The sequence below is a fragment of the Ochotona curzoniae genome, unplaced genomic scaffold (genome assembly GCF_017591425.1).
Source record: "Ochotona curzoniae isolate NIBS_2020 unplaced genomic scaffold, NIBS_Ocur_1.0 scaffold_4763, whole genome shotgun sequence".
Classification (NCBI taxonomy): Eukaryota; Metazoa; Chordata; class Mammalia; order Lagomorpha; family Ochotonidae; genus Ochotona; species Ochotona curzoniae.
In genome coordinates, this window is record NW_024467123.1 from 10707289 (window position 1) to 10779377 (window position 72089).

The following is a 72089-nucleotide window of genomic DNA, read 5'->3' on the forward strand; positions in this document are numbered from 1 at the left end:
TTAGCATAAGTGAAGCAAGCACTTCTTAAGTTTTTGCAATTTTTTTTTCTAATAGGGTAAATGTATGAAAATATATTAGACAACTGCCTTTGGATTTTCCTCATGCTGCGACCTGTTTGCCATCAAGCATCTTTAACGATGACATCCTGAAGCATACAGTCAATGGGATAATAAAGTAAGTTTACGAATTTGAGTCAAGGTAGATTTCCCTTGAGAATCACCCCGTTGAAAAATCAATCATTTTGTTGCTTAATTAGCAGGCTATAATTGGGATATTCTTTGAATATCATGAACCACACATTTGTGAATATCTACATATTTTCTATTGCTATATATAAACTGAATATGTCATATTCAACATGCTTGGTACCTGGAGTATTTTGTATTTTTTTCAGGTTTTGAAATCCTTGTACTATAGTCAGACTCTCATAATTACTAGGTACAATGGCAGGTTTGAGCTAACATCAGCCTGACATGCATGCCTTTGCTCTTAACCTCAGCGTTACAGCTTTCAATAAAAATCTCTTATTCTTTTGTCATCAATTAAGTTTTCACCTTTAAGCTCCACTAAAGTACTAATTTCATCAAGATGAATTTTATTCTAAAATCTATGCTAGTTACGTTTTTTGCTTTCCTGTGTTACAATGATGATGCATCTCAAACTTGTCATGTTGTAGTGACTTAGCAGTCTGGATTTATTGTGTCAACACCAGGGAATGTTCGTATGTTTAATTCCACCATAACAGAATGAAATATGATTTTTCACTTGTGAACGTGAATGTATACCTCCTATCCCAGCAAACCCAAACATAGATTTAAGAATCTATGGTGCCATTAATATTAAAAGCAAGCGCCTCGATATTTAAAACATACTGGAGAAAAAAGTGAACTTGAGCAATTCTGTAAGATTATTCTGATTTCTTTGAATTTGGACAAGCCTAATATATCCTAGAGCTCTATTTATCTAGTGTTGTGTGAGCATGGATTAGGAGTTCACCGGCATAGACTCTGTCACATGAGAATGGGTGTATGATTGAAACAGGTGGAAGTTTTTGTTGTTGCTTTTGGCATCAGCAAGATTTACTGTGATATTGAGGGCATGTGCAAACATTTTTCCCTCAGTGAGGCTGTCTTTGATTTACAGCATTACTTTTTCTTTGTAGCCAAAATTTATAGTCAAACGCACAAATCTTCAAGGTACAATTCTGGGAGTTTCTGTACATACATTTACAAGTGTAAACACTACCCTTATTCATGCTGTTTTAACAAAATGCTTGAATGTGTAATTTACATATAATGCAAGTTTATTTATCATAGTTTTAGAGATTTATTTATTTTTATTGAAAAGGCAGATCAGATTGATGGAGAGAAGGAGAGACAGAAAAATCTTCCATCTGCTGATTCATTGCCTAAGTGGTCACAATCACTGGAGCTGAGCCAGTCTGAAGCCAGGAGTTTCTTCCAGGTTTCTCGCATGATTGCAGGGCCCCAAGGATTTGTGTCATCCTCCTCTACTCTCTGGGGTCACAAGCAGGGACCTGGATGGGAAGTGTAACAGCTGGGACACAAACTAGCACTCGTATGGAATCCTGGTGCTTACAAGGGGGGGATTTAGCCATTAAGCCATCGTGAAAGGACTCTATCACAGTGTTTACAAATCAGGAAGCACAGGATTAAGGTGCTAACAGAATAGGTGTTTGGTAAAGGCAAAGATGCTGCCTTATAGATGCTGCCTCTTACTATGTCCTCATTCGCAGGAAAGGACCTGAGAGTTGTCAGATCTTTTCTAAGGACTCAGTGGCGCCCTCCTTAACCTATTCGCTTCTGATGCTCTTATATCTTAATGCAGTGGAAGTTAAGTTTCATTATCTTTTTAATGCATTACATTGAGAACTAAATTCCAGCATCTGAATTTGGGTGGGTTATACATCAACATTCAGACCTTACTACCCAATGAGATACAGAATGTTTTTGTCAGCCCAGGACATTTTGAAGTAGTGAGGATTAGAGCTTTTAATATGTATTTGGGAGGGATAAAATTTAAAAGTCAATACTTACGTCGGCTTTTAAATTATTCCTGTTTCAATTTACTTTTATTGGTTACTCTGGGGTTATAATATGCATCATCAATTCTTTCTAATCTATATAGAATTAACATTGGAGCATTTCTCTGTAGAGTTTGCAAACCTGCAGATAATGAAGTCTTTGATCCTCATACTTCAAAATGTTTCGCATTGACAGAAGTATTCTGCGTGTAATAGGTGCTATGGTTACATTATTATCAAAATATCCTTAAAAGGCATGTATGGGAACTTTTACAAACTCAAAGTATAATACCAGCCATCAGTTCTAAGGTAGTCTTTGTTGTGCTTGTTATTGTTTGTAACCCTGGTTTTGTTGAATGAAGATGATAATGTTGAATTGCTTCTCATGAGTTCATGGGTGTAAATTAAATTGCACTGGAAGAAAATGATTTTCTGGTTGTAGGCATTTAAACTCCCTGAGTCTCTGGTATTAGGCCTAACACTAAATGCATGTTCATGTTAGCAACGATTCCAAGTGGATTATAACGAATACATACGAAGAGAGATTCTAAAGCTGAATCTTGATAAATCAGAAAAGTGTAAGTTTAGCAAATAGTTTTATGTTCCATTAACTGTGGCATAAGCAAAAGTGCCATGCATTTCTTATTTTCAAATAGGCTTGTAACTGTTTTGCTGAGAGGCATGGTCCATGTCACACTGTCCAATTTTATTCTCTTGGCTCCAGGAATGAGCCACAATCAAGACCTACTCAGTGTTATCAGTGTTATTTGTTTATGTGAATGGGAAACTGTAACTTTAAACTTAACAAATTATATGAAGGTGACAACAATGTATTTTAATTCTTTGCATTCCAACATGGTTTATGAGTACATATAATGCTAAAAATTGGAAACTCACTGTTTATATTAAGGTGTTTACTTCTCTGCTGATGCCCTAATTTTACCCAAGAAGAGAATTACTGAAAATCCTTTAGCACAGGCTAAGCAAACGCTTAGAAATATCTAGTCTCCTGCACAGTGAACCCTAGGGCATTGCCAACATTTTTGTATCATAATGTTGCATTTAAATATGCTTATTAACTTTCCAATTATGCACTACCATAGGGGAATGCTCATAGAATACATTGCCTCTAGAGAAAAGATAAGATCTTCTTAATCTAAATTAAATCAAGATTTCTCAATGAATTTAAAATGATTTACTCGGTCTTAACACTTTCATCCTATGTATTCATTTCCCTATACCTTTGGGAGTATATCCAGTGTGGGAGTACCTCTCTCATAAGTGTGTGTCCTATAGATAGTTTGTTAGTAAAATCTTTTAGAGCATTAAAATGAAATTTTGCCATCCATCTTTGAAATATAACTTGAGAAAGCTTAAATTTATCTGAAATGAGGGAATTTGGAAATGCATTTTAACTCTCTTGCTGCTCCTATTTCTTCACTCATTGGTTTAACAAGGATTTGGAGGGACTTTGGGTGTCAAGTATCGTTCTGTATAATCGGGAAGGACTGAGGTGCTGAGATTCTGCAGTAGAGGCGCGTGGTTATCAACCAATGATTTCGATAGAGCGTGCTGCCTGCAGTAGGAAAGGCTTAGAGACAGTGTTGTGGGAAGATCTTAGGGAGATAATACAGTTGGTTCAGGTGTCAATCGGTTCATCTGAGACGCGGAAGCAATTCTAGCCTCACGGGAATCTTTATATCGAAGATTAAAATAATATAAGACCTTTATGCATGCATTTCACACTGCCTCTTTCTTATTGGTTCCATTCTAAGGAAAATCTTTTAAGCTCAGTATGGGTCCTAGCAGTTGTTGGGGTTGCACAGTTTTCATTCACATCCAGGTACGATTATTTACGTTGTGTGATAGCTAAGACATGTTCAGTGTTGAGTCTCCAGATATCTTACTGTTCCGACTTCCATGTCCGTCCTTAAATCATTCACAATGACCAAGGAAAACTGGTTATGAGCAAGGCATGGATAAAATTGGGATTATGTGTTAGGCAAACTATCCTGAACGGCTTGTCAGTTTGGGGCACTTCAATAAGAAGGGAAGAGATAGAGTGTATCAAGGAAGCAACTGTTCAAAGCCCACCAAAGTGTGCTCCAACAAACCCAGAGCTAACTTGATCAAAAGAAGTCTTGATTCCATAGGTCCCAAGACTCCTGCAAAAACTAACCTCAAATTAATGCTAAGGGCTAGAGACTTTCAGATGGAAGCCAATCTAACCAGTAAGTGAACCTGTGATTAGCTTTGGGTTTGTTCATCTATATATTGATTATTTAGTGGTTGTCTTAAAATTTATTTTCATTTTTATATTTTTTTAAGATTTATTTATTTTTGTCGGTAAGTCAGATAGAAGGAGAGATAGAGAGGAAGATCTGTCCAATGATTCACTTCTCAAGCAGCTGCAATGGCCACAGCTCAGCTGATCTGATGCCAGGAGCCAGGAGCTTCTTCCATGTCTCCCATGCGGGCACAGGGTCCCAGGGCCTTGCGCTGTCCTTGACTGCTTTCCCAGGCTACAAGTAGAGACTGGACGGAAGCAGGATTCCATGCCAGGATTAGAACTGGTGACCATATGGGATCCCGGTGCATACCAGGTGAGGACTTTAGCCACTAGGCTACAGTGCCAAGCCCTATTTTCGTTTTATTGGAGAGGTCGGCAGGAAGGAGGTAGGAAGGAAGGGGAGATAGATTGAGATTGTGTGTGTGTGTGTGCGTGTGTGTGTGTGTGTGTGTGTGTGTGTGTGTGCGCGCGCGTGCGTGCGCACGCTTGTATTTTATCTACTGAGTTCAGAAGCAGGGAATTCATCCAGGTAGCATACATAGGAGATAAAGGACCTAAGTACTTGAACTATCATGTGTTGCCTCCCAGGGTACCCATTAGTAGGAAATTGGGTTGGATAAAGGGAGCCAGGATTGAAGTAGGCACCTGAAGATGGGTTATAGCATCCGAAGCAGTGTGTTAACTACTGCATCAAACACTTGTCCCTAATTATTTTATTCTGCACTAAATCATACTATTTAATATTAGTTATTAGTTAGCAAGAACACACAGTCTAGTAGAGGTGACCTCAAGGTAGGTGCAAAATATGAACAGAATGCTTTGGTAGTAGTGCAAAGTGTTGGAAAGTATGTAGTTAGAGCCCTTGATGTTTTAAGGGCATCCAGTAAGCTTCTTAGAGGGGTTACAATCTGGCTTATGAATGAAGGCTAAATAGGCATTAGGTGGATGAAGTAGTGGGAAAACATAGTCTAGGAGGGAACAAGTGGATTTTTACTTGGTAGACTTCTGATTAAACATGTCAGATAATATTCACTCCCTGATGGTCAGTTTTATGCAAGACTAATACGCGCTCGCTATCAATATTCGCCTTCCCCAAGTGTCTCTTCAGGAGAAACTAAATAAAGCCCAAATACATAAAGAAACAAAAAAGGCAATGGAAGAAGTTTTCCAGAAAGAACTCCCTTGGGTAAAGCAAAGTCCAAAGTTAGTTTCAAAGCCAAAGCCAATTAAATAAAATTTTAATATTTCCTTATGAAATTAACTTGGTGGATCAAAATGTGTTACCAAAATACTTTCCTTTTTTTCTAAAGACTTTTTTTTAACTTCTTTTACTTCAATATTTATTAAAATTCAGATTTCTCTGGAGAACCTTGTTTATCTTGACAATGGAATTTCATTAAAAATGGTCAATTAGTGCTCTCAAATATTCAAATAAAATTTGCATTTCAATGCTTTGAGTCATAAGCATAAATGATCTCTGAAGTCCACTGAAGTCTTACCATTATGCTTAGTAGGCAGGTCTACTTTTTACTAATGAGGGGTTTAACTAAGGCATCAAAGGTTAAGTGATGGAGGGATAAGCCGGGATAATGAAGGTGGAGACTGACTGACTTAAAATTCCTAAACTGGTATTTGCCCTAAGTCAGTGTTTCCTTTGCATTGCAAATAGCACTCCACAGGTTTTGTCAGAACATATCAGAAGGATCCATTGAGTCAGAAGTCTTCCTTTGCCATAATTTATATAACAGAAACTTGGCCCCAGTTATTTAATGATTTTAAAAAATTATTTGTGTAGGGCTCATTGTAGCAGCCTAGTGACTGAAGTCCACACCTTGCATGTGCTGGGATCCCATATGAGTGCTGATTTATGTCCAGGCGGCCCTGCTTTCCATTCAGCTCCCTGCTTGGGGCCTGGGAAAGCAGTTGGGGATGGCCCAAAACCCTGGGACCCTGCCCCCATGTGGGAGACGCAGAAGAGACTCCTGGATCCTGGCTTTGGATCAGCTCAGCTCCAGTTGTTGTAGCCACTTGGGGATTGAATTGGCAGATGGAGGATCTTCCTCTTTATCTCTCTTTATCCCTCTTTATCTCTGTGTATATCTGTCTTTCCAATGAAAATATATAAATCTTAAAAAAATCATGTATGTAATCATAGTACTACCTTATAAGAGAACATCTTATTTATGAACCTGCTTTGTTAAAAGGGATATTTCTGGAGTATGGTTTATTTTCCTGGACATAATTATTCAGTTGGAATCAACTTTGAAAAGCTTTTTTTTCTTTGTGTAAGATTGGGAACAGAATTTGAAATTCATGGATGAGAGAGATGGGAAGAGTTATCTATAAATGACAGACCCCATATTCTACTTACTTGAGTGATATTATGCTTACTTGAGTGTTCCATTTTTTGATGAAACTGGTATTTTCCATTTCCTTATGGGGCGAAGCTATCTCCTGATTGTCCCATCCTTTGAAGACTAATACAGGTTCTCATTATAGAAGAAACCCTATCTGGCGTCTTGTTCAGACACCATTTGATCTTTAATTGGCTGTGGGTAGAAAGTAAAGTTGTGGAGACCAGAGGTGTTCCAGACACCTTCTCGTGTGTGGTTGTGGTGGTGACAGCCTTGATGACCACTGAAATCCCACTGCCACTGGGTATTGGTTATAAATAAGATATGATGGCAGATTTCACCTTGAAAAGATTATAGCCTTAACAGTGGCAGTTCTCCCATGGGCCAGTTTTTTATTAATTGGAGAATCATTCTTTCTTTTCCCATACATATACTGTTTGTAAAAATCATTTTATTTTTTTCATGATATCGTTTCATAGGCACAAGAATTCCTTGTTCTACCACCTTCCTGTATCTACATTATAGCTTTCTCCCATGTTACTACACTAATATAGGTGTTCACCAAGTCACAAGTGCAACATTCTGCTGTTTAAGTGTGTCATGGCATTGTAGGACAATGGCAGAAAGTCTAGTATCCTATTGTCAAGATATATTTAATAGTTCCATTGGGAGTCTTCCTCTTACTTGGAATTAAAGATGCATACTGGAGCATATCTTCACTTCCTGGTATGCTAGTCTCCGTTATACATGTCATCTATGAGAATATATGCATATACATGTTTACTAGTATATCTATTTAACTTGTACTTTGCATGAAGGCTCCCTTAAAATATATGATATTTGTTCTTTTTGGATTGGTTTATTTCACTGAGCATACTTGTTTATATTTGGGACCATTTTGCTGCAAATTGTAGAATTACATTCTTTTTAATGAGTGAGTATTATTCTATGAAGTAACATACCACAGTTCCTTTGCCCATTCCTCTTTGGACAAGTACCTGGCTTTTTTTCATGACATTAATTGGCTGTGCATCTGTGGGCTCACAGCTGAGCTTTCTATTCTGTTTCATTGATCTTCTTCTCTTTTTCCATACTAGCACCAGCCTGTTTTGATGACCACTGCCTTGTAATAAGTCTTGATGTCTGGAATTGTGATTGTTACAGCTTTATTTTTGTTCTTCAAAATAGTTATGGCTATTCCTGGTCTCTTGTGTTCTGAGATAAATTTTTATATCATTTTGTCCAGCTCTGTGAAGAGTTTTTGATTGGGATTTTTGATTGGGATCACATTCAGTCTACATATTTTTGATAATATGGACATATTGATGATGTTGATTCTATTGATCCAGAAACACTGTACATTTTCTTTATCTTTTAATGTCTTGTTTTTCCTTTTTTCAGTGTTACGTAGTTTTCAACAAAGAGGTCTTCCACATCTTCAAGTTTATTCTAAAGTATTTGAGATTCTCAGCTATTTTTAAAGGGATTGTACTTACAAGTTATTTTTCAGATGAAGTTTTTTTGAGTATGCCAGGTCAAATGATTTATGTTCATTGGTTTTGTACCCTGCTATACTGCTAAACTGTCTTATGAATTCAAATAGTCTCTTGATTACTTTTTTTTTTGGTTCTCCTACATATAGAATCATATCAACTGTTAACAGGAATGGTTTTAATTCCTTGTTTCTCATTTGAATTCCTTTAATTTCTTTCATTTGCCTAAAAGATCTAGTAAGGACTTTCAGTATTATGTTGAGCAGCAGTAGTGGAAGTACTTGCTGCCTTAAGGGCACGAGGCGCCTGAAGGTATAGGCTTGTGAGAGGAAAGGTGATGGCATTGGCAGGTGCGTGGGGAGACCTGGGGCTTCATGTCCAGGTAGGTGGAGTGATCCTGGGGGTCTCCCCATGTACGTGGTCTATGGATTGATCAGGGGGGGATGTAAGATGTGAGGGAGTACATTGCAGGTGAGGAATGACTTTTGAGGGATTCCCATTCACAAGATCACAGTACTTGCAGATAAACAAGGGGTCTTAGACAGATCAGATTGGAGAGGGGATGCTGTCGGACTTTTGTGGGTCAGACAGTAGTAGCAGCCCATGTGGGAGGCCTGAGCTGGAGTAATTATCATGGATTACAGCTGATGCCCACTCACAAACCTACAGTAAAACTAGGGCTAGGGGCCTGCCTGGCAGGGCTACATCACAGTACTAGCTAATGAGAGCTGGAACGGGGGACTGGTAATGTCAGACTGGGCCATGACACCAACCAGCATAAGAAAAACAAGCCTGGGGCAGATTCTGTGGGAGATGCATGAGCCCACCCCTGTGGAACTGTAATCTCTTCTGGTTAGTTTAAGAGCTGGGGGTAGTGATGGGCTGAGCTAGGCATGATCATGGAACTCTCTGACACTCATGGTTACTGGCGTTGGGAACAGGCTGGGTAGGTCCAGGCAGCAACCACCTGAAGGTACACCCAAGAACAGGGTATCGGGTGGGCCAGGCCACAGCATCTACCAGTTCATACGAAGGCTGGGATAGAGAGGGCAGACTATGCCAGGTAAGGGACTAGCACTCACTGGCACATGAGAGATATGGGTCTGGAAGTGGGCCTTAAGGGGGATCTTGGGAAACTCCTCTAAAGGGCTATAGTCCTGGCTGGAAAGCATGTGGTTAAGGACTGAGTGTTAGGCCAGGCAAGGTAGCTCCACTCATTAGCAAGTGTGTGAGGTGGTTTTATAAGGGGGGCAGACTGGACCAACCTTAGATTACTGGCATGTTCAGCAGCGAGGATGGAGTATAGATTATGCTGGGCTATTGAATAATGCCCACCAATTTGCATGAGGCAGGAATGGGAGCAGTGATCTGGGCTGGACATGACTGTAGTGTCCCTTGGCATGAGTGTGGACTTGGTCTGGGGTGTGTCTAACTAGGCACTAGACTCTAGTACCAACTGGTGTTTATGAGAACCAGAGTTAGTGTAGGACAAGCTGGTCTAGGTCTTTACCTCCTCTGAGCCATGTGAGAGCTGTGTCTGGGTATGAACCAGGTGTGGGTGGACTATAGCACCCAGAAGTAAGAACCAAAATGGGTGTAGGCTGACCAATTGAGCAAGGTCACTGTTTCTGCCAGTACAGAAGGTGGACTAAATTGGTCTGGCCAAGGACTCATTGGTGGGTGTGGAACCTGCAACTGGGACGAGACCTGGTAGAGGAGCTTGGGCAGCTCCTTTTTCAGGATGCAGTCCTTGTGTTAAGTGCAGGAACCAAGACTGGGAGCAGCCCAGACTAGGCCAGGTTACTCTACCTGCTGGGATACATGTGGGTGAGGTCTAGGACCAGGACAGTCTAGCATCTAAGAACCAGGACAGAATTCAGGATAGGCTGGGTTGGGCTACAACATCAGCCAGTTCACATTATGTCTGGGACTGGGGGCTGGCTGGGCTGGGCCTTGCTGCAGCACCTGCTGGCAAATTCTGACATAAGGCAGTCTATGCCAGACTGGGCCACAGTGCGCCCTGGCACATGTAACACACAGGTGAATGTATGAGTCCAGTAAGAGGGCAGTGTGGAGTCTCCCCTGCTGTGCCACTGGTGAGAGCTGGGATTGGGGCAAAACCAGACAAGGCAGAGCTGCAACCCGTGCTGGTCTGCATGTGATCTGCGTTAGGGGGAAAATAAGTCTAAACTAACTGACTGTGCCCACTGGTTTATGCATAAGCCAGAAAGGATACAGGCTAGCTGGGTTTTGCCACAGCATCAGCTGGCAAGTGCTGGGACTGGGGACACATCCTGTGAAGTTAGACTGCAGAACCACCTGGAAAGTGCAAGATTTGGGTCTGAGAGTGGTCCCAGTAGATAAACCATGGGTGCTTGTCTGATGGGCTGAAATTCCAGCTGGTGAGCATGAGAACCAGGGCTGAGGGCAGGCTGGCTAGACAGATAGTGGCACCCACTGGCATGAGTGTAGGCTGGATAATTTGATTGGTTGGGTTGAGTGAGGCTTCAGTGCCCATTGACATGTACAAAAGCTGAATGGGATGTGGGACAACCAGACCAGTGTGCTGCACATACTGGCAAGCATGGGAACCAGGGCTGGGTGCAGGCCTTGTGGGGGCTGATAGGAGTTACTCTGATTAGGCTATAGCTCCCATTGGTGTATATGAGGGCCAAGTGTGTGGTGCATAGGGTTGGTCTGGGCTGCAGCACCCATTGGTTTGCGTAGGAGATGGGACTGGAGACAGAACTGACACAGCAATTGCAACTACTATTGTGTGTACATAGACTGATGTGGGTAACAGAAGAGCCAGACCCCCTACTGGCAAACATGAGAGTCTGGTCTGGGATCACTTCAGACATGGATTTTTGGGGGATTCCCCCAACTGAACCACTGGACTCCAGAACTCCAACCATGGGGAGAATTGTAGGATCTGTGGTCAGAGAGTAGAGTACATGTGTCAGAGCTGGTTCTCCTCAGTGGCTTAGAGCAGTGGATGGCCTATCCAGTTGCATGTGGAGGATATGGCAATCCTGTGGACTCTGCAGAGGACATCTAGTTTAGTAATAGAGGAAGGAGGGCAGAACAAGTTGATCAACTACCCTAGCCAAGCTTTCGCAGCAAATATCCGGTTGAATGGAAACTCTAAGGTGGACTATGTCAGCCAATGGACCTTGAAAGGATTTCCTCATCCTTGGAGTGAAGAGATAAATAGCATTTTAGGACTATTGAAACTACCTAAGCAGAACCCTCGGAGCATGCTCCACAAAAAAAACAAACAAACAAACAAACAAAAAACAAAAAACAAAAACAAAAACAAAACCAGAAGAAAGTAGATATCTAGCTTGAGATCTTAGTGAAAAAGCTTCCTGTCCTTTCCCCTTTCAGTATGATGCTGGCATTTTTAAAAAATATTGCTTTGATTCCATTGTAGATATTCTTTGTATACTTCTATTATTTAGGGTTTTTATCATGAAGAGTTATTGGATTTCATCAAATGCCTTCTCTGCATCTATGGAGATGATCATAGGCTTTTATATTTCAATTTGTTGATGTGATATATCACATTTATGGATTTGCATATGTTAAACCATCCCTGGATGCCAAGAATAAATCCCACCTAGTCCAGATCTATTATCTCTCTGATGTACCGTTTGATTCTGGTTCATATTTTACTGAGAATTTTTGCATCTATGTTCATCAGAGATATCGATCTGTAGTTCTCTTTTTCTATTGCCTCTGTTTGGCTTTATTAACATGATGTTGGCTTCATAGAAAGAGTTGAGAAAGATTGCCTCCCTTTCTATTGCTTTGCATAGTTTGTGGAGGATTGGGATAAATTCTTCTTGAAACATTTGGTATAATTCAGCAATGAAATCTGGGCCAGGACTTCTCTTGGTTGCAAGGGATTTAACTACTGATTCAATCTCTGTCCTGCTTATAGGCCCATTCAGATTAATTGCCTCATAGATTTTGTCCAAAAATCTATTTCTTCTAGGTTTTCTGATTGGTTGGTGTATGGTTGCTTGTGATAGTCCTGATTATTCTGCAGATGTCTGAGGCATCCATTATTGCTCCTTCTCTTTTCTCAATTCTATTGATCACATCTTCTCTCTCTCTCTCTTTTTTTTTTCTTGATTACTTGTACTAGTCCGAAGTTAATTTTGTTGATTTTTCCTCAAAGAACCAGGTCTTTGATGCACAGATCTTATGTATTGTTCTTTTGGCCTCTGTTTGATTGGTCTCCTCCCTTATTTTTCTTGGGGTTTCCTGACCAGCAGGCCTCTGTGACCACCGTGGGGTGAGGTGATGACCGTGTTCTTCAGTAGCAAGAATCACCAGAGATAGTCTGGTCAAGCATTTCCGTTTATTGTCAAGCAAGCACAATCTTGTATAGACTAAGGAAGAGGAGGGTAGAAGGACCTCTCCTGACAATCCTCCCATCCACCAATGACACTATAATTTGCCTGAAGGCATCTCTCTTTCTTTGAACCCTCCACTCATGCTCAAGGTCATGTACACCATGTGTGGCTGGCAGGTAATGTGGGAATGCACTGACTTCTCAGTTTCTTAGCAAGGAAATCCCAGCACAGCTCATCCAAGGACAGAAAAGAGAACTGGAGTACAACTCACTGCTCTTGCCTGAATGGCCAGTAATCAAATCAAATCAGGTCGAGGTCTTGCTATGCCAGGACCATTGCTGGGGGCTCCCCCGGTGACATGGATTGCCATGTTCTTATCACCTCCCCCATAGAACAAGTAGGCAGAGATCCAGGAATGATTTCCCACATATTTTGATTATTTCTTTATTCCTACTAATCTTGGGATTATTTTACTGTTGTTGTTGTCGCTCTTTCAGATGTATGCTTAGCCCATTTACTTGCTGCCTTTCCAATTTTTTGACCTAAGCACTGACTGAAATAAACTTTCCTCTTAGAATTGTCTTGTGTCTCATAAATGTTGATACGTTGATGCCTTATTAGTTTAAGTGGTTTTTAAAATTTCCTCTTTATCTCCAATCCATTGTACATTTAGCAGCATATTGTTCAGAGTCCATGTTTGCATTTTTTGGGGGGCATTTTGACTTGTTGGTCTCCAGGTTCACTTCAAGATGGTCTGTGGAGATGCAAGGTATGATTATACTTTTTTTTTTAATTTGCTGAGGCTTTCTTTTTTATATCCTATAATATGATCAATCCTGGAGAAGGCTTCATGTGCTAATGAAAACAAAAATTGCCTTCTGTATCTGTAGGTTAGGTTTGGGGGTAATCTGGACCTATTTTGGATAGAATCCAAGTGGGATACCAAGTTGGTATTATTTTCCCAGATGAGCTAGTGCCATGCATTGGGATGCCAAGTTGGTATTATTTTACTGGTAGGTCCAGTGTAATGGATTGAGTTGGAAGTGAGTTCTCCCTTGCTTTAGTGCAGGTGGAGCTTGCTGCTGTTCCCTTTCCTCAGATCTTTCATCACAGGAGTCAAAATGGTGCCCAGTGGGGCTCTGGGGAGTGTCTGGGCCATGAAGTCCACCCTGTTCCCACAATCGTCCACTAGGGCTCTGCCACTCTGCTTCTGCTTGTGGTTGCATTTAAAAAAAAAATCATCAGGACCTACCAGTTCTATGGCTGGGGTCACCTCTTGAATTCCTGTTGATCTTTCCTTCCCACCTGGCTCCAATTACCACTGGGATATTTTCATTGTGGCACTGCTCTGCTAGCTTCTGCTGCTTTCCTGTGTCCATGGCTCTTCAGATGTCCTGCTGCCATCAGCCTGTCCTTTCCGATTTCCTGGGATCATGGGCACTCTGCTTCTGTCCATTTCACCCTATTCTTTTTACTTTTTCATGTACCTGTTGGCCTTTTGTATGCCTCCTGATAGCATTGAGAGAGAGAGAGAGAGAGAGAGAGAGAGAGATTTAAATTCATTTCTATAGACTCTGCTTATACTGAACAATCCTCTCTGCTGAAATCCTTAGCACAGTTTTTCAGGCCTCATCATAGACTGCTTGCAAGACCACCCAGAGAAAATCTACCATCCTCAGGCTACACTTGATGCTCAACATGTATTATAGGCCTGGAGAACTGCGGTGAAAAAACTCAGTTCCCCAAATCCCTCACGCTCTTGAACTTAACTACCGGGCTTACCCAAATGCCTTCATTTAGAAGATTCCTAATCTGTGCATTCACACTGGCGTCTCCATATGCTTGGACTCAGGCTTGAGTGTGGGACATGGAAAGTTGAAAGACACTTGTCTTCACTCTGTACTCCGTACTTTTCATAGCTCCTCCCTTCCCCTCTAACCTCCAACTCTAGGGTCCAAAGAACTTTAAGAGACTTGTATTTATGGCATCTTCAATAGTGAGATGGCTTCTTCACTGATCCATTAACCAGCATTGATGTGCCTTTCTGGAAAAAAAATAGAGCAGCAATGGGGAGTCCACATTTTGTCTGATTTTAGCCACTCATAATGCCCTAGCACATAGACTAAAGACTTGATCGTCACTGCCATTTTGGCCTATTGCTTTAATAAAGTCGTCTGTAGCACAGCTGAGTTTCTGACAGTGCTACTTTCGGTCACGTAATGATTTTGTGCAGGGCGCCTTTGTAAGATTATTTCCAATTTAAAATCACCAGTGTGCTTTCATTTTCCAGTGCTAAACCAGGTGTGTTACTGAAAAGTGGAGTTGCTTTGCTTAGTGGTCAAGCATATATTGCAGTCTGGAAAGATGATGATCTTTGTCATGCTGTGAAAATATTTAGTGAAAAAGATACTGCAAAATCTTGGGAGCAGGTGTGTACCTACATATGGGGCAGGAGTGCTGGAGAATAAATAAAAAAGCCAGATTGTTGGTGGGTAATAACTGTTACTTGCTCCTTAAAGAAAATATTAGAAAGGGATGAACAGACACGAGTACAAGCTTGCTTGAAAGCACAGATAAAAAGCCTGCAGCTCTGCTAAGCGAGGCTTTTCCTGTCTATAACCTGCAGTGTGCATTAATGGATAGTCCAGAATTGTGAAGCCTCACAGTTTGGAAAGGCTATTTGCTTTTGTACCTTGGACTACAAGTGATGAAATTGTGACCCCAGTCTTCTTAAAAATATCCCCCTTAAAATTTCGGTGGATCAAATAATGGGAGGCAACCGAACAGCAAGGTTGAAGGCGCTGTTCTTGGGTAGAAGCTTATTGTTTGAGATGCCCTTGCCCATGGCCAAGGTAGAAATCAGTGTCTGAGGCATGGGGGGTACTCAGTGCTGTTTATTATAACTTAGTTTTGGAAGGAGAAAATAGGGCACTGGTTTTTATTCAAGCTTCTTGAGCTTTAGTTAAAGGAAAGGTGAAAATTAGATCAATACTCATTTTTAACTGATTATATGTTATATTAGGGGCGGTGGGTGATAGATCTGTGATGCCATTTTCCAGTTAGCAACATTGTGGAAAACAAAGATTACCAAGCACTAATAATCAATGAAGTCTTTGTCTTTAGGCAACTCAGCAGTCTATCAAGACAGGCTGTTCCAACCTGCTACAGGTGGCCCGGGATAGAGTGTGAACACTATTAGAGAACCCCAGAAAGCATAAGGAAGGTGTATTTACCTGCTAGTGTCAGCAACAAGATTTCACAGACTTTGGGGCTTGAACAGCAAAAGTATATTTTGCACAATTCTGGAGATCAGGAGTCTGAGATCAAGATGTTGGCATGCTGGCTTGCTCCTCCAGTGTGTCTGGCTCACAAAGGGCTCCCCTCTAGTGTGTTGTCAGAGTCTCCTGTAACAAGCACATCCCTGTTGTCTCCTTTTCTTACAAGGATTAAGCATTGGATGAGAGTCCCACTCCTAGGCCCTTGCTTAACCTTAATTATCTCTTGTAGTCATGTTAGGAGTTAAGACTGCCATGTGGATTTGGAGGGAGCGTAATTAGTTCATACTGAGGTCAGGCAGAAAAATGATTGATCCTCTCTTGGGAGAAGATTTGCTAATGTTTTATAAAACTGGTGAAAATTGAACCAGGTCTTAAAGGGTTTAGTTTGCAAGTCACAAAAAGTGACAGAAAGGGATATTCCAGGCAGAAGAAACATGTTGATGTCCTGTGTGGTTGCATTCAGGAAATGGTAAGAAGTCTGAGCTGACTGATACAAAATTCCCTTGTAAAATGCTACACATTTTGGCGGACACATTTGCATACAAACTTAATAAGGTTTATATAAGTTCTTTTAGTAGCTAACCCTCTGTTGCTAGGAAAGTTGTGGATCAGTCAATAAAATGAATTTATCAGGGTTTGATCAGCAAAGCTAAATATTTTTAAACAAGGGCAAATAAAATCAGACATTTTTACTAAATAGATGCAAAGGGAATTTTCAAAATAATAATTTTTTTAAATACACATAGGAAAAGAGGAGAGAAAGTATTTTCATGTGGTTGTCTTTAGTGGTCATTTAACAAGAGAACTACATATTCTGTTTTAATCTAGATCTCATTTGAAAAACTTAAAAAAAAAGTTACCTTTGGTTTTACAGGAAGTAACTACAAACCAATGATTTTCTTTAGACTAAAGCAGTGGTTTACAATCAGGAATAAATTTATCTTCCAGGGAACATTTGACAATGGCTGGAAATTTTTCTGCTATCACAAATGGGTGTAAGAGCTTGTTGTTTGCCTCTGCTATGTAGAGTTCAAGGACACTCTTAGATGTGCTACAATGCACGTTCCAGTTCTTACAATAATGACTTTTCCAGACCAAACTGCTAATGGAATTGAGGTCAAAGCGAACACTAGGGCCATGTGAGTTTTTCAGTCTGTTTCTGTTCCTCTGCATTGCTTCTTCCTTTAAAAAGACTTGAGAATAAGGTATTTATAGGCTGTAGTGCACACTATGCTGTGACTTTATTGCTTGAGGTGGGGGAGGGGGTGGGGCTAGAAACAATAGACTAGGCAATAATGAATGCACCTAATGTTCAGTTGCTAGCGTCTATTCCATTTCCGAGGAAGCTTAAATGACTGCTGCTATGACTGGGGCAGAAACAAATACAAGGTGAGCCAGCAACTTCTTGTAGTGCCAGAAAATAAAAAAATTCTCAGAATATAAGAGACACATTTCACCAACAAAAATCGGCAGAAACTATATCGCATGGGTTTTGTTTTCTGTTAGTTTCATCTCTTCAAAAACACTTTCTTCTGATTAAATTCTTCAATGACTAAGATCATACAGTAGCATCATTTTCTGCAAGAAGGTTCTTGATTTTCATTTCTTCAGCTACACGTTAGTCATTAAGTAGCATGTTATTTAAATTCATGGGGTTGTTAATTTCTTTTTTCTCCCTGATGTTGATTATGTTTTGTGGCTTTTCATTTAAGGGGATGTATAGTAGCTGTGTAATGGAGACTGTCATATCTAGTAACGTGTCATTTAACTTCATGGCATTGTAAATTTCTATTTTTCTTTCTATTGTTGATTTTGTATTATGACTTTTCATTTAAGGGGATGTACAGTAGCTGTAAAATGGAGACTAACATATTCAGATGTGAGGATACAATGTAGTATGCATTTCTACTTCCAGACAAAGATGGGCTTCCAATGAAACCGTTCACTATATCTTGACAATAGGATGCTGGACTCTCTGCCATTGTCCATGCCTGCAATGATGGACATATGACTGTGGATGAAGAACTATATTTCAGTAAGGATATAGAGGAACTACATGGCACGGGAATTGGGACTGGGATAAGGGAAATACCAGGAGCCTATGGAACTGTATCATGAAATGATAATAGTAATAATAATAAAAAAAAGGATAAAATACTCAGAATAAAAGGCAGTAATGACGAGCATGTGTCAGAGATCCACGAACCAAACAATTTGAACAACACCATGAAGTGATGCTCATTTACAATTCACAATATCAAATACTTTTCCATGAGCCCCTATTAATATAATTAAATAATAGAATAAATACATAGACTGGAAAGAATAGACAAAGATCCTATGTAGAAATTCCAATAATGTTTCTAGGTACTTTATTCTTAAGGAGGTACATAACTTTGCACTCTTGAATAATGTTCTGGATGTAGTGACTTCTTCCCATAAAATTGTGTGTGTGTGTGTGTGTGTGTGTGTGTAAAGAGTCATTTTACAGAGGAGACACATAACACACACAGCAAACACTAAATTGTCAAGGTGTGATATATGGTAACCTCAGCAGTGAGAAATCACGTAGAAGGATTCATCTTTGATGCCATCTGATGAACATGGCATCCTGGCTTTGTGATTATTCTTTTCCAAATTCCAAATGCCAGTCTAATCCCTGGGTACAACCACCAGAAAATTGACAGTTGAGGTAAATTTTATGAAGTTCTTGACTGATATTCCTCAAAATTGTCAAGGTCATACAAAGTGTGAGGCACTGTTACAGGCAGGAAGAGCCTGAAGAAGTATGACCAGGGAATTGAATGTGAAATGCTCCATAGGCTACTAGAACAAGAAAGAATATTAAATAAAACTAAAGAAATCTGAAGCAAATAGCTGAATGTGGTGACTGAAAGTATGTTAATATTGGATCATGAAAATTTATACATGCATCATGTGAATATATTAAGATTCTGTATGCTGATGTTTGATTTTTGATGATATGCAAGCCAATAATACCAGAGGGTATTAAAGCTGGGGCTTTGGGAAGTGATTGAAAGTGGATTAGGTTGTAGTGTGGGACCTCCTTGGTTGAATTTGGGCAAAATAATAAGAAAGCTTAGGTGCTCTGTTCTCTGTGATTGCTAATCAGATCAAGTAAGCTCTTGCCTATACATTATAACCATAGATAAAACTGTAGCTCAACTTTGAGTGTCTCAAGCCTGTGGTAACTGCCTTGGGAAGCCTACTCTGTCCTTCTGAAAAAAATCCCATTATACAGGTAATAAGCATTTTCATAATTACTTGTTGCTTATGTGGTGTCATCAACCTTGGTATCCAAATCAAAATTTGGGGTGAAGATTCATCCCATTTCTTCAGAGCAGCCATTAACATTAGAAAACTTGGTGAAGAGTATATGAGAATTGCTTGCATTTTGGTGAAATATAAAGCTATTCTAAACTATGTTTTAAAAAGTGTGCATAGTAATTCAAGATGACACAGGTATAACATAATCACTTAGATTCCATGCCAACTTCCAGGTGAGGCTGTTCCTTGATGGTAACACTTAATTTTGACAGGACATGCATAAGGCAGGGTTACTTAAAGCTGAATTTCATTCAGGTAAATTGGGTTTTCTTGTTATTCACTTGTATTACGTACTTTTTTTTCTTTTTAACAAAGTACATAATTCCTTTCAATCCATCATAACAATGGCAGTTTCCCAGTAATAAGCACCCTTTATCTAATCAATACATGTTGATATTGAAGAGTAATAGTCTCATGATTAATACTCAGAAAAAGTCTTAAAAACATCTCAGTAAATACTTGCTCTGTGCTGCTTCAGTGCAGGACATTTGTTGCTCAGAGCTGTGGTCTAATCGAGCAGAATAAATTGCTTTCATGGCACATTGCATGTATTTCTATTAATACTTCCTCACACACTATATAATAATGCTTGCATACCGGCACCTGGAGATTATCTGAGCCCTTCCCATGCATTATTGCCTTCAATCCTCACAGCACCACGGGAGGGAAATACTCTGCTATGTAAATGAGAAAACTAAAGTCTGGGAGAAATTAAGTAACTTGCTTAATGTTTTCCAGCTAGAAAGTGATAAAACCGGATCCAGTGTGACCATAGACCTTCAGCTTTTCTCATTAGATCACTGCACTTGTTTTTCTACATGCCTGTGTCCCCCAACTAGCTTTGATTTCCTAGAGACTGATCATCATGTTTTACCCATTTTGGAATCCCTAAATGTAAATGCAGATGCCTACCTGCTGATGTTTACTACACTCACTCTCAATTTCCGCAAAATATAAATTTGACTGGCTCCTAAAGTCACATTTAAGAATTATGCTTCCAATTGCTTTTATAAATGAAGCCATTATTTTTATGGGGGAAATTTTACTGGTAGTCACATATTACATAATGTGATTTGAATGACCAAAAAGGAAGATGGATTCCTACTTGCAACTAGACAGTAACTGAATGTGCTAATGAAATACAAGTGAATGTGGATCTTGGATTACCATGTGGCATTCACATTTCTCCACCAGAGGAGAAACGTTTATAATCTGATTTTTTAAAACTCATGAGACAAAGGATGCCGTCTAAGAGCTCTCGTGGTGTAGACTGTGAAATTGTTACTGTCTGTCTATGGATTCTAGATGATCTTGCTGCCTAAAATCTCAAGGCTCATTCAAATTGGTTTTAGGTATGAGATAGCCCTCCATTCCAAAGGAGCAATGTGGTAACAGTTTTATGACTTGAACTACCTATTATAGAGAGAGCCATTAGGCTAATATAATGAGAATTGCATGTTACATTCTGTGGATTTCTTTGAACTCCCTCTTGAGAAAATGACTATGCCTTGATATACTATTCTGTCTTTAGCAGATACGCCATGGATTAGGTCTTGTTTTTCTGACCTAATCGGAAGATGGCTCTTTTTCTCTAGTTAGTAACATTATAAATAACATCGCACATCTTCAGATGAGTAAAGAACTTTGGCTCATGGTCTCTCTTTGGCTGCAGCTCTCTGAACATGCTGGCTTAGGTCTTTGTTGCCTTTGTAGACATTTTTGTACAATTACACTGTTCAATATTAAGGAGTCCTAATGAAGCCAGTGCTTGAGGCTTGAGTGGATATTAGGTGAACAGAATAGACATGAAGCCAACAATCCTGGGTTCTAGTCTTTATTTTTCTGCCACTTTACTTTGTGTCCTTGGGCAAGATGTTTTACTTCTTGGAGACTTGTATTCCTCATAAAGAAAATGATGGAGGCAGAATGAGCAGTGTCTGAAGTCAACATTCTATAGTTTTAGAATTGCCTTTTAACACAGGCAGAATGGCACACCATGCCTTGTCTGGGTTTTGTATTCTGATTTTTTTAATAATTTGAATTTCTGCACCTCTGAATTCAGAAGGGAGTACAACTGTCTTCCACTAATTCATGTACTTTGATTTGCAAGATTTACATCAATGCTGGTTTATAGCTCAATCATGTTTACCATTTTCTTAGAATTAAAGAGAAATTGATAACAACTTGATGATAAAAAACATGGAGATCTACTGGGCTTCTTTGCCTTCCATCAGTGTTTTCTGGCTCCATTAAAAAACAACGTGCTTCATTGGTTTTAATATCACAGAAGTTGTGTCACAGCTGCTGCTAGATTAATGCTTCAGAAATATCCAACTTTAGATCTACACCCTGGGTCTAGCTGTGACTGCATGTGACAAAGAAGCTCAGAGAACCTCAGACTATAAGATGGATGTGGGGGAATTATAGAGCTAAAGTAAGATGGAAGAGAGAAAGAGAGAGAGAGTGTGTGTATATGATCAGAAAGGATTTTAAAGATACTGATGGATTTTAAATGTGGCTTTTTAGAATCCAAGATAGGAGGAATATTGGAAAGGTATCAAACTTTTCATCTTTAGTTATATATTTGGGTAGGCAATAGTCTGGGCAAGTGAATCTAATTTGCAGGCTGTAGAATTCCAAAGCTTGATGGTAATTGTGTAAAACGAATAGTTATTGTGCCAATGATAGAGAACTAATGGCTTTCCTGTCATTTCCAAGACTTTAGAACATGCTTTCCTTCTGGAAGGTTGAAATACTGAATATAGATGTACATATTTAAAATGTAAATTCTGATACTGAGTACCTGTAACTGTGATAGGGACCTTTCATGTCCTCACTTCATTCATTTGTTTACTTATTAAATATTTATCCAAAATTTATGTTTCAGCCACAGTTCTGGCACTTGGAACATACAAATAAGTAGTATATTAAAATCCTTTTCTTCATGGACTTCATACTGCAATGGATAAGGGAGATGAGAGAGGTGAGGGATATTTGAGAAGTATACAAGAGGGCAGGCATTTAGCCAAGCACTTCAAATGCTTGCATTTCCTGTTAGAACATCTTGGCTTGATTTATGGTTCTGGCTCCTGGTTACAGCTTCCTGCCATTTTTTTTTTAGATTTATTTTTATTGGATAGTCAGATATATAGAGAGATAGATCTTCCGTCTGCTGATTCAATCCCCAGGTGGTCCCAATGGCCAGAGCTGTGCCAATCCAAAGCCGGGAGCCAAGAGTCTCTTCTTGGTCTCCCATGCAGGTGCAGGGTCCCAGGGCTTTGGTTCATCTTCCACTGCTTTCCCAGGCAGGAAGTGGAGCTGCCGGGATATGAACTGGTATCCATATGAGATCCTGGTGAGTTCAAGGTGGAGACTTTAGCTACTAGGCTATTGTGCTGGGCCCAGACCATTCCATTTTAATGGAAATAAATTAATGAAAACCAACAAATTAAAAAAAATTATAAAAGGATTTGAAAGCCACTGAAATTAATATGCTAACCCAGCAAATTTACAAATTGGGTTTTGCAAAAAATCAACTCATTCAGATAGTTCAATATGTCCTATTAAGAATAACAACAAAGAAAACTGTATCTATGATAAATTGCTGAAAGAGCAATTGAAAGTAGAAACAAGGCCACAGAAAAACAAAAATTAGATTCTCAAAATTAATAAATGCTAGCCGACTTTTTGAAGGTCAGGAAATAGATTCCGATAAGACAGTGAAATGGTATCTTTAAAGAACTGAAAGGAAGAATTAGTTAGGAATTCACATCCAGCAGAAACACATTTCAGAAATGAGATTAAATGAAGAAAATATTGCATAAATTGTTGATAATTATTTGTCTTTAGATATGTATTTTAAGCAAATACTTTGGAATATTACAAAGTGAAAGACAAAATCTTAAGTTTAAGGGCCATCACAAAAGATAGATACAACATAAAGTGGAAACTATTGCAGATTTGTATGTTTGTAGTTTTACATGTATGTAATAAATATAAATGCACACATACACAATTTAAAACTGACAATATTAAAAGCTTTAAAAATTATTGGCAGTTAAAAGCAAAGAATGTATTAGAAGTCAATAACGTGTCAGTAAAATATGTAAAACAAGAACAGAATGGAAATAAATGAAATCATATTGATATATAAATAGCATAATATTGCTTTAAAGATTTATTTTATTGGAAAGTCAGATGTACAGAGAAGAGGAGAGGCAAAGGCAAAGATCATCCATCTGCTGGTTCACTCCCTAAGTGGCCGCAATGGCCAGAGCTGAACTCATCTGAAGCCAGGAATAAGGAGCTGCTTCGAGCTCTCCCACACGGGTGCAGGGTCCCAAGGCTTTGGGCCACCCTCAACTGTTTTTTCCAGGCCACAAGCAGGGAGCTGGGTGGGAAGCGGAGCAGCTAGAATACAAACCTGAATCCATATGGGATCCCAGGGCATGCAAGGTGAGGACTTTAGCCATTAGGCTGCTATGCCAGGCCCATAAATGGCATAAAATTAAAGGGGAATAACTACATGGAAATTCATATTAAAACTAAACATCAAAAGTGATAAGCAATACATAGAAATACAAAACTTCTTTAGCAATTTTGGTTGAAAGAAAATTAAAATTAAAATTGAATTTTTGTGTAAAAAGACTGATTCCTAAATCTCCCAACACACAAGCATCAAAAACCAGGCAAATCAATTTTCAACTAAGAAACTTCTGCACAGTGAAGTAAACAATTAATAGAGTGAAAAGACATCCAGGATCAATATTCAAGATAGATTAGCAATTAAAATAGATCAACAACAATTAAAATACCCAATTTGGTTAAGAAAAACCTCAATAGACAATTCCCAAAAGAAGAAAAATGGCCAGGAAACTTATGAAAAATGTCTCAACATTCACTAGCCCTTAGGGAAATGCAAATCAAAACCGTTACGAAATCTCACCTGACCCCTGTGAGAAGTGCAAAGCTAAGAGCAAAGCACTGGTGACACAGCAAGGCAACACTTGTATGCTCTTGGTGGGAGTGCAAATCGGGGCAGCCTCAGTGGAAAACAGTAATGGAAATGTCTCTGAAAATTACAACTAGACTTGCCACATGATCTAGCAATCCTACCACTGGGTGTGTACTCAAAAGACATGATCACACTATTAAGAGTGTTTATAGCAATACTGTTTACAGTATCCAAAATATATTAGCCAAGGTGTACCTCAGATGAGCGAATAAAGGAAGTGCCAGATGTACTTAGATATCTATATATATTACACACATAGAGACATGATACAATATTAATCAGCTGCCAAAGGAATTAAATCCTACCTAGATCGCAGTGGCTGCAATTGGACGACATAATGCTGAGTGACATAAGCTAGGCACTGAAAGAAAAGTATAGTATTTTCTCAAGGGGGTGGGGCTAAAAGTAAAAAAAAAAAAAATCAGGATAACAAAAGTAAAAAAGAGGTATGAGTAAGTATCCATACTACTGGAAATACAGTTTTGTTAAAATTTGCTTTATGCCTTTGTCAAATTGGTGGTTAAGAACGCCATACTCCTATAATTTGAGTGCTCAGTGATTATTTTTAAAATTCATACTATGAGTGAAATAAATGCCTTTTAATTTGATTATTTTTATATCACTTGATGATATTGCTCAACTGTGGTCTTTTCACATTTTTTACTTAGTGGAGCAATAAACCTTTGACTCCAATTCAAATAAATTGCATTATCTGAAATATTAGGAAAAGAGGATCAAAAGAGGAAAATGTTCCTATATTAGAATTATATCTATGAACTATAATGGACCTATCATTTTTGTTTCAACACATTAAAAATGAGAAGTGATGAGGATTTTTTAGAGTAATTATGCATTTGCACTGACTGTGGGAATCTAAGGTATTGATTCCTTAGGAAAAAGGTATGTCATTTTTCAATAAAATACACTATCCATGGCCTTTTAAACTCTTCACAGACATGGATTTCAAATATTAGGGTACCACACTGAAATTTTCATTCCATATTTTTATGAACTTTTGGCAGTACCTGGCAGAGATTGAAAGTCAGTTTGTGGCACAGGATTAATTTTAAGATGCACATGAGCAATACTAGCTTTGAGAAGAAATGTGATTAGTGATCCCAGGGATTTCAAATAAGAATTTTGGATTTCTGCCAATAAATTTGATGGTCTTGATGTACTCAATAAATCCCTTAAACACAAAAAATCCAGATGTGAACACTTGCACATGCTGGTTTATTCCTCAAATGCCTCCAATAGCTGGGGTGGGTTGGGTTGGGTTGAAGTCAGGAGGCTACAATTCAAACTGGGTCTGCCGGGAGAGCATCAGGGCCCCGTGTGCTCGAGCCGCACACGATCTTCTGCTTCTGCAGGTGTCCTAAACTAACAGCATTACTGCTAGGTCACTGCCTTTGCTGTGTCTCAAAATGTGCATTGCTAGGAAGCTAGAATTGGAATTACAGGCAAAGGCTGAGCCAAGTACCTGGATATTAGATGCATGTGTCTCAAGCAGGGTCTTAACTGTGATGCTGACCACCTAGCCCTGTCCTTGTTCTGGCCATGCTTTTTAGCAGAATACAGAGTATGTGAAAATCATAAATTAGTTCTACTGAGATTAAAATAATCTTCTCTTGAAATGGAGTAGTTAAGAAAATTAAATGTCCCCAGCTACCTAGATTGCTTTGTACCTAGGCAAACATTAAACTTCTGGGAAAGAAAAGCAGACCATAGCTGGTGGGTATTCTGGACCTAGTTAGTGCCAAATTTGTGGTAAGTATAGCATGTCAGCAGAGTCTGTCTGTCTGTCTATCTATCTATCTATCTATCTATCTATCTATCTATCTATCTATCTATATCTATTTGTTTAAAAATAAGAGGCGGATGATGGGGAGCTCTGGGTTGGACATGCCACTCTAGCCCCCATGCTGGTGGGCTGCAGATTGTCCAGGGAAGAGGATCTAGGGGCATATTGTAGTGGGAGTGGCTGGGGGGGCGTGTCTGATGGGCAGATAGACAGGAGAGCTGAGACAGAGTGGTTTAGAAGGGGAAACCAAAGGGCATGCCTGCATCGAGCCAGGGTACCTGCCCATGTAGTAGTCCAGGGCTGGGCTAAATAGCATCATATGCCACCCACTGGCACATGCAAAAGCTGGGGCTGAGGGACATGCTTGTTGGGCTAGGCCATAGTATCTTTTCACAGGTGTCAGAGCAGGGGCTGGGCCACAGCATTCATTAACAGGAACATAAGAGAGCCAAATCAGGGCAGATTCTGCAGGGGACTTGTGGGCTTGCCTCTGTGGCACTGCAGCACCCACTGGTTTGGGCCAGAGAGATGGGTGTGGTGATGAACTGAGCCAGGCTGGATGACAGAACTCAATTGACAGGAACCCACTTAACACTCAGAGCTGGGGCTTGGAGGAGGCTGGGCAAAGTCAGGGCTCAGCACTTGCTGACACAGGCAAAGGCCAGGACTGAGGGTAGATCATGTGAAGCAGGGCTGTGGCATCTACTGGCACATGTGGGATCCAGGCTTGGAGTAGGCCTGTGAGGGGAATTTGGGAAACTCCCCTACTAGGAGCAGCTCCCACTGGGGAGGACAACAGTCGGGCTGGGGGCAGGTCAGGTCAGGCCACAGCATTTATGTGTGTTGGGCCTATGGACAGGTTGGGCTGGGCTAGGTTATAGCACCTGCTGGCATATACAAGGGCCAGGACAGGGTGTGAGCTAGACTGCAAGACTTATTAGCAAAAGCTGAGACTGTGTGTATGCCATACCAACCTGAGTTTAAGTACCTGCCTGCAAATGCAAAACTCCAGCCTGGAGATGGGCCTGGTAGTGGATCTTTGGGAACTTCCCTGCTAGGCTGCACCTCCCACTGGTGAGAGTTGGGTCTGTGTATGGAGGCTGAGCAAGACTGTAACACCCATCAGCATGTATATAGGCTAGATGCGGAGATAAGCCACATTGGGCTAGGCCCCAGCACCTGCTGGCACTTGGGAAGCAAGAATGGGTGTGGGACAGGCTGAGCTAGGCTGCAACACCCACGGGGTCACATGAGAGCAGGTTCAGGGGTGTGGGCCAACCGGGGCTAGGCAGTAGCGCCCATCAGTGAGAGCCAGAATTGGTGCAGGCCAGTCCGGCTAGACCATGGTACTGTCAGTAAATGCTAGGATGGGGGGCAGGCCACATCAGTCTGGGCAGCAGCATTCACCAGCACATGTGAGATCTGTTACTGGGAGCAGGTCTGGTAGGGGAAGTTGGGGAACTCCCTTGCTGGACTGTAGCTTCTGCTGGTATGAGAGTGAGGGCTGGGAGAGACCAGGTTGGACTGCAGAACCTATAGGCATACATGTGAACTGAATTTGGGGGCATCCTGGGCAGGGTCAGTCCACAGCCCACCCAGACACAAATGTGAGCTAGGACCTGGGTATAGGCCAGACAGGGTTGGACTGCAACACCACCAGTTCACATGAAGGCTGGGACTGGGGCTGGGTGTGGGCCAGGCTGGGCTAGGCTGCTGCACCTGTTGGAGAGAGCTGGGCTGGGAGCAGGTTGGGCTGAGCCAGTCTGCAATACCTGCTGGCGAATGCCAAGACTGGGAGTGGGCCATCTCAGACTTGACTGAAGAATCTGCTGACACATGAATGACCCAGGACTGGAGGTGGGTCTAGGAGAACAACTTCTGGGATTCCCCTACGGGTCTGCTGCTTCTAAGAGTAAGCATGAGAGCTGGGACTTTGGGCAGAACAGACTGAGCTAGGCGTGAGAACCAGACTGGGTGCAGCCCAGCTTGGCTAGGCCACAGCACCAGCTGCCAAGTGCCAGGACTGGGTGCAAATCATGTCAGGCTGGACTGTAAAATTCTTCCTGGCATACACAACAATCAGGGAGGGGAGCATGCCTGGCAGAACTGTGGGCACTGCCCTGCTAGGCTGGGCCTCTGCTGAAGAACATGAGAACCATGGCTGGGAGTGGCCCAGTAAAGGTGGCAGAACCTGTCAGCATGTGTGAGGGCCAGGTCTGGGGGCAGGTTGGGTTGAGATAAGCTGCATCGTCTGTGGATTTGCACAAGAGCTGGGTGGGAGGCAGGCTGGGTTAGGGTACAACACAGGCTGACATGCAAAACCTGGGGCTGGGTGTAGGTCTTGTGAATACTATTGGGGGTTGCCCTGACTAGGTCATGACACCCACTGGTATATGTGAGGACCAAGTCTGTGGTGGGCTGGGCTGGGCAGCAGTATCCATCAGTTCATGTGAGGTATGGGGCTGGGCCAGAACTGAACCGGCAGCTGCATCCATTGGTATGTGCATTTGACTGGTGTACATGGCAGAACATACTTGACCCTGCACTGGATGGTGCATACAGTACTCAAACCTGAGGTCTCCTCAGGAGAGATTTCTTGAGATTTCCCAACTAGACTGCTGGACTCAAACCCTGGCAACAGGGAGCTAGGCATGTTGTCTAACAGGACGTGTTGTTATTCATCAGGACTGGGCCTCCTCAGTTGCTGACGCTGGTGCAGTGGACAGTGTGCCCAGGTGCTCATGGGAAGCATGACATCAGCTCATTTAGGCCAGCAGAGGATGGTGAATGCCTCTTTAGAGGATAGAACGGGTTGGACAATTCTCCTGCCCAACTTAGCAGCATGTTCCTCGGGTCTGTGGTTGTACTAAAGTGGGCTTTGTCAACCAATAGACCAGGGAGAGAACCAGGGAGAGATTTTTGCAACTTTGTAGCCATAAAACCAACAACTTCTCAGAATGATCAGAATCACCCAAATAATACTCTCGGGGCTTTCTTCCCCACATCGGGATCTCTAGGGCATCGTTGAATGATTGTCCCCTGTCCTCGGGTGCTGATGTGGTTTGAGAGCAAGGAATGGCTCCCTTCTCCTCTTTCCCTGTGGACACAGGAGGAAAAAAAACTGAAACTCCCATGGGAGTGCATCCCTCTCAACTATGTAAACTATTGAAAATAGAGAATGAAAAAAAGAATAAAAGAATTATAAAGGAAATGGCAGATCACAAACTGGGAGAATATTTCTGCATTATCTTTACCTAACAAAAAGTTAGTATCTAGAAACAGTATCATTCAGAATAATACCAGGAAGAGAGTTACTGTCCATGATATGATTTTCTGAAATAGAGATCAATCATTGTAATGCTTTTAAAACCAGGGAGTAATTTTTTTTGCTTTGTTTTTGTTTTCATGGTAGTTGAATTTCTGCATATGTCAAAGTATAACCAAATTATGCAAGATATGTTTTGTGTTTATGTGAAAACAGTTATGTTCCTGGCTTTGCTTATTAACATTTTTCACCTGCAGAAAGCCCTATATAGTGAATTCAGAAGTTAACTGCAGGGACACAGCAGTGTGGTGTAGTGGGTTGAGCTGCTGCTTGTGACTCCCATGTCCCAAAGAGAAAAGAAAAGTCAGGGTTCTAGGGCTGGCTCCTCTGCTCCCAAGCCATCCCCTTCTTAATGGACCTGGGAAAACAGTGGGTTATGGCCCACGAACTTGTGCCGCTGTTATTCTGATTGGACCACAGAATGGAGTTAACCTTGGCCATTGCGCATTTGGGCAGTGAACACATGGCTCTCCTATCACACTACCTTTCACATAAATGAATACATATATTTTTAAATGTTTATTTTTATTGGAAAATCATATCTACAGAGAGAAGGAGAGACAGAAAGATCTTCTGTCTACTGACTCGATCCCCCAATGGCCACGGTGGCCAGGGCTGAGTCACTCCGAAGCCAAGGGCCAGGAGCATCCTCTGGGTCTCCCATGTGGGTTCAGGGTCCTAAGGCTTTGGGTCATCTTCGACTGCCCTTTCAGACCACAAGCAAGGAGCTGGATCGGAAGCAGGGCAGCCAGTACATGAACTGCACCCATATGGGATCCTGGTGTATGCAAGGTGAGGACCTAGCCTCTAGACTGTTGTGCCGGGCATGAATACATAAATCTTATGAAGTTCAGCAGCTACATACTTTGTGTGAATTTAATCCAACACATTAAAGTTTCCAACTAATGAAAATTGTTAGGGTTCCTTTATCACTATGACAATAAACAATTCCTGTGCAATTTTCAAAAATATCCCATTGGGGGTTCCTCTCTGGGAAAAAAAAAAAACACCATTTCATTAATGCAGGCAAGGAAAAGAAGACCAAAATTTTTTGGCTTGAAGAATATCCAGACAGTGAATTCTTTCTGTGTACCTGTTGTCTTACTTCTTGCTGGTGAAAAGATAAATAAAAGGCTACCATTTTCTATGTTTGAAAATATTTACCTATTTTAGAAATAAGTATGTTTCATTAGCAAAATGATGAGAGACCACCTTTGCTGAATGTGTTGCCTGGCACATATAAAATCACCAGCAGCTGCTTTCTTGGTTGGCTGCCCATAAAAGCTGACAAACTGAATATATTCAGCCTTGTCAGCAGATGAAGACATCTTGAGAGATGCCAGATAAAAAGCCTGACATTGGGGTCAGTGTTGTGGCATAGTGAAAGGCCTCTGCCTTAAGTGCCAGCATCCTTTGTGGACACTCAGAGTCCTGAATACTCCGCCTCTGATTCAGCTCCCTGCTTATGGCATGGGAAAGCAGTGGAGGATGATTCAAGTCCTTGGGCCTTTACACCCATAAGGGAGACCTGGAGCAGGCTCCTGGCTTCAGATGGGCATAGCTTTGGCTATTGTAGATGTTTGAGTTTGTGAACCAGCAGATAGAAGATCTCTCTTTCCCATTCTGTCTGTTTCTCATGTTCTCCAACTCCTTCTGATAAAAATACAAGTAAATAAATCTTAAAAATAGAGACTTTGGCATTGCCCATGACTTGGTACAGAAGGCAAGATCCCACAGTCTAGCCCAGCCAGTCCCATCTTCAGCTTCAAGTGAACCGCACCTGCACCTCTGCTATGGCTCCAGCTGTGAAAAATGTCTCTGCAGCTTCTATCCCTCATGGTGGCTTTAATCAGGATTCTTTTCAAGGAAGCTTCTTGAGCAGATTCCAGAAACAGGGTTTTCTATGTGTGTCTGTGGTTTTGTCATGGGCACAAATCTCTCCATTTTAGGTTCATTTGCTTGAATAAACCACTTACAAATTTCAGCACCTTTCCTGTTTTCAAGTTTTTGATAGGAGACACCAAGGCTCCAATCTCAGTGTTCTACAGCCTGTGCCTCTTTTGAAAGATAAGGGAAAGCAGACAGCTTGGGAAATACATGGTACATTTTTCTGATTTCAGCCACTGTTTTAAAATACCACTTAGGATTGGGACCTTCATCAACTGCCTGTCAGAAAAGGCGGTTCGTTCTGAGCCTGTGTTGTTGGAGTTGTGCAGATGTTAAAGTCTCCATAATATGTGTCCAACAGAGTCGAGTTAGCAACAGAACCATTCCAAATGATGGTACAAACTCTTTTTTATTTCTTTCCATCTGGAACCAGAGGAAAAGAAGAGGTGATTTGTAAATTCAGCTCAATGTGGCTTTCACTAATGAGAGCATCTTCATTCCCTTTACATTAAAAGCTTTTTCACACAAATATTGAAAATCAGAACAGGAAGAGCCCACGGGGTATCACTTACTGTTAACACCTAATGAAATACATAAATCTGTGCAATATACTGTAAAAGTGAAATCCAACTCTTTCATTCTGAAAAGCTGGGAGATTTATAAACACGGGAGATCTTTGGAGATGCTGATAGAGATAAACCCAGAGTATTTCCTCCCAAAGCCTATAATTGTTTTTCTCTGATATCAATGCCCCCAGTTCTTGATTTGATGTGGTTTCCAGACTCAGACTCCATTTAACCTTGCTTGGAACCAACTCTTAAAAACTGACTGACAGAGCTAAACATAGTTTCTTCCAGGTGTTTTGTGGTCAGTGGTTGATAGAATGGGTTTTCTTTATTTCTTTGATCAATATTTCTTTTAGCTTTTGTGGCAGTTCTTTACTAGGAATTGAAGCAAATTCAAGTTTGAAGGGAAGCTTACTACTGATTTCTGTCATTTTCATGCAACTGTTCTCTGCCAGGTATTTAAGGAGAGATTGACAGGAATGACTTTAACATAATACAAATGACTAATTTCAGCATTCAGCTCTCAGGCAGCCAGCCCTTGTGGACTAAGAAGTACGATACAGCACAAGAGTTTAAAAACGCTGTCAAATGTTAGGATAAAAAGTGTATCTGTCGTATCATCTCTTATTAGGTGATCATATTTGCATGAGATGGGTAGTCATTGTGCACCACCTTTGCTGAACTTATCCTAATGGTCTCATTCAATAAAGTTGGGTTATCAAATCTTCGCTTGTGTCATACCACAAAAACTGTAGCTAGATGAAAACATCCTTAAATCTTGAAGATGTGGAATTTTTTTTAAAAAAGTTTTTGTTCCATAGGTAAATCATACCAGCATAGGAGGAAATTTATATACTTAGATTTAGTTCCTATGTTCTGGTCTTTAACCTTGCATCGCCAATGTTTCTGTCACTGTATGTGCCAGCAGGCCTCAATACCAAGAGTTTCATGTGAATTTTTTTTCCTGCTTTTTACGTTACTGGATATCAGGCAGAGACTGTAGTTCCTCATCGTCTTCAGTATGTATCTCGTTACCTTAACTCACTTATATTTTCTTGAATATAGTCATGATCTGCATGATGTCTAGATGAATTATGGCCTGCATGTATGATGCTGGTTCCATATGATTCAAATACAAGTGAAAAATTTCTATCACCACGTGACAATGTTGCTGGCAGAATGCATCACTCATTTCTTAAGATGATATAAACAGATCTTCACTGTTGATTGTATAAAAACATAGCACATGCAATTACATCCAGTACCTAATAGTTGATAATGATAGGTGATTATCGTACTGGTTTGTGTGATTTGCCATGTACTTCTTTCATTTTAATATTCCTACTTAGAGAATTATTATTTTTTAATAGCAGCAACCTCATGTATCCTGTGCTTGCCATGTGTCCTGGTTGCATCAAAAAGTCCTGTGGAACAGCAAGCATACACATCTCAGTCTATGTGAGTACATTCTATGATGTTTGCACCAGGGCAAAAGTGCCTAGCAACACATTTCTCAAAATGTTTCCCTGTCATTAAGTGATGCACGAACGTGTGTTTGTGTATTTTACAATGGTAGATATATGTGTGTGTTATAATGGTATATAACTTTGATTTGTTTATAATTTACAGAAATAATATTTTACTGTAAATCCAACTTTAATGTACTCATGTTGGAAATGTTTCTAAAATCCCTTAGCACTGTTGTATGTGCATTTAGATTGTTTTTTAGAACTACACAGAATTCCATGGTATACAATTGCAATATTTAACAAATCCTTCATTCTAGGATAGATAATGAGAATCTTTTCTATTACTATAAGCAGTGTCACTGTGAACATTCTTGGATATATGCCCTTTTCAATCTTTGAGAGAACTTTCGAAGGATATAAATATTCAGAAATGTGGGATGAGTGAGTCATGCAGCACATGAAGGTTTGAGTTTCCTGAACACTGCCGTTCTGCTTTCCAGCCTGGCCGGATCAGTTCTTCATTGTTCCAGTTTACAGTACACCAGTGTTCAGATCCATAGCTCTTTAACATCAGATACTAATCATGTTCCTCGCTTTTAGCATCCTGATGGGTACACATTGATTTTATGTTCTCATTTTCATTAGCAATTGGTTAATAATTCAAATTGGAGCATCTTAACTTTTTAGTCAGAGGGGCTTCCTCTAAATTTCTAAATTACTTCTTGTCTTTTTTTTTGTCATCTATTTTAGTTTTAAATATCATCTAGACATGAGTTCCTAAGCAATTGTAAAGGTTGCAAACATCTTCCCAATCTTTCTATGTGCCCTTATTTTATTGTATCTTTTAGGAAATGCACTTCCATTTTTTTTTGTACCAAAGATTTTCCTTGAACTTGATTAAAAAATTCTGTCATGTTTTCTTATGTATGATTATGGTCTAATCCTTAAGTCTGGGTTTCTAACTAGTGTTCAGTTGGCATGTGATCAAAAAGAAAAATCTCAACTCCATTTTCCTTCATATGGTGAACTAGTTTTCATAGTATCAGCTAAACAATCCTGTGTTTCCTTATTGCTTTGTGGCACCATTCTTATTGTATATCAGATTTACATATGTTTAGGGGTCTGTTTTATCTCTGATGTTCCCTTAATCTGTTAGTTTAAATCTATTTTCTATTTTGTATCAATATCTTTCTATAATTAAAATTAGCCCATACATTGGTAATGTGTTAATATCTGGTGGCACTAGACTCCTTTTAGCAAAGTTGATTTATTTATGCTTCAATTTTCTTGCCTACATGTATAAATGTTAAAATAACTTTAATTCCACAGCTGTATGTTCTATTGTTCTTGTGTTTGAGAGAATTGACCTTTTCAATATTGACTATTTCATGCATAAACATGATGTATCAGTTTGCTCAAATTGTCTTTAAAGTCTTTATTGTCTAATGAATCAGATAAGTCAAAGGAATTTATAAATGGAAAATGCTCTAGAAAGAATAGATGCTGGATTATTATATTTGTAGAAGATGGAAGATTATGCATGGATGATTCTTCTGTAAAGATCAGTCATGTCACATTGCTGAATTATCTCTAATCACTCACTTTTTGTCTGATACTAGAGACTTGTTTCCAAATCTTGTTTTAATGAGAGAGGGATAGGACATGTAGCAAATAGAAGTGTTACTCTCTGCAGTCATGGCAGACAAACGGGACAGGTTCAGATTTAAGGTGCTTGACCTTGCCACACGTTTTTTTCATTGCTTTCTCATCTTGGTAAACAAATGCATGGGCAATTTGAAGCTTTTCTGTAAGCTCTGGTTTTTCCTCTGTGTCAGGGCTTTAATTCCCTTTAAGACCTTCACTCCTTTGCAACACTCAAATTTGGCTGAGATCCAATTCCTACATCAATCACCTCTTTTCTGCATTACAGAAACTGGTTTCCTGACTGAATGCCGACTAATATACCCACACTAACACTTTGGTTTGACTTTATAACAAATTCTTTGTTAGTAAAAACACAGCGATGATTGAAGAAATAGTTACTTTTCCAGTTTGGGAAATCTGTGGATATAATCTGTGTCCTATATTTGTTGGTACGAGCCAGCTAGCTAGTTTTTTCACAGTTACTGTTGTAATAGGGAAAGATATTATACTATTCTTGGGAGGTTTTTTGTTTTTTTTTACTCATTATAAAGCCACAAATAGAAATTTTTAAAATAAACAACAAGATTTTTACAGTTTTCAAGCCCCACCCCCCCCCAAGAACTAAAAGAATATTGCATTGTGGTTAATGACATTGTTGGCTCAATGGCATAATTCTTCACTCTTCCCCTGAACCCAGAAACCATTTGCTGTTTAATTGTACACTGCTTTTCATGAAGAGCGTATTTCCCTACTGTCTGGTTTCAGGATTTACCATGACTACGTTTTAGTCACTGAAAGTTTGGTAGGGATGATGCACGAGGGCTTGAATGAACTTACATGAAAAAGCTGTTTCTCGTTTCTTTGTCCTCATGATGCGAATGACATGCAAATATCAGGTCTAGAGAGGAGGGGTCACGGGCCAGGCACAATGCTCAGATGGCCTCACTTGCACATGCCAGGATTCCATATGGCTGCTGGTTTCATATCCTGGCTGCTTCACTTCTCCACTTCCATTCCAGCTCCCTGCTTGTGGCCTGGGAAAGCAGTCGAGGATGGCCCAAAAGCCTTGGGACCCAGCACTTGCATGGGAGACCCAGAAGAAGCTCCTGGCTCATGGCTTTAGATTGACTCAGCTTTAGCTGTTGTGGCCATTTGGTTGAGTGAATCAGCAGATGGTAAATCTTTCTCTTATTTCACCTTCTGTCTGTAAACCTTATCTGTCTTTCCAGTAAAAATAAATATTAAAAAAGAGAATGAGTCATGCAAAGCAAAGCCTATTGTTCAGTGCAGAGATTGGCAGCATGATAAAGCTGCCTAGCCCAGAGTAACTTAGTTGCCCTGGAGACATGGTCACAAGCTAAACTGCAGTTAACATAGCTGTTCCACAGCTTCTTCTGGTACATCAGCTAATTGACAATCCATGAATATAAATGTTACCATTTTAAGACATTGTAGCTTAAAGTAGTCTGTCACTGTAGCAGTGTTCTACAATAATGCTAATTGATAACATGCCTTGATAAATCTTGATTTGTAATAAGGTTGCCAATGTTACTTAGTTTTAGAAAATTCATTAGAATAGTTTATGAAGATAAATGTTCAAAATTCAGTATCCACTTATTAATTAACAAGAACACTTCCAAACTCTTGGCCAGTGAGAAATAGTAATAGGTTTCTTAACTGGAGCAGTGACATATACCAAGACCCCTACTTCTTAAAAACAAATAATTATTTAAAAGGTTTATTTTTATTTAAAAGGCAGGCTTAAGAACAAGACACATTTTCCATCTGATGGTTCACTCTTGAAATGGCTGCAACAGCTGCAGCTGAGCCAATCAGAAACCAGGAGCTTCTAATGCTTCCTGCATGTGGAGTCAGGGGCTAAAGGATTTAATCCATCCTCTGTTGTTTCCCAGTTTGTAATCAGGGAACTGGGTGGGAAGTGGACCATATGGGACCAGATTTGGAATCCATATAGGATACTGGTGCGGCAGGCTGAAGATTAGCCTGTTGAACCACAATGCTAGGCCCCAATATTCCCACTTTTTTTTTTTTTTGACAGGTGGGTTTTACTGACACTGGAAAGAGGGTTCAGTTCTTATTTATTTGCCCCACATTGCTTTTTAAGATTTATTGAAACACAAAAGACAGATTCACAGAGAAAAAGATACAGGGAGAAAGTTTTCCATCCTCTGGCTCACTTACTAAATGGTCACAGTAGTTGGAGCTGAACTGACCTGAAGCCAGGAACTTCTTTAAGGTCTCTCACTTGGGTGCAGGGTTCCAAGGCTTTGGGCCATCCTGTACTGCTTTCCCAGGTCACAAGCAGGGAGCTGGATGGGAAGTGGAGCAGCCAGGATGTGAACTGCTGCTCATATGAGATTTTGACACCACATGGTAAATTTTAGCATGTTGAGCCATGGCTCCAGTCCCAAGCCCCACATTTATAACAAGCTTCAGGAACATTTCTGTTGAATCGGGTGAGAGAGAAACTGCTTTGTATTTCACTGCTACCAGTAGTAGTGAGAAAAGGGAGAAAAAAAATGAGAACATGTAAAAGGGGGCGGGGGGAAGGTACTATTGTTCCTTGTAATTTGTATCATCCTATGCATAGAAAACCAAAGAAATTCTATGACGTTTTAGAATTAATAGGAAAGTTCTGAAGGCTGCTGGACATAGATTAATAATAAAAGTAAATTGGTTTTCTAAATGGCAGTAATAAAACTTAAATACAAAATGTGCTGCTCTCTGTCAATGTGTCCCAGGAAAACTAGCCCCAGAACTCCTGCAGATGCCCAAATCCATGGTTGCTTTTTCCCTGACATAAAATGCCATAGTGTTTGCACAGAACCTATACATAATCTCCTACATACTTTAACTCATCTCTGAGCCATGATATCGAATATAGTGCAAATGATAACAGTTGGTGTGCTATATCATTTAGTAATGATAAGAAAACAGTCCGTATGTCTTTGTTACTGAGGCATTTTCTAAATGTTCTCAATCTGAGGTTTGTTGAGTCTGAAGATGTGAAACCTACACATCAAGACTCTACAGATATGAACTGCTATTTATGTACCATGGCTACTAGCATAACACACGTGTGAGTGCATTATGAAATACAAAGTGTGAGCATAGAAAATGATTTATCAAGTTTTACAGAAATACAGTTATAAAGGCCTATGAGGTTTGAAGTTTGTTCTATTGGCGTGGACAATAAGATTTAATATTAAATAGTCACTTGCCCCAAGATTATTCTATATGTTCTTTATAAATCAGAAAGGAAGAAAAGGTATCTAACAAATGTTTGTAAACGTCATTTGAGAAGTGTTTGGAAGGAAAGTGGCAAGAGAGGTAAGACTATTAGCAAAACAGAAAATTGTTGGGGTTTAGAGAGGGATGACTTGTTAGAAAATTTTGGTAAATAGATAGTGTAGTTGAGGCAAGCAAGATTAAAAGAAAATAGGATTACTGACTTCACAGAGATCCAAAATACACATATGTGGAAGACGGACAAATGACATATTTCTTTTGGCCAAAAATCAGTCAGGATTGGATGAGTATCTTAACAAAGTACTCTAAGAACAAAGTTAGTGCAAGCAGGGTATGTGATTATAATTCAGAATAAGCTACACAAAACATTAATTCTAGATAATAAGATTAAGATGGAAAAAACCAGATTTGACAGAATTATAGCAATGTCAACATTGTTCTGTGGTGAAAACAAATTGACCAATGTCACTATACTTCACAGATACAAGATGATAAGTAGAGCAAATTGTAGGGGGTGGCTTGCATTATAATTTATCCAAAATTCCTGAATGTTCCAAAATAGCATGTAGCATTTAGGAATGCGTAGTCCCAGAGTAGGGGTGAAATAGTGCAGAGACATTCAGGGCAATGATAAATACCTACTCTGGGGTAAAGCTTACCAGCACTGAGGGAGCACACGTGGGCTTCAAGAATGCTGACCACGTGTTCTTGTCTGAGTAGGTGGTAGGTAATGAGTACTTCATTATTTAAAACACTTTTGTGATCTGAAGCACTTCATGATCAAGAATCCCAGTTTTGAAAAAAAAAAAAAAGTTTCTGGAATTAAACTCATAGTTCCATGTCCTGAAGTGGCCTCGTTGAGGGGACATTTTTAGATGCTTTTGCTTTTTTTTCCCATACCGTGGAAAGGCTGCTTGGGGAATGAATTAATTTCTGGTTTCCCCATAAGACTGCAAAGTCCTCCACTGTAAGAATCATACCTTATCTATTTTTGTATCTCTGTAACTCCTAATGCTGACAACATTAATCAATATTTTAAGATTGAATGAATGAATGAATCAGGTGGGCACGAGGCTTAGATATTCTGGATACAAAACATCAGATCTCCACATCAGCTATACTTGTTTTGATGAACAAGTATTGGCACTGTTTCCTTGTTTGTTCTCTTTAAAATTAATCTCACTTCCCCTCAGTAGCACATAGGACCTGTTGTTCCTGAATAATTATTATAATGTGTCCTGGGTTCCAAGGAATACCATTGCTCAGTCAAGTATTAACAACTGTACTTCAAAGGTTCTCATGGTCAAATAACTTTGGAAAACGTAGGATTTGAAATGTAAAGATGACCTACAAAATACCTACAACTAACAGAATATGTAATAGTGAAACATGGGATGCTTTTATTCTGGAAATGGGATTGAGACTATGCCTTATCAATCTTATTTAACATTATGCTGAAAATGTTAACTGGTAGTAATACAACTAAAGAAAATGCGAATGCATGTATTGGGAATTAGGAGTAAAATTCTCTTTGATTACAAATTGCATATTGCTTCTGTAGAAAGCAAAGAATTAGCAAAAATCTCATCGAAAATCTAAGAGCAGTGGTGTTGCAGGTTTTAAGCTTAATTTTCAAAACTCAATTGCTTTCCTACATACTAATGATGAACAGTTGGAAGGGAAATTTTAAAATGGTTTAAATAAAGGGGAGAAAGAACTGGGAACAACATCCAGGAGGGGCACAGAACTCTCAACAGGGTTAACCAAAAGTGATCTTCACCATGGCACATAATAATCAAATTCTCTTCAATTTAACATAAGGAAAACATGCTTAAATGTGCATGTAAATAAATCAATTGGTATACAAAGGAATGCTAGTTAAATTCACAGGAGACCTCTCACAGGAAACTCTACAGGACAGAAGAGAATGGAGCGATGTATTCCAGATTCTAAAAGCAAAATCTTGTTGACCCAGAATAACATACCCAGCAGTGCTTTCCTTTGTCTTTGAAAATGAAATAAAACTCTTCCACAGTAAAGAAAGTTAAAAGAATATGCCTCCTCCAAACCTGCCCTACAAATGATACTTAAAGATTTTCTCTTGACAGAGAAGAGGAATAGCACCCACCAAAACCAAAGGCAAAGGTGAAGAACATCCCAGTAAAATAACAGAAGACTAAATCAATGAACAACCCATTGCTAAAATGACAGAAGCAAATTACTACTCATTCCTATTAATCCTAAGGGTAAATGGATTAAACTCATCAATCAAACACTATAGATTATGAGACTAGATTTAAAAAGCAAAACCCATCTATTTGTTGCCTACAGGAGACACATTTCAGCAATAAAAATCAGCAGAAACTATATCTCGTGGATTTTGTTTTTTTTTGTGTGTGTGAATTTCATTTCTTCAAAAACAGTTTGTTCTGACCTAATTATTCAGTGACTCATGGATCATATAATAGTGACATTTTCTTCAATTACTTTCTTGATTTGCTTTTTCATTTCTTCAGCAACACATTAGTCATTCAGTAGCATGTTATTTAAATTCATGGGGTTGTTAATTTCTTTTTCTTCCTATTGTTGATTTTGTTTTATGGCTTTTCATTTAATAAGATGGATAGTAACTCTGTAATGGAGACTATAATATCCAGTAGCATGTTATTTAACTTCATGGCATTGTAAATTTCTATTTTTCTTCCTATTGTTGATTTTGTTTTATGGCTTTTCATTTGAGGGGCTGTACAGTAGCTGTGAAACAGAGACTAACACCCAGATGTGAGGATACAATGTAGTATGCATTTCTACTTCCAGACAAAAATGGACTTACAATGAAACTGTTTACTGCATCTTGACAATAGGATGCTGGACTCTGCCATTGTCCATGCCCACGGTGATGGACATATGACTGTTAATGAGGAACTATACTATAGTAATGATATAAGGGAACTCAGTGAGGGGGGAGGGAGAAAGGGAAATCCCAGGGCCTAAGGAACTGCATTATAAAATGATGATGATGATGATAATAAGAAGTAAAATTGAAAAAAAGATGAACTTGAATGTAATCCAACTGAAGTTGCTTATGAGCTCCAAGATCCCAGAGATGACTGACACACTATGGCTATAGAAATTAACTACAAATGCATGAAACAATCTCACTGAAGGTGGTGATAGACAAAGGACTGACCAAAGTAATTTTGAAAACAAAGGAATTAAGCACTGGATTTCGGTCGAAAGGGTCATTTCTTATGAGGTTGGAGATGAATGAAGACCCTCATAGTAAACAAAGACTCTCTCCTTCAGGAGAAATGTCTATCACACGTGTCTGTGCCCCCTTCTGAAGTGGGCCTCAACCTTGGTCTACAATGAAAAAGGCAATCTCAGCACAAGTGATTTTAGCCACTCTGCTGCATTAGGAGACTTAGAAAGTTGCTAGCGTGGTTTGTGAAACCTCAAGGCTATGTCCATGAGTGATGATTCTAGCTCTTTAAATTGTTTTCTGGGAAGGAGCAAAGCTTCAAAATAAGTTATCATTTATTCAATCCTACACTTTGAAGTGAAGATATTCGTCTTCCGTTCTCCAGGGAAGGAATTTACCAAATTGACAGATTAATCCCATTGACCAATCTCTGTTTCTGCCTTTTACAAATTTGTACTTCCTCAGTTCTAATGGAGTTTCTCCTCTCTCTCCCACTATGTCATTTTCACTTTAAAATACACAGTGGCTTCTCTCCAAGTCTTTTCACATTGGCTTTGCTTCCGTGTTGCAATAATTATTAGTGAATAAATTTATCATTTTTGCTTCAGCATCAGTCTTCGTTTTCAAAACATGATTGTTAGAACTGAATAAACAAATCTAACAATGGTTCAGTAATGGCCAACAACTACATAAGGTATTAATTTTTAGAACTTGTAAATGTTATGTTGCCTGGAACTCTTCGCAGATGTGATTAAGTTGAAATGAATGAGCTTATCCAGGGAAACCTAGCATCATCATTGTCATATCGTTAGAGGGGTAAATGGAGATGGGACTCAAAGCCAAGGAAGGCTGGCAGCTTCCGGAAACTAGAAAAGACAAGGAGCAAATTATTCCCTGGAGTTTCCAGAGTAAATACTGGAAAGCTGGAACCTTGATTCTGGACCAGGGAAATTGAATTAGATACTTGGTATCCAGGGTTTTGAAAGAGTTCATTTTAGCATAAGGACTAAGTTTGTTATAGTAACCATAAGAAACTAATATAGGTAGTGAATAATGACTGCCAGGTTTTTTATTGTTGGATTTTGCAGATCAGAAAGCTAAAATGATCTATGTGTTAATGGACTAGAATTGGAGACTTCAGTATGAAGTCTATTGTACATAGAATATTTAAAAGTTACTGTATACACATATACCTTCAAATAGTTCATAGAAATATGTATTGTGAAAAAAACCCTATGCATTAATTTCAAAACTTTTCCCAGGGATGCTTTGATGTTCTCTTATGTTTACTTGCTTGGTTAGGTTAGGTGAGGGGTCCTTGAAGCAATGACACTGTAGCAGCAAGAAGCATATCTAATGTGTGATGCGGTTTTGTTAACCAGAGGTACAGTGTTATTCAACTGCACTCTGGAAATCACTTGTCATGTAAAACAAACAGTTTATTTCTACTGAGGAGCAGTTTCTCATTTCTTCCTTTCCCCAGTCCCTGGCACTATCATTCTGTTTTCTGTCTTGAGTTTGACTCTTCTGGGTATTTTCCACAACTGGAATTACCCAGTATATGTCCTTCTGGGACTAGCTTGTTTGTACAGTTTTACCTATGTTCTCATTTGTGATAGGACTGTCTTCTTTGTTATCCAATCATTTATCAGTGGACACTTAAATTGTTTTCATGTCTCCGCTAATGTGAGTAATGCTGAAATAAATATGGAATTGTAGATCACCTAAATATTGCTTCTCTTGGACACATATACTCAAGAGGGCTTTGATATTGTATAGCATACTCTTTCTAATCTTTGCTGGAGCTTCTTGTTATTTTTTTATAGCATTTCCACCATTACACATTCTCACAAGTGTGCAAGAGTTCATAAGTTCTATACCCGCAGCAACACTTGGAGTCAGTGAACTGAAATTTATTTTATTTATTATTTATTTTATTGCAAAGTCATATACAGAGAGGACGAGAAACAAACAGGAAGATCTTCCCTAAGTGACCGCCATAGCCAGTGCTGTACCAATTTGAACCCAGGAGCCAGGAATTTCTTCCAGGTCTCCCACGTGGACGCAGGGTCCCAAGGCTTTGGACTGTCCTCCACTGCTTTTCCAGGCCACAAGCAGGGAACTGGATGGGAAGCAGGGCTGCCGGGGTTAGAACCGGCACCCATATGGGATTACGGTGCGTTCAAGGTGAGGACTTGACCTGTTAGGCCACTGTGTCTGAGCCTCATATTCAAATTTTTTGAAAATGATTTGAAATGGAGACAGGGAGGGAAGGAAGAAGAGGGAGTGGGAGGGAAGGAGGGAGGGAGGGAGAGAGAGAGAGAGAGAGAGAGAGAGAGAGAGAGAGAGAGAGAGAGTGTGAGTGAGTGTTGGTTTACTCTCCAAATGCCCACAACAGCCAGGGCTGGACCAGGCATGTTCCAGTAGACCAGAAATCAATTTGCATCTCCAATGCAGTTGGTAGGGACCCAAGTACATGAGTTACTACTTGCTGTGTCCTAGAGTGCTCATTTTTTTCTTTTGAAGATTTATTTATGTTAAAAGAGCAGATATGGAATGAGGGGTTGAGAGAAAGAGATCTTCCATCCACTGGTTAACTCCCCAGATGGCTGCAACAACCAGCACTGGGCCAGGCTGAAGCTAAGAGCTTCATCTTGGTTTTCAAAGTGGGTGCTAGGGGTCCAAACATTTGGACCATCTTTCTGCTGCTTTCCTCAGATCATTAGAAGGGAGCTAGATTGGAAGTGCAGCAGCCAGGACTAGATCTAGCACCCATATGGCGTGCTGGCACTGAAGTGGTAGTTTTACCCATCAGACATTCAGTGCATCCCAGCAGAGTGCTTATTTACAGGAAGCTGGTCTTGGAAGTGTGGCGGGCACTGGAACTTGAAATGTTCAATGTCGAAGTCCCAATCACAGTATTGATCACTGTGTGAAATGCCAACCTTGGGAATGGTCTTATTGAATTGACCCGATAGGACACATGAAGGTCAAGTGCCCAGGACAGGGGAAGAGGAATAGAAATATCTTGGTTAATAACAAGGATAGAGGACTCTGTCTCACTGACTTAGCAGAACACCTGACTGAGACCGGGTAATGCAGGCCAGACCAGAGCAGACCCTGAAGGTTAACTGAGAAGAGGACTTGGGGAAGTCTAAGGAGATGGTCTTTGCCATTACTATTGTAAGATGTCCAAACAGGGGGAAACTGGATGTGGGTGAATTGCAACTTTCTATATTATCTTCCTAATTATTCAGTGAAGCCCAAACTGTTTTTAGGTCTACTAAAGATTATAAAAAAAAGAAGTCAGATGGGTCTCTATTGCAGGTTTGCTCAGAGCTATCTCCATGCTAAGGCGGTGCTGTGTAGACGTCCCAAGGGAAGCAGGCTTCGGAAATGCACAGCTCTCTGCACTTTCTAGCTCCATTTAGGATTCTGTCAAAGTGAAGTCTGGAACATCTGTGTTCCCAAAGAGGAATGACCCATGCGGTGATAACGGGAGGCATAAAAAGGTATTTTTTTCCTTTATATTTATGTAGGGGGAAAAAAACACATCTCTTCTCAACCATTTCTCTTGTTCTGTTACTCTCTGCTTTCCATATAAAAAATGAAAAACCAAGTAACCAAAAATAAATAAAATGAGGCTAAAACAAGCATTTAAAATAAAGCTTTGCAAATCTGACTGGCATACTAAAGGAGGTGCTGCTTTGTGCGGACTTAAAATAGGGAAGAACAGCACATAGGTCTGCTAAAGTGAGCCCGAGGATCTCTGTAGGAGAGAATTCAGAAAATGAAGTTGTGCTGTGAAGAGGCCAGGAAAGGAAGCTGCTGTCCTCATTGGATGAGTATTGAGTCAAGGCAGGTGCTGTGGCTCCCACCCCATATCAGAGTGCCCAGGACTGAGTCCAGCCTCCACTTCTGATCCAGCTTCCTGTTCTTACATCTTGTCTGGATTGAGTTGTGAGCTCTTGGTTTCAACCTGACTTAATCCTGATATTTGTAGGTATTTAAGAGAGTGGATTGTGACATGGATGGAATCTCTCTCGCCCCCTCTCTCTCTCTCTCTCTCTGTCTCTGCCGACTTGTCAGTCAATATGTCTGCTTTTCAAACAGGTGTAAAGAGAAGTTGTCGTTCAACTCCCACTGTTCACCCTGCCTTTTTTCCCAGTGACATCGCTGATGTGTTGCTAACATCCCCTACCTCCAGAAGGAACACTGTAGCAGGTTCACATGCTTACTTCCAACTGGATCCTTGTTTTTTTGAAGTTCTAACATAGCTACTAAAGGAATCAATGACCAGGGAATTGGAAAAATGTTCCTCCGATGGGCGTGGAATCCCACTGGACTGAGCAGAGTGTACACACATTCTCATTTCTGTTTTTACCTCTGGTGTGGCTTGATCAGTATGACCTAAAGTGTTATTGTGTCAGATTTAAATGGTGTCACAGCCCAGAGAAAAGAGCAGAAAGGGCAAGTTTGTCCACTGATTCTGCTTTTATAGGTTACTTTTTTGTAGATAGTTTTTACTGAGGATTTACTGTGTTCCAAGCATGCTATGGAGTGCCTTGCACTTGTCATTTTATTATTCTGTAACTACAAGCTCAAATGGTTTCTGTATCTCATCATTGATCTAGGAATAAACTGATCCAAGTCACCGAACAAGGAAGGATCCAGACAGGGTTCTAATTCTGGCAGTTCAAGTCTCGAGCTACTCTTAGTTCTCTACGCAATGTGGGCCTCGACTTCCTCCTTTTCAAAAGAAGTCAGGGCTAAACAATTGCAATCTATTCCTTGTTATGAATTCTCCCCTGTATGAACAGGAGAATATAACCCAAAGGGATTTAAAAGTTTAGTTAGATGGAAGAAAAATCTATTTTTTGAGCATTCTACTTGATGTTATGGAAGAATTTCACTGATGCTGCTGCTGCTGGAGGAATGGGGGCATCTAATGAACTAAAATACAATCAGGCTTTCAAATGGGCCTTATATTGTGCCTTGCTAGAAATACTGAGAATTATGGCTTCCCCGAAAATTCAAAGAAAAATAGTCTCATTTTCAACAAATATCTGTGCTTCAGTTGATAGAATTACATCTAGCGAAGTAGGACTAAAGATAGAAAGATAACATTTTAGTGTTGATAAAATCATAATGAAGCAGCTTCTTATCATGGAACAGAAAATGAATTAGCAGGTAGAAAAGCACCAACTCTTGTAAGATAAACAACTTGAAGATTTGATTGCTATTAGTTGAAGCTTGAATTTTAGATAGAAAGAATGTGTGTCTATTTTTCAGTGGATTTATATACAGAGATGCTGGATGATAGGATGCTTTATTTTGCCAGGAGTGATGAGCAATCATTTACAGACTGGTGGTGGAAGAACAGTATGGCATAATGATTTTTAAAGAGCTTTTAATATATTTGAAAGGCAGAACAAAATACACAAACACACATAGGCGGAGAGAGTGAGCAAGCGCGCGAGAGAAAGTAGAAATATAAATAGAGAGGAAGATTCTCCAAATGGTTGCAATGGCTGTGGTTGGGCCAGGGCAAAGCCAGTAGGTTGTAATTCCACCTTGGTCTGCCACATAGGTGAGAGTGATCAGATGCTTGGGCTGCCTTCTGCTGTCTTCTCAAACACATGCGTCAGCTGGCAGGTGAGCTGGCACTGTGACGGGGAATGCTGCTGTCGTCAGTGATGGCTTAACCCACTGCACCACATGCTGGTCCCTGACAGTCATTTTGAAGCTTTGCTTTTCTTTTTTTAATCCTCAAACCACTTTATCAGCAACATTTGATGCAGTTGTTCCTTCACTCTGTCCTAAACGCGTTTCCCTCTTGGTTTCTGGGACACACAGCTCTGGGACCCTACCCTTGCTCCTTCCCAGTCTGCTCTACTGATTCTCCTTTGTCACCTTCACCCAGTCCAAATACAGCGTAAGAGCTGCCTGTAGGTCTCTTTTGTGAGAGCTTTAATCCCAGTCCTGAGGTTCTACCCTCACGACCTAATCATCTTCCAAAGGTTTTACCTCTTAATGCCATCACTTTGGAGATGGGGGTTTGTGAATTCAAGGTGTTTGTGGCATGGGCAACGTAGCAGCCTCCAGCAATTCTCCTGTAGTGTAGACCAGCTTCCTTTCTGCTTTTCCTAGCTCTTCAGTGCTACATGTTCCTAATACAAGGGCCAGAGTCAAACAGGATGCTTCTCGGCCCGGAAACACCCAGTGGCCTCTGGTTATTTAGCGTAACATGCAAAGTTGTGCCTGAAATTTACCACGGATTCTGTGCTATTGGGACCCTGTTTTAACTCTAGACAAGTCTTGGTCTCTACTGCCTGTTCAAAGGGCTTTGGGCTGAATGGGTTTCTTTCCTCTCTTATTGCACCAGCCATCTTCTCACTTCAAGGCCTCTACATTTATAATTGCTTTTGTCTGTAGTATTTCCCAAGATATCTGCAAGTCCTGTTTCTGTATCTCCGCTTGTGTCACCTTAATGGTAACTCTTAATAGAAACACTGCTATTCCCAAACCTCATTCTCTACTTCATTTTCTTCTTAGCTCTTATTTCTACCTAATCTGTTCCCTTATCTCTTTCCCACCTATCGTTGTCTGATCTAATTCACATTTACTTGTATGTTTGTTATTTGTCCATACTAAAACTTACACCATGTTAAGCTCCAATTTAACGACCATGTCATCTCTTCAGTTACAAAACTACACCCAAATCCAATTTTTTTCATTTATGGAATACCACAGGGCTACATAAGGTTGTTAAGAGGGTTGGTTGATGTACAATACACATACGGCACTTAGGATGGTTCCTGGAACATTGTAATTCAATACTTAACCTTGACTACAGGTCCCTTACACAACAGCACTTCAGCCTGGAGAGAGCCACAACAGGGCCTTGATTGTGTGACGTGCTTTGCACAGTAATGACTAATTCTGAGGGAAAAGCACCTGGAATTCCCTGTCCTCCTGGGGCCGCATCAGCAGGTTCCTTTCTATTTGAACTCATGGGTCTGTAGACTGATGAAGAATGAACTACCCCCACATCTGTATTAGCTCTGGGGCTAGAGCCAAAGTCTAAGCTGTGAAAACATGTGCTGCCAAACAGCCTACCACAGGCAGCTGGCTCAGGGAGCTCATTTTCTTTGCAGAAGAAAAATTACAATTTGAAGTCTGGCCTTCAGTGCCAGAGACTGTCATAGCCAACCTCTTTGATTGCTACCACTCTACATAAATTGTTTGATTAAATGAGTGCATTCAGGTGCAACTGGCCGGAGCCTGAGAAATTTGTACGGAAGTAGAATGGTGATGTATTTGTCTCTTTTTCATTATTTCAATGATATAATTACCTTTGTTGTGGTGAACTTTTTCTTTTTTCTGGTCTCCATTTTCCTACTTTCGTTTTAGTTGATTTAATCATTTGTTCAAGTTGCATTCCTAGAGGCGTGGAGCCCTTCTTTCTGTGCCCAACCTCTGAAACACACGTACCATCTTGACAAGTGAGACCTCAGTACTTCATCCACTCTCAGCTTGAGGCACTCGATGGTAGAATCAGCTGGCCTAAGGGACTTCCTGGCATTCTCTTTGAAGACAAATTGTTTGCATATCTGAACAGGGATGTTAGAATTGAACGGAGTTTGGGGTGCTGAGCTAGTCTACCTGGTGTAGCAGACACATCAGTATGTGTATCTTCAGATTTTCAATCTCTTTTTTTTCATTATTTGAATTTGATGTAGTTCTGTGCATCATTCAGAGCTCGATACTGCATTTCTTGATTCTCATATGATGAACTCCATTCCTTTCACTGAGTTTCATACACATTACGTCTGCCCCTCATTTCATCCTTGTAAGAGAGTGTAACTTTTCTGCCCTAGAGACCCCTTGAGGGGTAGCCTCATTTCTATTTCATCTTTATGCACAATTCCAGCTATGGGAATTTTAATTTATTTCTGTATTTATTTTGTTACTTGACACCCTGGTCTCATGAAGTATAAATAAGATAGGTTTTCTTTAAGTTAGACAAGCTGGATTCTCACCATTTTAGAACAGCCATTGTGTTTCCAGGTGACTTCTCCACTCGTCTTTGTTAATTTTGTTGCACCTGACTCAGTCGTCTTCCTAGAGTTCCAAGGACAGATGAAGAATCTTGGCTTAGAAGCCTGAGGATTTACTTTTTATTTTTTAAAACCTATCCTTCAGTTTTCTTATTGAGGAAACCTTCATCACAACTTCAGGTCAAATCTTTAAAGTCAACCATATGACAAGGAACCAACTTTGATGCTCTGTACTTAATTTATGCACCAAAGTTTCAACTGGGGCATGCAATAGTGCTGGAGTGAAGGTGCCCATTATGCCCAAACACTGTATTTCAATTTTTGGATTAGAATTTTGGCTTCACTATGGGTTATTTTTTCTATAGAATGGAAAGTGCTCAAATTGTACATTATCTTTCTTGAATGTTTCTGAATTTTTTTGATTCCCAAACAGTATTGTTCATGATGAATGTAAAAAATAACTCACTGTTGGCCAATAATTTCCAAACAATGTAATATAAAATACCACAAAAATTTACTGAGGAAGGGAGTGTTCCACTAGTTTAGTAGTTGTTACAATTTAACAGCTATTACACATTTTGGGCAATACAGAAAAACTCAAATGTTCTGCTTAAAGTCAAGCTACCCTCCCTGGTTTGGTCTTTGACATTATTCATTTGCAGTGATGCTATGTTCTGAAAAACTGGAGAAGAAACTTTGTCCCTGCTTTCTTTATAATTCTGAATGCTTTTTCCAGTATCAAAAATAAAGAAAAGATACTGCATTCTCTATGAAGTTTATCTGCTGTCACAAACCATGAAAGTGGTAAAGTAAAGGAATATTATATGTAATTATTTGGGGTCCTTCTTCAGACTAATAATCTCCTCCAAAAGCACAGCTTTTCCTGTGTGCTCTCCCAGTTCCTGTTTTGTCTTCATTCTTTGTGGACTTTTCTACCTTGTCCTCTTTTCTCTATCAAGACACAGTCATGACTCCTGTGCTCCCTTTCCTGTTTCCTTTAAAAGTTAAAAACCTGGGACAAATGTGATGGCTTATTGGCTAAATTTTCATCTTGCACACACTGGGATCCCATGTAGGCACTGGTTCTTGTCCTGGCTGCTCCGCTGTCCATCCAGCTCCCTGACTGTGGCCTGGGAAATCAGTAGAGGATGGGACACTGCACCCAGAGGAGGCTCCAGGCTCCTGGCTTCGTAATGGTTCAGCTCTGGCCATTTGCAGTGACTTGGGGAGTGAACCAACAGATTGAAGATCTGTCTCTCCTTCCCTGTAAATCTTTCTTTCCAGTTTAAAAAATACATTTGAAAAGATTAAGAAATTAAAGTTGAAATATCTTAATTTCTTTCTTATCCTGTAGGACAATTCCAACTTGGTGTAAGTTTCAGTATGCTTCGTTGTCATTAAATTCTACAGCATGGAACTCAGGGATGTTCAGTCCCGCTATGCCTTCATTGCAGGAGTGCACATTTCCACTTCCTTGAGATTCCTTTAACTCTCCAGCCTTCATTTTGCAGAGAAAAGCTTTGCACCTACACACATCTTTACCTTTCCCTGTCAAGTCCAAATCTATTTGCTTAACACTTGAATCCATTTGTCCTAATTTTGCTCTTAGAGTTACTTGAGACTGATAAAACCCCATACCCATACAACTTCAGATTTTTTTTTCCTTGTAAATATCTTCTATCTGTTGGATCACTTCCCTGGTGGCTGCTATGACCAGGATTCACCAGCCTGAAGCCAGGAGCTTTTCCCAGGTCTCCCACAAGGGTTAAGGAACCCAAGCACTTGGGTCATCCTCCACTGCTTTCCCAGGTGCATTAGCAGGGAGCTGGATCATAAGTACAGCAGCCAGGACTCTACTGGTGTCCATATGGGATGCTGGCACCACATGTCACTTTACATTAGTGGCCTCTTGCTCCATCAATTGTTACCTGAATGTTTTATAGGCATTTGATTCCTTCTGTGTCTATATTGTTTATCTTATTTTTGAGCTCTTTTATTTCGCAGTCACTCTTGCCAATATCCCTCTAAATGGCACCCAACATTCTAGCAATTATTTAATATGTGCAAAGCTCCATGAAATTTCCAATTTCCTTGATTTGCAATAAGATCCGGAAAATCCCTTTGGCTAAGATCGCATTCAATTTCTTCTCAGCTGTATCAAGTTTTAACTCATAGCAGATTTTGTGTTGATTAAAAATACGACATCTTTTTGTCTAAACCTGTTTTTGGTTATATATTTTCTTATGCCATTACATTTGGACAGTTAACTTTTAAAAGTATTTTTATATTTTTTTAAGCTCAGACTCTTCAGCCAGTGAAGACCATTTTGAAACCAACTGTCATCCAATAGTCACTTCTAGCTTTTTATTTTGAAATAGTTAACCAGAAAGCGCTTCCTTTCTAACTTCAACGCAATTTCTTAATTCTTCACCAAAAGTTTGAAGAGTTGAGAGTTTAGGGTAGTAGTTATGGTACATCATGGATTGTTTGCACCGCATATTGCAATGCCTGGTTTCTGTCACAGCTCCTCTGCTTCCAAGCCAGTCTCCTGCTCACGCACACCCTGTGAGGCAGCGGATCGTGACTCAATCACCTGACCCCTATGGGAGAGACCTGGCTGGAGTTCTGGAATCCTGCTTTGGCCTGGCCTTGGTGGGTGTTGGGAGAGTAAGCAGGCAGATGTGAGATCTCTTTCTCCCTGTCTTGGTGTCTCTCTGCTTTCCACTCAATAGAAAACAAATAAAAAACTTTAACAATGGAAAATGCAGATAAATGAGATTGTTATTTATTAATGTGAGATGGCAAATATTAGGTTCATTAGCAAAAGATTGCTGGTCTTTACGATTAGGAGTAGGGCCAGGGTATTAATTCTGCATTCTATCTGCCAAGTCCAGAAGACCTAATTTTATCCTCTTCTCCATTGCTCCAAGGCACATGACTGCTCCCTCCTCATCTCCTTCAAATTTCTCACTATTACATTATTTGGGGGTACCTTAACTTTGCCAGTGCTTAGGTAACCTTAACTTTCCTTAACTTTTCCGGTACTTAGGTAACTAGTCCTTTCATTAAATTCTCCTCCATTTTCTCCTTGATTAAGCCATATGTTTCCTGCTTGAACACTGACTGATAAGTAATTCATGAGTTATTAATTTTTCCATGCTGAACATAATTTACATGACATACAGCTACTGTGTATGTCAATTCTGTGTAATTTATATGGCTGTACCAACATGTGTCCTGGGGTGATTCAGTCCTCCCACTTTTTCTGTATTCAAACTGTTGGAAATTTGTCATCTACTAGCAAGATCCAACCCTATTTGACCTTTATTTGGTGCATACCTGATTGTTAATACTAATGCAAATATGAACACAGGGACCACTTAGCAGTGGTGAGGTAGCAGGTGCTTACCCTACGATCTTCATTATGTGTATTTATCAAAAGGAAAGAAACAGATGTGCATAGACTCTCAGGTTGTTGAGAAAAAGGCAATTGACTCTAGTGGTCTGGAGATGCCAGTTTGAGAAACACTGTTGCGAGCTCAGCTAATGTAGTTTGAAAACTCCTGTTACCATACCTCAGCATCATTGCTTCTGACAAAGTGACATCAGGTAACTTGCTTGATGCTTCTAAATTTCAGCCTCCTTACCTGTTACATAAGAGAATGTTGGTATCTTCACCATTGCTTGGTGAGTTAAATAAGATTTGAGTTCGAAATTCTCAGCAGCGTATTGTCTCAAAAGCACTCAACTGGTATTTATTAAACACACAAGGTATTTAGATAAGAAGAGGCCAACTACCCATTTACATGCCAAAAATAGACATACACCAGTAAGATGTTTGTTTGCTCACTAACAAAAAGAGGTAGAAGAGAACCAAGGTAGATCCGTGAGCTCAGCTACCAGATATTAAAAGAAATTAGCCATTTAGCTGAAACGCATAGCCCCATTACTTACCTAACCTATTTGCTCACACCAGTAGAGAAAGAAACTAGGAGTTACAATATTTGGAGAAAAGTCTACGATGAAAGAAAAAGTGGCTTGCAATTTTGAAAATGTTCTCTTCAAATTGATTTAGTTATGTAAGAATTGCAACATTTGAAAACCATAATCAAATTAGTACAGTATGAAATATGATGAGCTGACAATACAGTCCAACCTGTCAGTTCTAAACATTTAAAGTTTTGTACAGATTTCTCAGTAAGGTAGCACATTATCTGATCAAGAACTCAGTAAGTACATCTTACCATGCACAAATTTTTAATTTATAACTTTCTAATTCATATGCCAAAGTTAATTTAATTCATAAAATAAGTAAATAGGCTCGCTCATATTTCCAGAGTAAGGACTAGAATTTCCTGTTGGGTTGCTATCAAAAGGGATGGTTCTCTTGGTATGTTAGTGGGGGTGTGAATTAAGTTCTGGGAGCATTGTTCACAGGCCACTTCCCGTGCCAACACTGTCAATCTGCTTATGACATGTTGTCCTGCACTGTTTGTCCATCGTATTAAATTGCTATGGCTGCTCTAACGAAGTAGCATGATCTGAATTTAAAACAACAGAACTCTGTTGTCTCACAAGTTGGGGGACTGAAGTCCACAATCAAATCATCAGCAGGGTTGGTTTTCCGTAGGAAATGAGAAGTAGCATTTGGCCAAGACCTCTCTCTTGGCTTCTGATAGTTTGCCAATGATCTCTGGCATGTGGGTGTGGCACTGCAATCCCGATCCTTCTCCCTGCATCTCTTCACTGCACATTTGTGAGTTTATGCCTGTGTCCAAGCATCTTCTTTGCGTTGGAATGTTCACCACATTGGATTAATGTTTATCTTTATGATTTCTTAATGAGTTTCCCTCTGTAAAAAGCCTATTTGTAAGTGCTATCACATCCTGAGGTACTGGTAGTTAGGATTCCAACAATTGGTGGGGAATGCAGTTTAATCATTGTATCGCTCATCACCCTGCTTTTGGCTGAAAGAGGACCATGTTTTGGTTTTGTTGATTCTGCAATCCGACTTTGGATGCCTTCCTTGAGTTCTGGGAGAAATGCTTCTGTAAGTTGAAGTCTGATCTGTAAGGATTGGGATAGACTCTATTCTTCTAAGTAATGTCTATGTAGGCCTCATGCTCAGTACCTGTCCTTCAGAGAAGGTTGCCGTGTACAGAAAGTTTCCAAGGAGTTCCACAAAAAGATGATTTTCCACATGGGTATTTGGCTCACCGGTGGCCTCAGAATATATGAACCAAACCCCAAATGACTTGGGGGTCCTTTCCTGGCTGATTTGTGGGAGCTGCTGCCTCAAAGTCCATTGAAGTATTTGGCCTTTGCCTCTCCTGTGGCTGCCAGCCAATCATGGCTGTAGGCAGTGATACCAAAGCATTCACTTTCCCCAGGAGCACAGAGTTCTAGCTTTGCTTGTCTCCTCTGGTCTTGACAACCAGGACAGTTGAAAGTACTTCAATTTCCTTCCCTCTCTCCCTCACTTGGAGCCAGACTTGCTGTATGATTTGACATCTTCCTAGCTTCTCCCGGGCCCTTTTCAATTTCTCCTTTCCTGTTTGAGTCCTCTTGGCACCTTCTTCTATCCCTGAGGATTGGGCTTACCAACCACAATTAAAGGAAGCAGGATGTTTTCTTCTATTGACCATGTCTGAAGGCTTCCTTTCCTTGATTTACTTCCATCTAAATTCAAGAATATAGCACTTCACTGTCATGGTAGATGATTTTTAAAAAATGATTTATTAATGTTTGTTGGAAAGGCAGATTTACAGAGAGTAAGATCCTCCCTCTGCTGGCTCACTCCCCAAGTGGGCTGGAGCTGAGCTGATCTGAAGCCAGGAATGAGGAGCTTCACCCAGGCCTCCCAAGCAGGTGCAGGGTTCCAAGGCTTTGGGCAGCCCTAGAATGCTTTGCCAGGGAACAAGCAAGGAGATGGATGGAAAGTGGTGAAGCTGGGAATCGGGCAGAGATGGATATTGCAACAAGTGGTCAAACCATAAGGTTGATTTATTTTTGGCAGTATTAATATTTGAACACAGGCATACAGAATATATCACACTTTCTGTTGGCAATTTAGCAACTCTCACCTTCCCAATCCTCTCTGTATGTTAAGGACTGCAAGCCTGGGGGGAATACCACTCTATTCTCTCCAGAATTCCTGCAGTGAGGTAACATGCTGTATCCAGTTAGCAAGGGCATTTGCAAGAAGGAAAAAACTGCCATTGTTCCTGAAACAGGGGCACAGGCTGGTGGCGCACAAGAGTGAGGGAGGAGAGCTTTGAGGAGGGATTCATCCTGGGCTCCTGTGATCTGAAGAGACAGTTGCTTGATTCTTATTCTTCCTGATTTTTTGGAACATCATTTGTAGCTTCCCTGAAGCTTGCGTTATTAGTAATCCCAAAGGTGTCCTAACTCTTCAGTCTGTCTTCTCTTTTTATTTTTGAAATATTTTATGCCACCTTTGTTCCTTAACCAAGTGCTAACTCCCCTTTGTAGAGTTTCCAACAGTTTGCCCAAGGACTTAAAGTTCATTGCATTTGAGCCCAGATCTGTGCTGCTTTTGGATTCAAACTTTTTCTTTCTTTCTTATCTAGACTATTTACCTTGAACTTGTTCAGGCCTATCTGGAGAAGTCTAGAGTAAATTACAATATGATTGCAAAGGGACAAAACCAATTATTTAAAAAAATTTTTAGTTATCCTGTTTTTTTTCAAAGCCATAGGTTAAAGGAGGGAGGATTATAAGAGGGAAGCGAGAAATGAAAACAAGAAATATGTTTTAATTTGAAGTGAACATTTTTGAAATATTCAATTATAGTCATTGTTAATCTTTGTTAGACAATGTGACTACCTGCCAGAAGGATGGATTGGTGTAGAGCCCTTAATTTGACTCTGTAAGAACAAGTAACAAATAATAAATCATACTGTTGTTATTACCAATAGAAAGTTTTCATAACTGTATAAAAGCTAACAATTAAATTTAGAAACCTGCTTATTTGTGTATTTTATTGTTGACATCTTAGAAGCAGTGGATTTTATTTTCTTGGAATTTGCTAGTTATATAACAGTGTTTTGGTTTTCTGTTTATCACTATGGTTTAGAAATTTTCAGAAAAGTCAGGAGAGAAAATTGGGTTAACAGTGGAGCAATTGATTTAAATGTAAAATTAATGCCTAAGGTATTGCTTTTAAAATTCATGACCAGGCAAAAAATGAAGTATGAAAGAAGGAATCTAGAGGAGTACCTGTGTTGCCATGGGGACAGGATTTGCAGATGATCTTATTAAAAAAGGTGAATATATGTGAATGTTACTTTTCATACAGCCTCATCTCTCAGCTTGTATGTGCTTGACAAAAGATAGCAGGTTGAAAATGATTCTTCTAGTATATACAACATGGATCAGCTAATACATCAAAGAGGTGATTTTCTTAATACCTAGTTAGGCCTATATGTACACACACACACACACACACACACACACACACACACACACACACACACACACACACAGTATAGGGGTGTGAATGCACATGTTTCACTTTATGAAATTTGTTCAGATAAACTGCAAACCTCAGCTGCCTGAAGAGATGGTGCAGGATTTCAGGTTGGTTGCCTGTTCCCATTCTCAGCCCCTCTATCCATATGACAAACATGATGAGGAAAAATTGCTGGGATAAACTTACGATGATTAAAATTCACCAAAATGGTGATTAAAAAGCAAATAATTGCCTGGTTAAAATAAAAGGAATAGTGAAAACTCAGACAGGCAAAGTGATCATCAAAGTTACTTTTGCTAAAAGGGGTTTGTCCATGTACATATTGGTGCAAATGCTTCAAAGCTTAAAGTGAAACAGAAATCAAACTCTGAAGTTTGTGTATGGAGCTTTGGACTCTATATAGCAAATGGGGACCATCAAATAGCTACACACTCAGAATGATTGATCTGGAAGTAGACCTGGCTTCTGCACAACTCCAAGTTCAGAGGCTTCCTTGCAATTATAATAGAAGGGAAGCCAAAGACCTGGCAGGACTCATATTGCCTGGCTCATAAATCTCCAAACTATAAATGTGGTTTATTGTGGCTATGTGGAGATTTGCTAACTGTGGAGAGTTGCACCCTGAACCAGACCACCAAATGCCCAAGGGACCACAACTCCCAGACATCCTTCGCAGATTGAGAATTACGCAGGAAGGAAACTTCCTGCTGAGATCGTGGGATGCCTTGCTGGCTACGCGTGCCTGGAGTGGTGTGAGGTGCCTTCACTATCATTTCTTTTTTTTCGTGATTGTGGCCTAACCTTACCTGAGTACGAAGTTCTGTTAGATTCCTGTTCTGATTAGATCTGCTTGCTTACTGGCATTGGCTCCTGTAATGCTTGTTTACTATCCTGTTGCCTGAACTCTGGTGATTGTTTTCCAAATCCCTTGTGATCTATTGTTAGAGTAGCTTGTATGCACTTGTTTAGTTAACTAGTAGCTTTCATCTGCCTGCTTGCCCTGCAGAATTTATGGTATAAGTTGCCCGTATAACCCAGTAAGTGTGCACAGATTCATCTTTCTCCATTCGCTGTGTCCCGATTCTTCTCGGCATGGTGGTCACACCTTGACTTCCGGTCCCCATTAGAGGGACCCCAGATGGTTATACATTTGTTAATGGTTCCAGAGTTAGACTCACCTGCAAATTTCATCTGGAATAATGTAATTCCACTCTTGACTTCCAATTTTTGGTGTGGAAAAATGAAGTAAAAAATACTTCTGTTAATAACATTTAGCAACAGTGATCAAAGATAAATCAAGCAAAAAAGGAATAAGGCACCAGTAAATGCCCACGGAAAAACAAAAATGTACAAATCCACAAACATTCAAATATTTATTTTTATTGGGAAGTCAGACATGCAGAGAGGAAGAGAGACAGAGAGGAAGATCACTCATTCACTGATTCATTCCCCAAGTGGCTGCAACAGCCAGAGCTGAGGCAATCTAAAGCCAGGAGCCAGGGGCTTCTTCTGGGCTTCCCATGTGGGTGCAGGGTCCCAAGGCCTTCGGCCCTTCCAGACCACAAGCAGGGAGCTGGATGGGAAGTGCAGCAGTTGAGATTAGAACCGGCACCCATATGGGACCCTGGCATGTGCAAGGCAAGGACTTTAGCTACTATGTTACCGCACCAAGCCCTTACTGGACAACTTTTATAAAATACTTTTATTCCAATGCTCAAACAAAACTTTGAAATATGACTGCAGAGAAAGGAAAACAATACCAATTAATCAATGATGTTCAAATGGCCAACTGGGGCTTCCATAAACTAAAATTGTGTTAGTATGAAAACTCAAAGACTAGGGTTAGCAGTAAATTAGACACAATATAGAAAATATTGGTAAATTGGAAGATTAGTGAGAAGGCATCACCAGAAATAAAGCACACACAAAATGATAAAACTGAAAAAAAAAGTTAAGAACAACAGGACAGCAAAGTAAAATATCTGGAGTTCCAAAAGGCAATAAGAACATTTTGTTGAACGGCATTAGTGCATTGAAATTGTTAGTGTGCATATTTATAGTTCTTTTTTACTGTTGCTGAGAGGTGGTTGTGTAATCTGAGTCCTTCCAAAACACCATAGAAAAAATGTAATTATGATGTTTATTTTGGGTCAAACATTTTTTGAAATCCATATAATTTTGCATAATAGTTATTCTTAAACTTCTATTTTGAATAATAGTCATTCTTAAACTTTATGGTTTAAAATATTTCACATTACACAGGTAAGTGCAATGAGTCTAAGAACACAAATTTAGTAAGTTTTAACATTTTGTATCTATATATTGAAACTACACATGCATTCATACATACTGTTTTTGAAAGCAAAGGTAGTATCCTATAACAATTCATAACAAAGACAAAGTGACTAAAGAAGAAACTATAGGGTAAGGAATATAGTTCAGTCAAGGATATTTTATAAATATTTAAATGCAAAATAATATGGAATCTGTACTTTCTTACTATTTATATAAAATTATGGAAAATGTGGACTTCATCATTCTGTGTCTGGCTTATTTCACTTAATATAATGGTCTCCAATCCCATCCATCATTTTGTTAAAAAAAGTACTCATTTTCCATGACCTTTTAGAAGCAGTCTCATATATACAATGTTGCAATATTGTTCCTTTTTTTTATTTTTTAAGGTTTATTGATTTTATTTAAAAGGCAGCATTAGAGGACATAGAGAAAGAATATTCTTTTTGATATATGCATTGTAGTATACCACTACTATCTTTATATTTTTTGAACAAATTAATACTATGTCTAATGAATTTAATGTCGAAGGTATTGAATTATAATTAGGAACTTACTAAAACATAATACTCGATAAGCACCATGACTATTTCCCATGATGCCTTTATTCTTCCTATGAAAAGGGGAAAGCAATTACATGTTAATTTCCCTGGAATATATGAATGGCCTTTCCAATTTTTTGATCCACTGAATGACCACTTTCACATTACTTCTTTTCTAATAACACTACTAAGCACTTAAAGACAATGAAATCTCCTAAAATAATTAACTATAGATGTCTGAGACTACAACAATAACGGTGACTTTGCTTCCGATTAAGTACTACAGAAGGCGTGCTAATTTGACGTCAGTGTGATTGAGGACAGGCTCTAAGGCAGCAGGTGTTCTGAACAGTAATGGCTCAAGCGATGTTCCTTTCCTGATAGGCTCAGTGTTGGGGATGTGTCAGGCCACAGTCTCAGAGAACCTAGAATCTAAATCTGAGTTAGAAGGGGATGATGACATTCCAAAATAACTGGAAGGTTTTTATTCTTCTCTTGAACATTCTGCTGGGTAAATCGATGTGATAATTCCATGTCTTAGTGTTCCCCGAACCCCACTGACCCTCTGAATCTGTTTTTGCTCTTTGCTGTCTATAACACTCTTCATTGACATACAATGAATCCCACAGGTTAAAGTGTGCAATTCATGAATTTAAACAAAAGTAACACCACAATCAAAATATCTAGACAGTGCCATTGTCTTATAAGATGTCCTGGTACACTTTGTAATCCTAATTTCCCCTCCACTTCATTTCTGGGCAACCTTTGTCTGATTTCTATAACTGTTGATAAATTTACATCTTCTAACATTTTTTAAAGTGGAGCCACATGGCATGTACTCTCCATCCAGTCTAATGTGCGGAAAGATTTTAAACGCATCTGTGTTGTTATGTATATAAGCACTTTGATTTTTTAACTATTACCTAATAGGATATTGTAGAGAGATGGTGTAGTTTGTTGTTTCCAGTTTTTATCTTTTACAACGGAAGCCGTTATGAGTATTCACAGACATCTGTAGGACTGTATGACTTAATCTCTTTTAGATAATTGTGAATGAATAGAGTACCTGTGAGTATGCCAGTTTTATATTATTTTAAACTGGTACACTATTTTTCCCAAGTGTTGTGATATTTCTATTCCTGTGGTGAGCACCTGGCACAGCAGTAGCCACTTGGAACACCTGCAGACCAGAGTGTCTGGTTTGAGTTTTAACTTGCTGTGCTCTGAACCAATTTCCAGCTAATCAGCACCCTACGTGGCAGCAAGTGGTGGCTCAAGGAATAGGGTCCCTGCCACAGAGAGAGGAGTCCTTGATGAAATGGCTTGACGCTGGCTTTGGCATAGCCACTGTGGACTTTTGGGGAGTGAATCACCATGTAGAAGTTCTCTGTATTCTGGTTTTAATCATTTTGAAACATGAGCAGTGGTATTTGCTTTAATCTCCCTATTTTTTTTTCACATAAACATTGAATATTTGTACGTCTCAATTGCTGAAGTCAGCATAAGTCCCTTCTTTATGTTTAAGGAAGTGGTTCATTTCTTAAGTAGCTTTTGTAATTCTTCACGTATACTTTTTAAGTGAAACATGCAATAACATGTTACAAATGCTTTGAGAGGGAAATTTCAAGAATAGTTCATTGAAATTCACCCAAAATTGCCGAGACACAATAATCTGCAAATCCAAGTAGCCGGATGTGTAGCAAATAGAAGAATTAGGGCTCCAATCTGGCTAACATCGTGATGACACTGCAGAACAACAAAGGCAAAAGGAAATCCTAAAATTGTCCACAGAACAAAGACGGTTGACTTTCCAGCTTCAGCAATAGCGGAAGCCAGAAAAAAGGGAATGACAAGTTTTTGTAATTACCACCTTGGAGTTACTCTTCTTGTGTCGCAAACCTCCCATCTGAGATGGCTTCCCTCTGATTTCATGTGCATATTTTATGTTTACCTATGGTGAGACGTGAGCAGTTGATTTGTTAGTCAGAAAACATACCTTTTTTTTTCTTGCCAGTCTTAAAATATACTGGTTTCTGGGCTTAGAAATTTAGATTGTTACCTATTTATGTCCACTCAGTTTATCATTTAACTGTCTTCTGATTTCTACTGTTAATGTTGAAAAGTTAGACCATGAACTCTAAGTACTGCCTCTTTTAAGGTATATTCTTTTGTCTCTGGCTTTGTTACATCTTTGTTTTCTTGCAGGGACTCTATAGTTTCATTATAAAAACTCAGTTCTGCAGTTCCAGCAAAAATGGTTGTTCCTGAACTGTGTCTTACTCTAGTTATTGGGTTTCTAGAATCTTTGGTTTGGATTTATCATTGATCTTGGAAAATCCTGTTTCCTCAAAGATTATTTGTATCCTGGATACTCCTTTTTTATCTTCTGGAACTCTGATTGCACTTACATCTCATGAGTTTTGATATTTTTGTTTTTATGTTCATTTCTTCATAAAAGTTTTTTCTTATTTCCTGATTCATATTTCATAGAGTAGCATTGTTTGCCTCAAGAAGGTTTATGGTTTTCATTTCTTCAGTGACACATTGGTCATTCAGTAGCATGTTATTTAACTTCATGTTGTTGCTTTTCTATTTTTCTTTTTTTGTTTCATGGTTTTTCATTAAGAGGATGTATAATAACTGTGTGATAGAGACGATCATCTCCAGATTCGAAGATACAATGCAGTCTGCATCTCTACTTCCAAATCAAAGATGAACTCCCAATGAAACTATTAAATATATCTTCACAATAGTATGCTGGACCCTCTGCCATTGTTCATACCTATAATGTTGGAATATACTTAAATAGAATGAAGGACTTATGGTTGTTTATGAAGGACTATGCTATTGTAATAATATGGAGAAATCAGTGGGGCACAGGGAATGTGGGGAGGAGTGAGGGGAAATCTAGAGCCTCTCAAACTATATCATAAAATAATAAGAAAAAAAGTTGCACCTTTCTTCTCTGTTTTTTGAGAGTCTTAACAGTGACGTCATTTATTTTCAGTTGCATGTCCATCTGGCATCCATTATTTGTTAAAGTTATTCTTCTTGATGCTCTGTTCTCTTGTGCTTGATCCACTAGCAAACAGCTCTTGTTCCTGTTGACTCTTGCTTCATGTGCATATTTCCACGGGTTTAGTTGACTTCTGTCCTTGACAACGTGTGCAATGAAAGCAGAGGCTTTGTACGAACACATATTCCTCCAGATAGAATTTGTTTTTATTCTGTCTGATCTTTAGGTAAACCAGTATTCTGGGAACATTTTTTTTGTGTGTGTGTGTGTGAGAAGTTCTTAATTTGATGACTAGGATTGAAGATGAAAATTGGCCAAATGATTTATATGTATTTATTTCTCAGCATTTGTTTGCTCATCTGTTCGTTTTCTTCCTTCGTGTCGTGAAACTTTGCTAGTCATTCCCTTCAGGTTGTGGGGTTACAAGAAGTGAAGGTTATATATTTAATCCAGTTCATCTTTGCCCACTGTGATCCCAGTTGGGGAGAATCCTCCACTGGTCCTATTCATCGGGCCAAAGTTCTAGGTTCTTTCTTTAACTGAAAGCTGTCTGTTTTAGAGTCTGAATTTTGCCAGGTTCTAGACATACTAGGAACAAAATCAGTTTTAGTGCTAGGGTTTCATTTAAAAGCTCATATTTTCCCCTAGAATTCAAGCTACTAATATTATGCTAGTTTGATTCTTCTTTATTCTTGAGATTTTAAAAAATACAGTTCAGTGGTTTTGCAGCATTTTTAATTTAAACAAGAGATCCATTTGATTACCTGTACCCCACCTACCCTGAAATGAAACTTCATACTCTGAATTTCTATTACACTGTTGGGAGAAATTTCTCTCTTTACACCTGAATGATCTATTTAAATACATGTGTTTTATTCACTTTATCTTCAAGATGTTAATCAATGAAAAAAATTCAAAAAATCTATTCATAATAAGTGTGGCCTTGTCCACTTCTTGAAGACATTTTTCTTCATGTCCAGTATTTGTCAGCCTAGCTAAAATGTTGAAACTGACAGCACTGTCATTAAGTTCATTTGGGGAAAATGCAGAACTTTCCTTATTTTTTTAGTTGAATTATCATTCAGTCAAGATTTTTCTTTTGTTTGAAATAAGCCAATATTTAATCAATAGATGGCATCTGGTATAGTTTTGTAGAGTACAAATGCTGATAAGGATGAAATTGGATTTCTTTATTGCAGAAGTGGGAATATATGTTACATTATCCTAACTATCAGATTTTCTCTTATTTCAGCAACAAAGCAATCTCCTATGTATCAGGGATCCAAATAAGAATTGCTTTTTATACATATGTACTGCCATGCAAGTCGTCATTGTGAATGTAGGTTCAGCTTGTTAGGAAGCCATCCTAGGGGACTTTCTGTGAATTATGAAAGTATACAGTTCCAGGAATCTGGGCTCTGGTTCTATCATTGGTTACCACCTCTAGCACGTGGCTTCATCTAGAAAAGAAAACTAGTCATTTAAATCGGCTGAGTCACAATCAGCAGAGTTTGTTAAACATATTCTGCTAAATGTAATGAACTGTACTGCTTGACTACCAATCCTGAGGAAAGAGGACAAATGTGTGTGTGGTGTGTGTGTGTGAGTGAGAGAGAGAGAGAGAGAGAGTGAGTGTGGGGGGAGAGAGAAACGCACACACCCAACACACTCAGACTTCTGTACTTTTATGAGTCCTTTTAGGTCCAAGGGAACCTATTCTTTAATCATCAAAACAAACCAGAAGATCAATACCAACATTCGCCTTTCTCTGATAAGGAATTTGACCCTTAGAGAAGGTTAGTGAGCTAGCTAGCGAAGAGAAGAGAAGAGAATCAGACCTATTTTTTTTAAAAGGTTCAACTTTTTTCCAATACAACCAAGGTATATATTGTGTATCAAACTATTTGCATGCCATAAAAGACTACCTAGAAGAAAGTGCACAGCAATGGCATTATTTACAATGTTATGAAAAGAATGTTTTAAACACATTGATATAAATATACATCTATAACAATAAAATTTCAACTACATATTAATTTCACTTAGTTACAGTTCCTGCAGTTAAATCATAGTCCTTCCAGAGTCACCTGCTGTGCTTGCGAATGATTTGGTTCTTGAACTCAAGCAGGACTTAAGCCCCACAGTCCTAAGCTACTAGTCCCTTAGGTGAGAATTTAATTCCATTATGGTATTTAGGAGGTGGATCTAATAAAAGATCCTCAGGGCACTGGGGCTATGCTTTGGAAAATGATTCTTACAAAAGGTTGGTTAACAATGCCTGAGGTGTGCCTCGCTTGCCCATCTTCTTCCTGGTCAGGACGTGATCCTTTCTCAGGAAGAGCTCTGGACTGCCAGCCCATGATCTCATTGGACCCAACTAACGGGACCCACCTGATTTTAGACTATGATCCTCTGGAACCATGAGCCAAAATCAATGTCTTCTATGATAAGTAGTTTATCTAGGTATTTCTTTATAGTAACAAAAGCTAATATGTCCTCTTTTAAAAACCCAAATATATTAATGATATTACCTTGCTTAAATTATATGCCCATTAGTTACAGAATGTAGTTCAAACTTCTGATCTTAAGAGTATGAGTCACTTTTTATGTGATCTTGCCTTAATTTCAGCCTCATTTCCACTTACTTCTGTTGATATACCAAGTATCTCATCCTTTCTGAAAATTTGTAGTCTTATTCTTGTATTCATTCTGCTTTTCTTAAACTCCATCCATATCCCCCCCTTTTTTTTGCTGCCTTCTTTATTCCTTGCCTAGTAACTTCTGTCACCATAGTTGGTAGAACTCCTATGACCATGTAACCACAATTTCCCATATCTCGATTTTGTGATAGTGACATCTTTATACTTTATTTACGTTTTAGGTCACTGACTGAAATTATTCAATGCCACACATTTGTATTCCCCAGTGGACAACGAATTTTTTGAGAGTAATGCACTTACTATTTTCATATACCCACATAATACACAACCCTACATTTAAATAACTTAAACAAAATATTAGTATTTAAGGTATTAACATAATTAAGAGGTAATTTTGGATGTTTATGTCTTGTATCCGTTGCCTGAGTGTGAGTTCCAGTTCTGTTTTTGTGATTCCTGCCACGCAGGTGGGAGAACTCTGACTGGTTTCTCCCCATCTTAGTCTCAGCCAAATCCAAATGCTACAAGCATTTGGAGAGTGAACCAACAAGATGGCACTTCTATTTTCCTCTATCTCCTTCTGACTCCTCACATTTAAAATAATGAGGCAAACAAAATTATTAATCTTGTACACGTGTGCCAATTTTTGTATGCACTTGTACTGTTGAATATTTGAATATTTTCTCTATCTGCCACTCCTCCCTCCAACGCCTTCATCCCTTGGCTAAAGCTGAAAATAGCATATGTGATATCCTCTGTGTTGCTGTCAGCAGCGGGGATGAAATGCACCAGGGATCTTCCTGGGAAGCAACCGTCAGGTCTGCTCCTGCAGAAAGTGATGAACACTTGGATCTGAGAAAGGCTTTGCTTTTTTGTTTGTTGAGATGGGGAATATTCTGCCCTGCTAAGAAAAGGATACTGCATTTGGTGCCTTCTTCGGAGGCAGTCTGATTGTAAGTGAAGGAGCGAGATGTTACTTAGATGGAAGCAGGAAGCATTAGCAGGCTATGATGAAAAGAGAAGGCATTGGATAAGGAGGGTGCAACACCACAAGATGAAGAAAAGACGTTCCCACAATCGTGTTGATCTCATCACCAGGGTTTGGGGTGAGGATCTTGTTCCAAAACTATATCCAGAGATCATCCGATCTTCTTTCTAAAAATCTCTGTGAAATTCATTTGCTTTTCCTAAGTAGGCTTTCTCTGAGAGATCCACTGGTGACTGACAGAAGGATTAAACAAGATCATTGGTGAGAAAGTCTCAAGCTCAGGGTTTGACATATAGTATGCTCAAAGCAAACTGTAGCTGAATTTGAATCATTGCCAGTTAGCAAATTGATTTTCTAGGTTACAAATCAGCCTGGGGGGAAAAATCTAAGCATGACACTGATGAATTGCTCTGCAAAGCTCTGTAATATAAAAAGATAGGAGACTTTGGCCCAGAAGGATCAGACCTTGCCTGTCTCACCCAAACGTGGCAATGCAGGAAGTCCTGATAAGACGCTCACTTGGCTCTGCACACTGCTGTCTGCCGTGTAGGAAGAGCTCAAGGAGCCTTTTGGGCTATGAGGAAAACAACTTTCACTGTCTACATTTGTCTGGCAGGAATCCCTTTCTTATCATCAAAAAGAGATTAAAACTATGTGCTCCGAGGGAGGAAATTTGGAATAATAGAAGTTGAATCCAGGAAGGAAGCTTTAAGATCACAACACTTTAAAAGAGCAAAGGTGCCCGATCTATTCCTCCACATTCAATCACTTTTAGTTAAAGATTTATACTAGCAGGGATTTCATACTTACATTATTCCATGTATTTGTTTAGCGTATTTCTGTGTTATCATACTTCCAGTATTCAATACCATCAAGGATTTTGAAGTTTGACCACTCTTAACACAAATGAACATTACAAATCAGAACAAAATAGGGAATATGACGTTAATGGTATGTATCTTAAATACCTCCAGCCTTAGGAAAGAACCATCTTGCTCGTGAATCCCAAGAGATAATTCAAGCTATCAGTCTAGATCAAGAGAAGTCCAAGACTGGACATTTCTTCTGTTTCCCAAAAGGAGGGGCTAATGCTGGTTTAATGTTGCTTGCAATTCTGTCGCTGACGACTTCTCCCCATCATTTTATCACAGATGCTTCCTGCATTAGCTCGTCATCATCCCTTCTCTCCACAATGGAAATGAAAACTCCTTTTCCTTATCCACGGCTATGCTATACTAACTCACTGCTAACATGGCGATGGGTTCTTGTAAAGATTTGGAAGTAACACAAGGCATTTCTGCACATATCCAGAAACAACTAAAAATTAAGCATCAGTCACTATGTTCTAAGGTTCCTTACCTCGCCACTGCTATTAATCAGCTTTTTCCTCAGGATCTATTTGTTGTTTTGTTGCTGTAAATCTGTGCTTTGCTTTCACCTTTCTTCCTTGAATTTTAGGGATTCATTTTTAAAAAATAATTTCTTAGTATGCCACATCTGAATGTGTATGTATGTGTATGTGTGTGTGTAGATATATCTTGAGAGACAAAGAGATTTCTGTTTCTATAAACCTTTCTGTACCCATCTTTGTGTGTATATATACAGGTTGGTAGTTATTAGGGTACTATGGCTTTTCCTGTCACCTGGAAGTTCTGGGAGAGACTCCAGTTCATCTGAGTGGAGAGGGTTAACATCATGAATGATGGCAGGAGAATATGAAAGAGCAGAGTAGAACATGCTTAACCCTGACTTTGTGACTATGAGGCATGCTTTAGGAATGTACTTACAAAGCTTGACCTGTACTCAATGACACTTGGAAGTCTATACCTAAAAGTGTTAAAGGGAATTGAGAGCTATTGTGGCAGGAGATGAGACACAGGGTCACGTTCAAAGTAGCTTGTTCTTCTTGGTGTGGACTCAGTATGAACAGGGGCAGGAGCTTAACTAGATGGCTTTTCTAAAGGAAGTGGCATGGTCATTCCACAATGAAGCTGGAGTGAAGTGGATTCTTGGAGGCTGGGATTGAGTGGAGTGTCAGGAGCAACTAGGCAGGTGGCAGAGGCAACATCTTCTGTGAGAAGGGAACAGAGGTAGAATGGGTGTCCCTGAAGAGCTTAACATAAGTGCAATATGGGACAGGAGGCAAGCAAAGCCATCACAACTTGACAGCCCCATTTCTCCCCTCCCAACATCCCCCTGAGCTCTGGGGAAGCAGAGAGACAGATACAGAGCAGAAAAGAGTCAACATGTGCAGAGCTCAGGGGCTAATGAAATTCCACAATCATAAACCCAGAACTCAGAAGCCAGGGAAGAAAATTTGGTTTATAGAAGAAAAAGTTTTCCTATAGTCTGGATTTAAACTGGGCACATGGTATCAAAAGAGACTGTTTATCTGAAGGTGCTGGGGAAAGCTATTTTATGTTTTCAGGATATCAAGCAGAAGATACAAAATGATTGATAAAAATCGCTGGAGGGCACTGGCATAGAACAACCAAACAAAACTAATTTATATTTTCATCCCTACTGAGTACAGATCATTCAACAGAGCAGTTTTCCTGTTTCTTCTCTCTACATCTACACATACACACGAGAGAGAGAGACAGAGAGAGACAGAGAGAGAGACAGACATGTAATGTTTGTAGCACATAAATTTACTTTCTCTGAAATTCTGCTCTCCTGACTAGGGTGGAGCTCTCCCTTTCATAATCCACTGCCCATGTGCTTGTTTATTTTGGTTTTGGAAAAGAGCATCCTCCTCCTCTTTAGAATTTTCATTGAATTCTGCTTCTCCCTGCATCATCCCACTGGCCATATTCGTAAATCTTGTGTTTTGTTCCAGAATTCTGTTATACTGTGCCCGTGGACAGGGACACCATGTTGCCTAAAAACCTTATTTTCCTGTCCTTGATCTAAATCTTTACAACAGAAGTTCGATGTACACTCTGATTCTGATGCATGCCTCAGAGTGTCTGCTAACCTAGGACATTGTAAATAATGATAGATTTAGTTCTTGTCAAAGCTAAATACTCACCATATATTCACACATGGGGCCAAATTCCTTTCTCTAAGGACACATCAAAACTGTAATGATAGGAAGACACCCTCAAACATAAAGTCCAATAGAAATATGATGTTATGACTCTTTGCTGAGGTTTCAGAACTTACAATAGAAAGTTATAGTGGCTCCTTTCAAACCTTTATGGGCCAACATTTCTTGCAGATGATTTAGCCAAGGACTTCCTCTAGGCCAAGGAACTGAATCTGCTAAAAACAGGGTTACCGTGTTTTATTTATTTATTCTATATTTCTGTGATGGCTAGTTCCCTTCCTGTACCACTTCTTCCAGATAGTCCCTGATGATGAACACAGCTTCCTAAAAGAACCCTTGTGTGATAGCCTTTTGTGCATTCAAATCATTGAGTAAATGATTGCAGAGTGTATGTATGTATGTATGTATGTATGTATGTAAGCATTTAACAGATAGTCTCTCCCATTATCAAGACAGACATGGTTCCTTCTCCACAAAAATGTGGTATAAAAAAGGTAGTGAATAGGCAGGCAAAAAGAGATACCCTTTGTTTCACTTACAAAATAATTGGACAGACCTTACATTTTTTAATACCCCAGAATGCTATTCACATGTATTTCCACAATTCCTTGGTTTAACTTATTTATTTTACCTGCTGGTATTTTTTTTTTTGAGTTGGTAGATTCTACAATAAAATCTTTGTTGGAGATTAAGTCTGTTCTGAACAATATAATGGTCATCCACAAAATATCCCCGAATATATGAACTTTGCACAAGGGACTTTGCAGAAGTGATTACATAAATTGTCCTGAAGTGAAAAAACATCTAGATTATACAGAGGGGTCCTGATGTGATCAGAAAGTTCCTTAAGTAAGGGAAGTAGGAGGGTGTAAATCAGGAAAAGGAGGTGTAGCAGAAGTGGAGGATGGATTGATGTGGGTTGAGGATGGAACTATGTGCTAAGAAGTGAAGATGGAAAGGACAGGGAAGCAGTATTTTCTAGCTCTGGAAGGACTGCAGACTTCTCATTGCTTGGGTTTTATCCCTGTAAAATTCATTTCAGATTTTTGATCTCTGGGACTTTAAAATCATAAATTTGTGTTGCTTTAAGTCACTGAGTTTGTTACAACAGTCATAGGAAATGTGTGCGCTGGAGCTTAAAAGCAACTGCCTGGCTCTCATTTGTGCCAGCCTATTTCACATTTGATCTTAGGATCATACTGATGATTCTTTAGGGACAAAACATCTGAGTCAATGGAGTGAGACTTCAGCAGTCATTAGTTTATCTTGGAAAAGTGTTGCAATAGGGAATCATTGTTTCCATCCATCTATTGGAAAATCACAAACTAAACTTTAGTTAAGGAGTGGCTTCTACAAGTTATAAACTTCTACACTGTTACCATTCTTTCTAGGTGGAAATGGGCTAAGACAAATATTTTCCTTCTTAGTTCTAAGACTTTTGGCAATCACTGTTAGCTATTTGCCTGCATACTTATCCCATCCTACATATGGACAGTTGATAACTTCATTTTCTATTTTCCATCTGTCTCCGCTCTACTTGTTATTTCCTTTAGAGCCTTTGTGGTGAGAACCTGAAGGGCACTCTGTTGCTGTACTTGTTTCTCAGTAGCCATGAAAAAATATCTGTTTTCCATGTTATCGACCATTACAGACTTTATAAAGGAAAAGTCAGAAGTTTGTTTTGTTTTGTTTTTTTAATTTTACTTCCCCATGGACTATTCCTTCATTTCTTGCAACTGCCAACTGTGACTATAATCTGGTTTGGAATGTGGTAGCAAAGCCACAAGACAACAAGGACAAGTACAGATGAGATTTGCTTCCACAATTGAAGATGAGCAGCCATAGGAGGACAGTGATAACAGATGCTGTCTCTGGAGAAGCTCCAAGGCAGCCAGGTGTCACGACCAAAAAAGAGACGTGAACTAGAAGTGTAGGATGAAGCACCTGTTGGTACGACTCCTGTTGTTGTTGGATGCTGGAGCTTAAATGGAAACAGTCAACAGAGGGAGAGAAAAACTGGGTCATTCCTCACAACCAGGTATTTAAAGCCTGTGAGAAGCAGACTGCATGGATTTGGATGAACATTTGTCATGTATTTTACTGTGAGAAAAAGATCTTAAATGTTCTAGGGCGCAAACAACAGATTCAGAGAATTATCATCTTTGTTCTTTGCTTCCATCATTCAGACCTGGTCTGACCCAACAATGGAATGCATGGGTGTGAAGATCCCCAAGTTGATATTTCAGTAAAGTCACACCTGGGGTGTTTTTGTTTGGCTAGTATAGCATTTTTCTTAGACTAATTGTTTCAAATAAAGCATCTTTAGAGGGCCCAATGTGATGGCTCAGTGGCTAAAATCCTCACCTTGCAAGTGCTGGGATACCATGTGGGCACTGGCTGCTTCACTTCCCATCCAGCTCTCTGCTTGTGGCCTGGGAAAGCAGTTGAGGACAGCCTAAAGCCTTGAGACCCTGTACCCACGTGGGAGACTCAGAAGAAGCTCCTGGTTTCTGGCATCGGATTGGCTCAGCTGCTTGGCTGTTTGGGGAGTGAACCAGTGGATGGAAGTTCTTTCTGCATCTCTCCTTGTCTCTGCAAATCTGACTTTCCAATAAAAATAAATCTTTTTTTATAAACCTA